The 72089-nt window shown below is 37.5% G+C and overlaps 2 protein-coding genes and 1 long non-coding RNA gene across 6 annotated transcripts; 2 read left to right on the forward strand and 1 right to left on the reverse strand.

The window, feature by feature from the left end:
• Positions 1 to 10457: 10457 nt before the first annotated feature.
• AST91 (sulfate transporter 91) lies at positions 10458 to 29297 on the forward strand. 4 transcript variants are annotated; one of them, XR_014343972.1, is made up of 16 exons: positions 10458 to 10948; positions 11071 to 11119; positions 11437 to 11644; positions 12164 to 12335; positions 13463 to 13528; positions 17530 to 17643; positions 17817 to 17933; positions 18510 to 18636; positions 19268 to 19554; positions 19678 to 19868; positions 20235 to 20326; positions 20783 to 20859; positions 20992 to 21147; positions 27256 to 27450; positions 27844 to 27977; positions 28739 to 29297. XR_014343972.1 is itself a non-coding variant. In XM_082894046.1 (16 exons), the coding sequence occupies exons 1-14, from the start codon at positions 10619 to 10621 to the stop codon at positions 27442 to 27444; spliced, it is 2175 nt and encodes a 724-aa protein (XP_082750172.1). In that variant the 5' UTR covers positions 10458 to 10618; the 3' UTR covers positions 27445 to 27450; positions 28221 to 28259; positions 28739 to 29297. The 4 variants fall into 4 exon arrangements, 3 of the variants coding, with proteins under 3 accessions (XP_082750172.1, XP_082750171.1, XP_082750173.1); XM_082894046.1 differs by lacking the exon at positions 27844 to 27977 and adding an exon at positions 28221 to 28259; XM_082894045.1 differs by lacking the exon at positions 27844 to 27977.
• Positions 29298 to 30473: 1176 nt separating this feature from the next.
• Positions 30474 to 34273, forward strand: LOC145801994 (uncharacterized). The gene is made up of 4 exons (XM_082894049.1): positions 30474 to 32280; positions 32872 to 32954; positions 33023 to 33217; positions 33304 to 34273. The coding sequence occupies exons 1-4, from the start codon at positions 32145 to 32147 to the stop codon at positions 33523 to 33525; spliced, it is 636 nt and encodes a 211-aa protein (XP_082750175.1). The 5' UTR covers positions 30474 to 32144; the 3' UTR covers positions 33526 to 34273.
• Positions 34274 to 41965: 7692 nt separating this feature from the next.
• LOC114299589 (uncharacterized) lies at positions 41966 to 43770 on the reverse strand. Its single transcript, XR_003642374.2, has 2 exons — positions 43592 to 43770; positions 41966 to 43063 (listed from the first exon to the last, which is right to left on the reverse strand). It is a non-coding gene; the product is annotated as an uncharacterized LOC114299589 (long non-coding RNA).
• Between the last annotated feature and the right edge of the window lie 28319 nt (positions 43771 to 72089).

The raw sequence follows: 72089 nt of genomic DNA on the forward strand, positions 1-72089 counted from the left end.
TTTCCACAAATTCATACCGCATAATAAACGGCATCGCCGAGCTAAACCGCCGGGCTGGCCTTAATCTTGGTTTAGCCGAGCTCTTCCACCAATATTCCATGGGATCAAATGAAGATGGTTGGGTTTACTATTTAAAAATAAGGCGCCGGCGTGAAAAGATAATAAAGAATACCCCAGACAAGGATATAAATGACGATGATTTCTTCTGGGTTTCTGGGAACTTCGAAGACCAAGAAGCCCAAATTTCAGGCGACCGAATAAACTGTAATAAAGGAGTCGCCGATATAATTACATCGGCTCAGTTTTCTGCTTTCTTTTACCTCGGTTTTCATATCTTCAACTGTACTAACTGTTGTCCTTTTTACTTCATGAAGATTTGAATTTTCTCAAGTCCCAGTACAGCTACCCCAACTTAAACGCACTTCGCGCCGCACTACGATATCCCAATAGAAGTTAGGCCGAGCTATTAAATTTTGAGCCGACGTATAGATACAGTAGCAGACGAAAGACCAGGGTGACTGACTTCCTATTGGAGCCTTCACCAGAACCAGATCTAACCTTACCCCAAGTCAATTTGATCCCCGTAACAACGGAGCAAGAGATGGCAAAAAAGAGAGCAGTAAGAGCCCTCCTTACCGAAACAAACCAGCCCGAGGTACCACCGACCAGCCAAACACAAGAGGCCATGGTAGCCCTGCCAACCCATCAGCCTTCAACATCTCGGGCAAGAAAGCGTGTCCAGACTTCCACCACCGAGCCACGCCTTGTCGACGAAGATGAAACCATCCTTCCCCAGTCCTCTCCACCGAGCCCACAACCAGAGCGTGCTTACCAAGCTCGCACTTCTAAATGGGCACCAAAGATCACTTTTCAGAACCGTGCTATCCGTGATACTGATTCAATGGTGGCTGACAAAGACCACATGCTCGCCTTCAACCTGGCTAAGAGCGTGTGTCTGCCCCCTGATATGGAACATCACAACCATTTGACCGAGCTAAAGGCTATCCGGTTGGCAACGAAGTCAATGGTGTTGGCAAGTTACCCTTTGCTTGTCTTTCTAATTTGTACAACTTTCTGCTCGGTTTCACTTAAAAGTTTCTTACCATCCTTTTGCAGGCCATGCAGAAAAACCACATCGATCACAAATGAGTGTTGGAACTGCGCAAAACAACAAGGCAGGCCATGGCAGAGGCCAATGCTAAAACCGCCGAGCTAGAAAAGTCAAAGAAGCAAATAGCTGAGCTACAAATCGAGATAGCACGTCTGACCGGTCTTGTCAGCTCGGCTGACGCAGATAAGAAAAAGGTTGCGGCTGTGGAAAAAGACAAATACCTGTGCGAGCAAGCCAAGCTTGAGGGGAAAAAGAATGCCGAGATAAGGGAGTTGGAGAAGAAGGTGGAAGACGTGGAAGACCGCGGTTATAAAGAAGGCGAAAACACGTACATCTTGCAGTGTGAAGCTGCTAAGGATCTATTTTTCAAGTGCAGGTGGAAAGCGGCGGTGGAACAGCACGGCCACGGTCCAGAGACTGAGGTTTTCCTGAACCCTCCATCGTACTTCATACCGAGCTGTATGGCGGAGTATGCAGCCGCAATTCAACAAAAATTTCTTCAAACTGAGGATGATGAAGAAGAAACTGAGCCTAACAATGCCCCGGTTGTCAATGATCCCGCTGTTCTGTCAGCTCGGGTGGAGCCACCGGTAGAAGACTTGATGACCGAGCTACCAGCTAAGACCGGGCTCCGAGTTGAACTGGATGCAGAGCTTGATGACCTCTTTGCTTAATCTTCTAATTTCTTCTTTTTGCTTTTGGAAAGAAATTGTAACCGGGCTGAGGCCCCACATTTTATACTTTATTTGAAATTTCAATGAAATCTTCTTTTGTTCCGGTTTACTTCCATGCTTGCCTTTACTTTCCAACTATAATCTGAATGAAGTATAACATTTTCCAGCCAAGATACCTATCTCGGTCTTAACCTTGAAATCTCTGGTCATACTTGCAAACCTCTTCAGCCTAGGTTTTTACCTCGGCTGAAGATCACAAAAAGTTATTCCAGCCAACCACTCTTCAGCCTTGATCCTTATCTTGGCTGAAGAGTACTAAGTGTTGGTTTTTCCAGCCAACCACTCTTCAGCCTAGATCCTTATCTCAGCTGAAGAGTACTAAGAGTTGGTTATTCCAGCCACCCACTCTTTAGCCTGGATCCTTATCTCGGCGGAAGAGTACTAAGTGTTGGTTTTTCCAGCCAACCAGTATTCAGTCTGGATCCTCATCTCGGCTGAAGAGTACTAAGTGTTGGTTTTTCCGGCCAACCTCTTTAGCCTAGATCCTTATCTTGGTTGAAGAGCAATAAATGTTGGTTCTTCCAGCCAACCTCTTCATCTCAGATCCTTATCTTAGTCGGAAGAGAGCTCGAGGTTGGTTATTCATGCCAACGTAGAGCGAAGTGTTTGGTTTTTCCAGCCAAATGTCTTGCAGCCTGGATCCTTATCCTCGGCTTAGGAGAGATGTTGGTTTTTCCAACTAACTTCTTCAGCCTAGATCCTTATCTTAGCTGAAGAGAGCTCAAGGTTGGTCATTCCGGCCAACGTAGAGCGAAGTGTTTGGTTTTTTCAACCAAACGTCCTGCAGCCTGGATCCTTATCCTCGGCTTAGGAGAGGTGTTGGTTTTTCTAGCCAACTTCTTCAGCCCAGATCCTTATCTTAGCTGAAGAGAGCTCAAGGTTGGTTATTCCGGCCAACGTAGGGCGAAGTGTTTGGTTTTTCCAGCCAAACGTCCTACAGCCTAGATCCTTATCCTGGGCCTAGGAGAGGTGTTGGTTTTTTCAGCCAACTTCTTCAGCCCAGATCCTTATCTTAGCTAAAGAGAGCTCAAGGTTGGTTATTCCGGCCAATGTAGAGTGAAGTGTTTAGTTTTTCCAGCCAAACATCCTGTAGCTTGGATCCTTATCCTGGGCTTAGGAGAGGTGTTGGTTTTTCCAGCCAACTTCTTCAGCCCAGATCCTTATCTTAGCTGAAGGGAGCACAAAGTTAGTTATTCCGGCCAACTCTGCTTATAATGCCCCTAACAACATTTACAGTAGAAAATAATTGCGCTGAAAAGAAACTACTTGTTTTATTGAAAAAAGAGAAAATTACATGTACTTAAAAGAAAAGCTAAAAATAGAATAGTTTGAGATTGACAGGGTTCCATGGCCTGGGAATGGCTTTTCTGTCTTCATCTTCAAAGTGGTATGCCCCTTTTCCTACTAATCCAACCATTTTGTAAGGTCCTTCCCAATTGGGCCCTAACTTGCCATCTCCGGGTACCTGGGTGTTTCCCATTACTTTGCGCAGTACCCAATCTCCAATCTTGAATTGCCTCGGATGTACGGTCTTGTTGTATTTTCTAGATAACTCTTGCTGGTATGAGGCGATGTGAACCAGTGCTCTTTCTCTTCTTTCTTCTGCAAGATCGAGCTCCAAGGCTATGGCTTCTCCATTTAACTCTGGGTCAAAATTTTCGCTTCTGATGGTGGGGAGACCAATTTCCAGTGGGATTACTGCTTCCATGTAGGCTAAGGAGAATGGCGTTTCTCTAGTTGATCGCCGAGGTGTGGTGCGGTAAGCCCATAGAACATGAGGAAGCTCCTCGGCCCACTTTCCTTTTTCTTTCTCTAATCTTTTCTTCAATCCATCCAAGACGACTTTGTTTGATGTTTCTTCTTGGCCGTTTGATTAGGGGTATGCTGGTGTAGAGTTGTAGAATTCTATCTTGTACTCCTCACAAAAACCTCAAAAGATTTTACCATCGAACTGAGTGCCGTTGTCAGATATTAGAGCCTTGGGTATGCCAAATCGAGTGATGATATTCTGCCAGACGAACTTCTTCACATCTTTCTCCTTTATTGATGCGACTGCTTCCGCCTTCACCCACTTTGTACAGTAGTCTGTTGCTGCAAGGAAGAACTTTCTATTGTCGGGTGCCATTGGAAGTGGCCCTACTATGTCTAAGCCCCACATTACGAAGGGCCATGGGCTAGTTAATGGTAGAAGCTCTCTGGCTGGTTGATGTATTTGGTGTGCGAACTTCTAACATTTCTCGCACTTCTTGACATACTTCTCTGAATCTGCTTGCATTTAAGGCCACCAATATCCCTGCGAAATCGCTCTGTAGGCTAATGACCTTCCCCCTTGGTGGCTCCCGCATACGCCTTCGTGTATCTCGAACAAGAATGCCTCAACCTTGCTGGGATTGACGCATTTCAAGTAAGATCTTGTGAAGGATTTTTTGTACAAGGCCATTGATGGGGAGAGCCAAAATCACTGCGACTTTGCTCTGATCTTGTTGGCTTCTTTCTTTTCTTCGGGTAAGGCGCCGTCTTTTAAGAACATTATAATGGGATCCATCCATGAAAGGCCTAATTCGGCGCAACATACCTCTTCTACTTCGAGTTCTTCAATGCTTGGTCTTGGTAGGTAGTCAATTAGCAACGGATGTGGGATGGTTGTATCTGCCATCGAAGCAAAGCCTGCTAGTTCGTCTACTCTGCTGTTTTTTTCTCTGCCAATCTGCTCTATTCGCACTACTTCGAACTTCATGATCTCTTTTCTGACTAACTCTTGATACTTAGCCATCCTTTCATCCTTTGCGTCGTAGTCACCTGAAATTTGGTTTACCACCAGCTCTGAGTCACTGTAAACCATTAGCTCGATGGCCTTCATGTAGAGTGCTAATTTTAGTCCTGCCTGAAACGCTTCATATTCCGCTTCATTGTTTGATGCTAGGAAACTAAGGTTGACTGCTTGTTCCACTACTAGGCCATCTGGTGAGATGAGGACTATGCCAAATCCTGCACCGTGCCTGTTAGATGCGCCATCCACAAAGAGCTTCCACATCTCTCCAACGAATAGCTTCCAACAAGTTCAGGGGTCAGATGATGTCTTTGGGTCGTAAGTGTTGCTGATGTTTTCTTCCAAGTCCATACCTGCTGTTTGCCCCTCACTATCTAATTGTGCCAAGTTTTTGTTTGTTGATGAGTCTTTGCCTGGTGTAGCATGGTTCACCTCTTCCAGCTCGTCATTACTCTGATCTGTTTTGGGCTGTGGCTGGGCATCCTAATTCAGGGGTTGCACACTTCCTGCGCATTTTCCATCCTCATTTCGGTTGCACCAGTCAAGTCAACTGAGCAGATGTGATGGCTTCCTGAGGTGAATTTTGCCACAAAGTCTGCCAATGCTTGGGCTTTTATTGCGGTTCTGGATTGAAACTTGATATCGTACTGTCGCAGTTCCACCGCCCACTTCAAGATTCGCCCAGAAAAGTTCGCCCTTTCAAACAAAGCTTTTAATGGGAAAGTTGTGCGGACGATTACGGTGTGGGCGTGAAAGTAATGCGACAACTTCCTTGATGCCATCATCAAAGCTAAGGCCAGTTGTTCCAATGGCAAGTACCTGGTTTCTGCGCCCAACATGGTCTTGCTGGCATAAAAGATAGGCAGGTGTTGGATTCCTTCCGCTCAAACCAACACTGCACTAACTGTGTGCTGTGAAACTGCCAGGTACAAAAAGAGCTCTTCTCCAGGTATTGGGGTTACTAGCAATGGTGGAGAAGACATGTATTCTTTCAAACTCTCTAGGGCGCGGTCACATTCTTCATTCCACTCAAACTTGGCCTTTAGTGCTTGGAAGAATGGTCGACATCTGTCTGACGACCGACTTATGAATCGGTTGAGTGCAGCTGCCATGCCAGTGAGATGCTGCACTTCTTTTACTGAGTTGGGCCTCTCTAGATCCTAAATTGCTTTGATCTGAGAGGGGTCTACTTCTATACCTCGGTTGGTCACCAGGAAGCCTAGGAATTTGCCAGATCCTACGCCGAACGCACACTTGGATGCATTAAGGCACAACTTGTTCTTCTTCAGGATCTGGAACATCTCATCTAGGTCCCTGAGATGGTCCTTCTCATCCTTGCTCTTGACCACCATGTCATCGATGTAAGCCTCTATTGTTTTGCCTAACAATGGTTCAAACATCTTGGTGACCATCCGTTGGAATGTTGCCCTTGCGTTCTTTAGGCCAAAGGGCATGACTTTGTAGCAATATAGTCCTTCCCTTTTTGGTGGCAGGTTGTGCACTTAGTACCTCCCTTAAGTGCTCAGCCTTCTTGATCATTCTCCTGAGCTCACATACTCGCTCAGGTTCGAATACCCCATATATTACGTTAATCACGCCATAAGGTGGGGTGTCGATCGGCATTCCGTTTGGGTTGTCGTGGTTTTGGGGGCTGGCTGTGTCCCTCATTCTATGTACTGGTCCAGGTGCCCAACTGCCACTAACTCCTCCAAGTGCTGTCTTAACGGCGTGCAGTTTTCAATGCAGTGTCCCTTTTCATCATGGAAGGTGCACCGGGACCTTTCGTCATAGTCCTCATGTGCTTCTCCCAACTTAGCTGGCCATCTGACGAAAGGTTCAGCACGTATCTCACTGAGAATCCGGTAGATCAGTTTTTTGAACACCGTTGTGATGGCAGTGCGGACTCTTAATCATCTTTTGTCTGAGTCCTCTCTGTTGGCCCGCCTGCCTCCCCCATTCCTGCTGGGGCATTCTACCGTATTGACTTTTGCCATAGCCTTTTTATCTGGTATCGCTGTTGTGTCAGATTTTGTTCTAGCACGGGTGCCATCCTCCTCCACCCGAATATGCTGGTGCACTCACTCCATCAAGGCCTCCATTGTGAGGGGTGGCGCCATAGTTATTGAATCCCTCAACTTGTTTCCGACTGGTAGCCCCCTTTTGTACTGCGCGATGGCAAGATTATTGGGGCAATCTCCTATCTGGTTGAAGGTCTCCCAGTAACGACTGTTGTAGGATCTCAGCGTCTTCTTGTCGCCCATGTTAATGGAGAGTAGCTGATCGATCTCCACTGGTGTTTTGGTGTTCGTTCTAAACCTAGTCACGAAAGCCTCGGCCAATTGCGCCTAGGAGGCGATGCTGCCTTCTGGTAGCCTTTCGAACCAGGTTAAGCTTAGGTCGCCAAGGCTGGATGGGAATAGAATGCACATCAAAGCCTCGTTCTGCCGGTATACTGCCATAACCTGGCGAAAGTGGCTTAGGTGCATGTAGGGATCTGTCTTCCCTTCGTAAGTCGTAAACTTAGGCTAAAGGAAGCCGGAAGGTAATGGTGCGTTCTCAATTGCCGGAACGAACGGCGAGCTATGTAACCTTGCTAATGCTTTGTCCGTTGGTTCGTAGGCAAGGTGCGGTATTGGCATACCTACCTCGACGCTTCCGTGCGTCCGAGGAGCCAACCGCTGAAGGGCTGAAACTCTACGCGGATCGCGTGCCTTGACATCCTCCTTCCACCGTGCCCTTTCTTCAAGCACAGTTCACAAATCAGACAATCTGGGCAACTCCGTCTACCTAGATGACGTCTAGTGCGTGCGCGAGGGCCGATATGTGCTTCCTTCAATATATGACCTCTCAGTTCTCATTCTCTCAGACCTGGAGTAACGAGTCCTGGACGTCTTTGTTTGAGTGTCGCCTGTTCTAAGGCTCCTACTCTCTGCTTGTGATGGCGTGGTATGTCTACCACGACCTTCCGAGTGGCGAGGGGGCCTACTGCCTTTGCGTCCCTCTTCTGTCGCCACCCCTTTTCATTTTATCTAGCGCTTCATCAACTCCATGTCCTCCGCCATCCTTCATCTAAACTCATCCTATTCCTTCACGTGATCCTTCAAAACCTGAGGGTCAATCCTCCGCCTCTGCCTTTCGGAGCTTTGAGAGTGACGGGGGCTGTTACCCCGCCTTCCCCTTGCATCCCTCCGGGGGTTCTGTCGCTGGGGCTCTAAATCCGCTATGGGAGGGATAGAAGGCAAACCTTCGCGCCTCCCTCCCTCCTCTGGGGTTTGTCCGTCGATAGCAGACTGCAGTAAGGCTTCATTGTGCGCCATTGATCTCAACTAGAGAGGAAAGCTTGATTAAGAGGTTTTGTTCTTTGTGAAATTCTCACAGACGGCGCTAATTATACGAGCACGAAATAATTCTTCTCGTATAATCATGTTGATCAAGCTTGTGCTCCTTCTTACGTCGTCACTTTGCCACCTGAAAATACAAACGTGAGCTAACCGGTGGCTGTGTGCCGGAAACCCCTCCGATGCCTAAGTCAGCACAATAGACAATAGACACAAAAGCTCTGTGAATTCAGGAATCAAAGTTGTGTTACCTCTCTATAGGTAATGTTGTGAGCCTTTATAAGTTCCGTGTGGCACAATCCTAGTAGGACTCTTATTCTTCCACGTAGAGTCCTCCTAGGGATCACACTCCTGAAAGATAATACTTATCCTTCAACACCCCCCTCACTGCTTAAACCAAGTGAGATGGTTATACCTCGGTCGTATGACAAAACGACCGAGCTAAAACAGCCATGCTACCGAGTTCTGACTAGCTCGGCTCTTTGTTTTACAACTTGTACCTCGGTTTCATTTCTTGAGACCGCGCTATCCACGGCGTGCTTGGACCGAGCTATTCAATAGCAAGGTTCTGAGTAAAAGCCCAAAATACCCCGGTCCTTAGTGGTATGACCGAACTAACTGCTACCACTTAAACCGTAGTGACCGAGCTAACTACAAAGCTCTTTCTGGACCGGAATAACTATAAAGCTCTTTTACTCAGCCATTTTTACTGTAGCTCACAGAACGGCCCATCACCTAGTTCGACTGAATTTACATATAAATTACCCTCTCAAACAACCTAACCAGTAAGAAGTAACGAAGAAAAGTCAAGCAGAGCACCTTGATTCAGAAAATATAGTCGGTAATCTCTTTCGGTGGTGCGTTGGTGATTGGTTTCTGTTCTCTACCAGATAGAGTCTACCCGCCTTAGTCTCTCTCTCTCTCACACACAAACAAAACAAAATAAAATAAAAATAAAAATAAAAATAAATATGTCTATCTCTCTATCTGTGAGTATCTGAACCACATTAAACACTATTATCTTACCACATCCACAACATTCTTAACCAGCTTAGAAAAGAGCACCATCCATGAATGAATGAATGAAGAAGGAAAGGAATATACCTCAAAATATTCCATCTCCAAACTCTGCAAAAAAAAAATAAATTATCATATCAAAAATTGCGAAGTCCATCAATCCATCCATGCATAGCACACTGGTTTATGTCCTCCCACAAGTAAATACTCAGCCTTGTCCCCTCTCTGTCATTTTTGCATCTTTGACACTGGTTATGAACCGTGGACGGGCAAGTGTCCTCCTTCCTTTCCTTTTTTTTTATTTTTTTATTTTAATATTTCACTTTTATCCTTAATTAGATTTTTTTTTTCTTTTTTTTTTATCCAAATTGCATTTTTCGAAGTTTCGAGTATGCACCTTAAATCTTTATGCTCTCTCTCTCTCTCCTTTTTTCTTTTCGACCAAATCTTTGCGATTTGTCATTTTAAATGTTTAATTTTATTAAAACAATCTTTTGTAAGTTTTATATTATTTCTTTTTCATGTCTCTCTTTTTTTTTTTTCTTTTTTTTTGTGTATTTGCATCTTTATGTGATTTCACTATCATATTTGATAAAGGCATCCTCATTTTCAATAATGATCATCAAATTAAGAATAAAAAATAAAAGAAATTCAACTAAAAAAATTTATAAAACAAATGGTTAACTCAAGTGTAACTTATCCTTTTGAAATCATGTTGACCTTTGGTCATTCAATCACTAAATAAAAATTGAATTTAGTTAGATTGTGATAAATCATGCTAAGATGTCAATTCAACATTGTCCCTAAATCAAAATCTTAACTCTGTCACTGTATAGAAACCATTTGATGACAAACGAAAAATAAATGTTAGTTTTATTGAATTTGAATTCTCTCAATTTTATTTATGTAATGATGATAATCTCAACTGGGCCGTGCTTCAGACCCCCAGTGGCGTGGCGTCGCCCCATTTGCTGAAAAAAAAAAAAAATAGTTTTTTTTTTGGCCCAATCACTTTCCTACACGCACGACCCCCAGTGACCCCCACTGGGGGTCTTAGGCATTTTTCCAATCTGATTTCACTCTACTTATTTGATCAATTTTATTGAGATTAAATTCATATTCTCTCAATCCTATTAATGTAATAAACACAATCTCAATCTTATTTCACTCTTTTTATTTGATAGATTTTATTAAAAAAAAAAATACAAGATATAAACTCAATATGTTTTTACAAATATGCTAGGAACCCAAATTAATTTATTCAAAAATTCTAAGTTAATAATTGTGTGATGGAGATTAATTTGTGTAATGTGAGATTTATATATAAAGTAAATTTGAGTCATAAAATAAAATTTCTAAATAATTTTTGGATTGATAATGATAAATTCATAGTATTACTCATGTTTTTAATAAGCTAAAAGAAAGTGGGCATACTCATCATCCTATTACTTGATAAGGTCCTATTCTATCTCTCTCTCAAGCTTTTTCTAGTTTACCAAGTGGACAAGTACTTTTATTTGTTTACTAGTGGTCTCACTATGATGGGTTGATGTGTGGGGGTTGATTTGATTCATATAAAAACACAACATATACCACACCAACCTAACACCAAAACCATAATATTTCACAACATAAGGATTCCCAAGAAATGGAACCAACAACAACAAATATGAGTAATACCAATAACATGCACTCTCAAACTCAAAGTCATGAGTGTGTTGAGATAGCCATGGAAGTGCACAAGGTTGTTCCACCTCCCCATAGGAGCACCTTGAAGAAGCTCAAGTCCAGGCTCAAGGAGACCTTCTTCCCCGACGATCCGCTCCGGCAATTCAAAGGGCAGCCATTGAAGCAGAAATTCATTCTTGGAGCTCAATACATCTTCCCTATACTTGAGTGGGGTCCCAATTACAGTTTCAAACTCCTTAAATCTGACATTGTTTCTGGCCTTACCATTGCTAGCTTAGCCATTCCCCAGGTCTCTCTATCTCTCTCTCTCTCTCTCTCTCTCTCTCTCTCTCTCTCTCTCTCTCTCTCATGGCATATGCATTTTCACGTGTACAATCACACTTTTTGTGATTTTTGTTGTTTCTGTTGCAGGGAATCAGCTATGCTAAGCTGGCTAATCTGCCTCCCATTGTTGGCCTATGTGAGGGTTTTCTTTATGTTCAATTATTGCTATGCATACATCTGTATATATATTATGACTTTAAGTATCTGTTGATATAGTGAATTTTAGTTTTTGTTGCAAGAAAATGCTCGCTTATTGGTTCATAATTGATTTACAACTAAATTCACAGCTGATACAACTAGTTTCCTTTGATTTCTCTAATTGTTGCATAGATAATAAATTTAAAATTTAAAATCCTATCGCTCGATTTTTTATACATATTACTAGATAGTCCTGTAATATCCATTCATCTTCTATTAAAAACTTTGATTTAAATTTTTTTTTTGTATGTGTAGATTCAAGCTTTGTTCCTCCTCTTGTGTATGCTGTTCTTGGAAGCTCTAGGGACCTTGCAGTGGGACCAGTTTCAATAGCATCTCTAGTACTGGGATCAATGCTTAGACAAGAGGTGTCACCAGCCAATGACACAGTCTTGTTTCTTCAACTGGCCTTCTCTTCAACCTTCTTTGCTGGTCTCTTCCAAGCTTCTTTAGGAATACTGAGGTTATAATCAATTACTCTCATTCTCTCTCTCTCTCTCTCTCTCTCTCTCTCTCTCTCTCTCTCTCTCTCTCTCTCTTATAATTTTGATTCATATGATTTTAAATATTGGTCGATATTTTTCAACTTTGGATACTGTTAGAAATTATCACAGAGAGGGCAGTGGGGCTCACAAACCCTCAAATTCAACAAAATTCTGATTAGTCTTACGTAATTTTAAGTATTTATAAGGAAATTAACTTTCAGACCCTCCATTATCTATATAACTGCATTTCGATCCTCTCAAACTTTGCAAAAACTTTTTCGTTAGAGTATACCATTTTGAGTATTAATAACGGAAATGCATTTTGACCCCTCACAACTCTAATAATTTTATCTTGACCCTCTGTGTACCCAATTTTTGCGTCCACGACTGTCGATATTGTTATTAAAATTCATCTTTTTTGATGTTTCATTTGAAGAAACAACCCTTTTGTTGAATATAATTTGATGTTATGTTATGTGGGTTGGGGGTGTTTGCAGACTTGGAATTATAATTGATTTTCTATCAAAGGCAACACTGATTGGGTTCATGGCTGGGGCAGCAATCATAGTATCTCTTCAACAGCTAAAAGCACTGCTTGGCATCACTCATTTCACCCCACAAATGGGTTTGGTCCCTGTCTTGTCTTCTGTCTTCCACCATACAAATGAGGTGAGTTACCAGTTCCAATACATAATAATGCATGCCAAGATTAGAAAATAAATAAATATATTGAGATTTTACAAGTTTAATATAATTATATTTAATGATCACTTTCTCTTTTCATCGATTATTAATTATACATATAAAAAAATACTATTACTATTTTTTAATATTAAAATGTATAATTTATCTCATTTGTTCTTGTATCTGCGCACCAACTCTACTAATTTTAATTGTTTTAGCCTTACTAAAATGGAGACTTGTATAATTATGTCAAACTTGTAGGGTTTATTGTATTTTTTTAAACCTCAATTAATTTTTATATTAAAGTTTTATTTGAGCATTAATTGATCACTGACTACACATTTTGCATTAAGGGGAAAGAGAGGGTAAAATTTATCAACCGCGCTACCGACCCCCAACTGGGGACACCCCAGTGACCCCTAGTGGCAGGTGGCACACTGTTAGTGGCAAAAAAAAATAAATAAATAAATAAATAAACTATTTTTTGACCAATCACTAATGACCCCAGCACCCCGGGGTCTAAGTCATTTTTCAAAATTTATAGTGCGAAAATCCAACCATCTCTTTTTATTAATTCTCTTCTCGAGGTAGAATTTTATAAAAGGAAAAAAAAAAAATAGAAGTCTCATGTCAATCTCTCTTTCATGGTAAATCAAAAATCAACAAAAATCAAATCCTAGTTTTAAGTTTGTTTCTTTTTCCAAGTCAACAAATTCAATTTAATTAGTGTTAAAATTTTTAATTTTGTTATCAGAACTAATAAGACCCTTAATAATAACGGATATATAAGTAAAGTAAAGTAATCTAGTGAATGTGTATATCATAATTGTTTCGTATATTGACTTTGTATCCGTAATCTTGTTAAATTTTAAAATATGCCCTCAACTTACGACATATGTAAAATTAAATATACATTTTTTTTTTTTGGTGAGTAGATAATACACTTTTTGTAATAATATGAGATTGCACTACAACAAAAAACACTTTTGACGATCAAAATTGCATTTTTCGTCGCTAAAAATAGTAAAATTGGCGACTAAAATAGAATTAGTCGCTAAAATTGATCACTTTTGCTGACTAAAAATTAATAGATAAAAATTAATTTTGTGCAGTGGTCGTGGCAAGCTATACTGATGGGAGTTTGTTTCCTTGTGTTGCTTCTTTTTACAAGACACATTGTGAGTTAATCCAACTTTAGTACTCTTTCTTTCTTTGCAACTACTACTGCATGTAGATTGTTCGGTTTTGGAGGTCCCGTTTGGAGGGTTGATTTTTTTGATTAAAATAGTAAAAAAAATTAAAATATTCAATTACATCACCGTTTATTTTATTTTTTTTACTACTAATTTTTATAAAAAAATTTTAAAATTAATTAAAATAATCACTTCTCAAACACTGGCTTAACCCTTTTGCTTCACTACCAAACAAATCTCTTAATTTGGTATTGATTGTAGACGGCTGTGATCACCTCTGTCTAATTTTTGCATACAAATGACGTAAAGTAGCAATGATTCATCAGCAAAGGATTGCTTGTTTTTAGAGAAAATAACTGTGCAGTGGGACAATAAAATAAAATAAAATAAAACACATAGAATTCTTAAAAAATATAATATTTTAATTATTAAAATATATAAAATATTATATTTTTTCATTGTTCTATAGTCTCTTTTTTGCTGTCCTCCCGGAGACAGTTATTTTCCCTTGTTTTTAAGTCGTCATCATCACCTAGTTTCAGATGCCTCCTAATTGCTAACCCCGCAAGCCCCGCCTGTATTTTTTTGTTTTTGTTTCTTTTTTTTAAAAATAACTCTTTTTTTTTTCTTTTTTGTTTTAGTTTGCGAAAATTACAAAAAAAAAAAAAAAAAACTTTAGGATTTGACACTTCTAACAAAATAAATTATGAATTTTAATTTTATCAATTTAAATTCTAATATTTTTATTTGTTTTCATTCTGTACCATTTTCTTATATTTGTAAAGTAAAATTGACAAAAAATTATTAAATTCAATGAAAATAAATATTTTAGACATTTTATGTATATGTAGATTGAATTTATTGACTAAAGTACTATTTTTCGCCGATTTTAATTAACAAAAATAGTCAAATAGTTTATGCTGAAAACAAATCAAAGATTAAAATTTAAATTGATAAAATTAAAAAATCATGATTTATTTTGTTCTAATGATCAAATCTGATTTTTTTTTTTTTTTTTTTTTGTAATTTAGGGTTTAGAGTTTAGTATGAAGAAAAAAAAGGGGAGGTCAAAACTCAAGCTAAAAACTCTTAATTAATATTGATTAAAAATAATAATAAAACAAAAAATACTTAAAATGCCAATTTTTAAGCCTATGCTGTTTTGTTTGGCTACAACTAAAAAAATCACACTTTTTAAATTTTTTTTTTCCAGTGATTTTTTTTTGAACTTTTCAAAGGATCTAAAAAGAAAAAAAAAATTTAAAAATCTAAAATTTTTTAGCTTTTTTACTCCTTTAAAGTCTACTACTTTAGCAGAATCAAAAGGTAATTTTTTATTCACAAAAATTTGTAAAAAAAATGTTTATTAAAGACGGAAAAAGACAAAAACAACAGTAGGCGTTTATTATTTTTATTTTTATTTTTTGCTAATTAGAAATGCGGGTCACTATAGATTTATTTAGGTCGGTCCAAGGACCATTCTCTTTTGACTGATAAAATTATTAAGGTTAAATTACAATGGCCACCCACAAGATTTAAAACATAAATTTCTCATAAATAATGTAACTAAATTAGCATCTCTTTTAATAATATGCAGATGTATAGATACTCAAAATACTTGAAATAAAGTCGCTCTTTGGCAAAAAAAAATTTAGTTGGCTTTTTGAAGTTTGAACTTTTTTAATTTGAGACTAAAAGTTTGTGTTAGCAAATTTTTTTTGACTTTTTTTATTTTTATGAGAGAAAAAATGAAATTATTATGATTTAGATGTAACATTTTATCTTATTAGCTTATTTAGTTTATTTTGTCTTTCATGTTTGTTTTAATTCGATCTGAGATAGCCAAATGAAGTCAAAATATAAGGTAAATTACATGAGTACTCTGCATTTTACCTCTTTTATCATTTTTGTTTCTTTAATTTTAATTAGCTTGACTTTAACTTTTAATTTTAGATTTTATGTCAATTTAATCCAATTAATAATACTGATCAAGATTTTTGAAAGAAACCAGTCACTGAGTTGAATACATTTATAATTTTGCTTATAAAAGCATATCACATATCGTTTATGTGTACATTTTTCATCAAAAAGTACTAACAATCGTAATCAATTGGACTAGGTTAAGATAAAATTATAAATTCATGGCCAATAATGAACTAATTGAAATTACAAGGATTACAATGACACAAGGGCAAAAATGTAGGGATTACCGTTATAATTTGTCCTAAAATATACTTGAGTATAAAAAATATGAAAGTATGATCATTTTTCATCTATACAAATAGCAAATGATGATGCAAATGAACAAAATAGGAAAAATTACAATTCAATGGTAATATCACAAAATATTTATAAATTTATGAGAAAGTTTATAATTTTTAATTATTAAAGTTTACCACTTATTTAAAATTCTTTTTAAAAACATTTATTGTATTGTAATATCTCCATAAAATATTAAGTAACTTAAAATTTAAGAAAATATAGTATAATTATGTTAAATTTGTCTGCTACTATAATTATCTTAAATTTAAAAGATCAAATAATTTTTTTTTAAATATTTTTACAAATCTCCACAAAGATTGGCGTAATTTATCTTAGTCTAAGAGTTCTCAAATCCAATCACAAATGATATTCCTATTGGTTAGTTCTACACCAAAACAGACTGACTACTTTTGATTAAAATAAGGGCAAATTACAAATAACCCTTGAAATTTGGTGAAAATACAGATTTTTTCTTGAGGTTTGAGAAATTACATCCTGTCCCCTGAGGTTTATATTTTCATAACAAATTGTCCCATGAGGTTTTTATTTTCATATAGATTCTCCCTTAATTTCTCCTAAATTGTTATGAAAATTTGACCCCTAGGGGGCAATTTGTAATTTCTCAAACCTCAGAGAAGAATCTGTATTTTTACCAAATCTCGAGAGGAGTGTTTATAATTTGCCCTTAAAATAATGACCTTAATCAAGACACCCAATAATTCCTCTTTTGAGGTACAATTGGTAAATATTAGGAGTTCAAATTTATGGAGTAACCAGAGGCCCGTTTGTTTTGGATGAAAGAGAGGGTATTGGGATTGCTAATACCAAGGTATTAGTAATAGCCTTGTTTGTTTTGGGAGAAGGCCTTGGGACTATTAGTCTCTTGGTATTACTAATACCCTTGGAGAGGGGATTGGTAAGGAGGAGGTAGAGATGGTATTAGAAAAATAGTGAGGGGATTAGAAATTTTTTTATTTTTTTATTTTTTTTATATGGGATATTTTTTTTAAAATATAATTTTTAATTTTTTATATTTTTTTATTTGTTTTATTATTTTATATAAAAATAATTTAACAATTCCTCACTATCAATCCCCTCACTACTAATCCCCTCACTATCAATCCCCTCACTAATAATCCCCTCACTATTAATCCCTTCCATTCTATCTCTCAAAACATACGGGGCCAGAGTCTTTTAAGTGCTACACCAACTTTACTAACAAATTTAAACACCTAGAATGTTGACAAAACAATAATAATAATAATAATAATTCCTCTCTTAAAATTCTAACATCAACTATTATATATTTAACTCTAAAATTATTGTTATTAGTTCTTGGAAATCATGATTATTTTTTTTGAATAGATGAGAAATTAAATATAACTATAAAAATAATTATATTAATTTAAACAATTATAGTTCAGAAACCCAACTATCATTACAAAAAACAACCCATAACAATAAGAAATAAACAACTCGAGCTGAACAACTACCACGATAAATAATTCATAGTCGGAAGAAATAAACAACACAATACAACCAAATAATGAGAAAAAAATAATCAATATTTGCATTTGATAAGAATTGACCTCCAATAAGAGTATACAGACTTGGGCAACATGAACCTTATTATGCAATTTTTTTTTTTTTTTTTTTTTTACCTGGCACTTTCAAAAATTATAAACCATCTTAAAAATATTATGGGAATGTGTGAATAAATGCAGGGCATAAAAAAACCAAAGCTATTCTGGGTGTCAGCTGGAGCACCACTTGTGTCTGTGATCCTCTCTACCTTGTTGGTTTTTGCATTCAAAGCTCAACATCATGGAATCAGTGTGGTAAGTCTCTATATCTATATCTATCTCTATCTCTTTCATTTTCATTTTCATTTTTATTTTTATTTTTTATTTTTTATTTCAAGATATCTATCTTCATTTTTGTTTGTCATTATAGGTGGTTGCCTATTTTCATATCTTAATTTTTATTTTATTTTATTTTTCTTTTGGGATAGATTGGAAAACTACAAGAAGGATTAAACCCTCCATCATGGAACATGTTGCATTTTCATGGAAGCCACCTTGGACTAGTAATGAAAACTGGACTTATTACTGGCATCCTTTCCCTCACTGTAAGTAAATTTCTATTCTCTTTATACTCTACTTTAGTGGCTAGGCATCCCTGTAGTTTATCTTTGGTATCAATTTGATTTTCATTGTTCTAATATTAATTTTATTCTTTAATTTTTGCATGATGTCAATTTAGTTCAATTGATAATATCCTTTTAAGAATCGGACTGAAATTGAAAGGCAAGATAGTCCATCACTCTCTTCAAAATGATTGAGGAATTCACGTCTAATTTAAATTGTCCATTCCCTTTTAAATGGACAATTTTGCAATTGATTTCTATTCAATTTCTTAACCAAAGTTATCAATGGGACCAAATCGACTCAAAAATATAAAAATTAGAGGGCAAAATAAATACAATTAGAATTGCAAAGACCAAATTGACACAATAAGCAAATTAGAGAGACCACAAGTATGGTGGCATTAGAACCCTTTAATTCCAATTAGGCCTAAATTACCTAAAAATTTTAAATGTTGATTTGTATAGCATATAAAATTTTCCAGTGTGCCTCTAAGTGTTTATCAAAGGAAAAACTGCCATTGTTGTTAAATTTTTTATTTTATTTAAAATTTTAAACAGGAAGGGATTGCCGTGGGAAGGACATTTGCTGCTTTAAAGAACTACCAAGTGGATGGAAACAAGGAGATGATTGCAATTGGGCTGATGAACATGGTTGGCTCTTCTACTTCCTGCTATGTCACTACAGGTTCATTTCCTTCTCTCTTTCAATCTCTTTCCAACTATTTCACAAAAAAAATGCCTTTCTGTCCCTTGATATGTTCGCTCCATGTAATTGTAACCTCTAACCAATGACTGCATCTTTGATGCACTGCTAGTTCTAGTACATCTGAGAAATCTTAATTGGTCAGTTGTAAATAGCCCTAGGCTATAGATGAAAAGATTATCCCAGACTTACACCGAGATATTGACAGACAGTGAATTCTCAAATATCGCTGAATAAAATGTTATACGATGAGATAAGATGCAATAGAAATAAAAACAGAGAAGGGGTTACTCTTAATAAGAATTCAAAATGATTAAAATCTCCCCAAGGAGGAGTCTGATGTCTAGTTGATCAGGAACCTAGTAAGCACATAATTCAGTCTACTCTATGACATTGCATAAAATTATGCATACAATATTCTCTTTTATTTTGTAAACATCATTTTCCCCTTAATAATATAATGAATATTAGAAACGTAATTTGGTGTCCTTGGACATAGGAATTTGAAGAATTCAACACTCAAAAGACAGGTACCCGATACCTATACCCAAGTCATAAGAGACTTGTATTGATTTCAAAAAATGTCTCTAATGAGTTGTTGAATTTTCATCAGGTGCATTTTCTAGGTCAGCAGTGAATCACAATGCCGGTGCAAAAACTGCAGTGTCTAACGTAGTAATGGCAGTGACGGTGATGGTTACTCTGCTCTTTCTCATGCCCTTGTTCCAGTATACCCCGAATGTTATACTGGGCGCGATCATAGTCACTGCAGTTGTCGGCCTCATTGACATCCCTGCCGCATATCATGTTTGGAAAATTGACAAATTCGATTTCCTCGTGTTGTTATGTGCTTTTTTGGGTGTTATTTTCATCTCTGTGCAGGGAGGTCTAGCCATTGCAGTAAGTTCTCAACTCTTCAATCCGGGAAAAAAAAAAAACACACACACACACTGATTTCAGAACTATGCTTGGCTTGGTTCACAATTAATTTTGTCTATGGTGATAAATGATGATGATGATTAGGTAAGCATATCAATTTTCAAGATCCTGATGCAAATAACAAGGCCTAAAACAGTGATGTTGGGGAACATACCCGGGACTGACATTTATCGCAATATTCGACAATACAAAGAGGCTGCCAGAATCCCAGGCTTCCTCATTTTAAGCATTGAAGCTTCAATCAACTTTGCCAACAGCAGCTACCTCAATGAAAGGTACAAACTAACTAGCTAGTATATATGGTTACTTTAAACATAGCTTCTTAACAACTTTTGTTTATTATTTTTATGTGGGTTACAATCCCGTTCTCAGTCTTAATACTGTGTATTTATAGTTGAAGTGCCATATCTCTTTCTCTCCCTATTGTATTGTAACTCTTTTCAAATCGTAATGAAACTGCAAAGACTCTGGATGTAGAATACCCTTATTGTGGGGGTGAACTACACAACTTAAATCTTTATACTCGTGTGCTTAATTTTGATTCTTGAACAATTACTGTTTGTGTTTCATGTTTTACTGATCCTATTTAAGTGTTTCAATTTCAATTCCTAACATTTTTTTTTCCTCGCTTGTTATCGAAGGATTTTGAGATGGATAGAAGATTATGAAGCAGGAGAAGAAGAACAGTCCAAAAAGCAGTCAGGCCTCAGATTTGTTATCCTTGACTTGTCAGGTTAGTTAATTAATTAAGCATGATTTTTAATTTTGGCATGAATCCCAAGTTCTTGTCCAAAGCAACAAAGGGAACCAAAGTCTATGATACCAATAGGTCCTATTTTTAGAACTTATTATCCATAAGTCCTATTAATAAATTTACAGTGATAAATTTATCAATAAGACCTATAAGTAAATAAATCTATTTAATAGAACTGATTGGTAAGTGCCTCAATATTTAATTTAAAAATTATTAATTAAGCTGAATTTTAGTGTTTTTGGTAATTTTTTAAAAAAAAAAATCATAAGCAATATTGAAGGATAAACTCTAGAGATACTTAAAACAAGTGCTAGAAAGTGCACTATACATGTCCAATCTCATCTCATGTCTCAGTCCCATGAAACAAAGGGCTCTCATAGAATGTCTTATCTTTACTTTACATAAGATATATATACATATATTTTTTTTTCCCAGCTGTGAGTGCCATGGATACAAGTGGAGTGTCATTGCTTAAAGATTTGAGGAAGGCAGTGGAAAACAAGGGTCTTGAGGCAAGTACACTATAGCTGCAATTTCATCTCTCTCTCTCTCTCTCTCTCTCTCGCTTTGCTGCTGTTCTGTAAACTCACCAGTAGCTTAATTTAATACTTCCAAACTGATTGTTCGTTGCCTCTGATGATCAGCTCGTGTTGGTGAATCCACTCGGTGAGGTTATGGAAAAATTGCAGCGTGGAGACGAAGCCCATGATGTTTTCGGCAGACCAGACTGCCTTTTCCTGACAGTTGGAGAGGCTGTGGCTTCGCTCCTTTCAACCGTCAAGGCCCAATCATCAAGTCATGTATGAAAACTTAGATTTTTGATTTTTGATGAAGGAAAAGGGTGTTTGAAATCAATGTTTGTTTCTCTTACTGATAATTGTTAATTTAGAAACATTTTCAGCATATATAAAGTTATAATATATAAGCATTATAATCCTGAATTCTCTTCTATATGCCACATTAATGTGGTTTTTAGTTTAGAATGTAGAACATTCTATGAGGCTTTCTTTGAACTGGACAAATATCACTTGTTTCATAGGAAGAGTTATCTTCGATTTTTCATAGGAAAATTATATTCGTTCCTTGATGAATTTCACTGTTTTTTCACCACCTATGCTATTCACATCTATCAGGCAATTAAAAATTTGGTACAAAGAAAGAAAAAAAAAAGATTGGTGTCATTTGTGAGATTTTATCATTTTCAAAATGGATCAATTGTAGAACTTTATAAATTTAAAGCACATAAGGTAATATTCAAATGATTATATAGACATAATTATATGAGCAAATTAGAATGAGAGAATGACTAAATTAAGAAAAGCACTGATCCTCTCTAACTTTAATGTATAATTACTAGCTAGTTCTAAAGATTGGACTTATTTACAAAGCAACTAGTAATTATACATTAAAGTTAGAGAGGATCGGACTTATTTTCAACTGTCGTGATGCATAAACAATCACCTTCCCATGCTGCATGAGCACACATCCTAAACCCCCCTGTCGTGAAGCATCACTATAAATCACAAAATCACCACCATTTGTAGGTAAGGTAAGGATTGGAGTTGATGTCAACCTCTGTTTAAACTCTTGGAAGCTATGTTCATAATCATCATTCCACTCAAACTTTACCCCTTTCCTGGTGAGTTGGTAAGTGGCAAAGCAATACTGGAGAATCCTTTCACAAACCGTTTGTAATATCCAGCAAGCCCTAGAAAGCTACGTACCTCTGTCACAGAAGTAGGTCGTGGCCAATCAACAATTGCTACCACCTTCGAGCTATCCACAGATACCCCGTCTTTACTCACCACATGACCCAAAAAGGATACACTACTCAACCAGAATTTACACTTCTTAAATTTTGCATACAGTCTCTTCTCCCTAAGAATTTGTAGTACTACCCTCAAATGCTACTCATGCTCCTCCTTACTCCTCGAATAAATTAGAATGTCATCAATAAACAGTACCACAAATGTATCCAGCTGAGGTTTAAATACTCTGTTCATCAAATCCATGAATGTGGCTGGTGCATTTGTGAGACCAAAAGGCATCAGCAAGAACTCATAATGTCCATAACGGATTCTAAAAGCTATCTTAGGAATATCCTTATTCCTTACCTTTAACTAGTGACAGCCTAACCTCAAGTCAATCTTAGAGAATACTTGAGCTCCCTACAATTGGTCAAATAGGTCATCCATGCGCGGCAAAGAATACCTATTCTTCACTATGACTTTGTTCAATTCTCTATAATCAATACACAATCTCATAGACTCATCCTTCTTCTTCATAAACAGCACAGGTGCTCCCCAAGGTGAAACACTAGGCCTAATAAAACCTTTGTCTAACAACTCCTGTAACTGAGTTTGTAACTCCCTCAACTCCAACGGTGCCATTCTATAGGGTGCTTTAGAAATAAGTACTGTGTCAGGGACCAAGTTAATGAAAAATTCTACCTCACGATCTAGAGGAAGTCCAGGTAGATCCTTTGGAAAAACATCAACACAATTACTCACTACAGGCAACTCCTTTAACTTCTATTCTGGCAGTTCGATACTCACCACACAAGTTAAGTAACCATGATAACCTTTTCTCAACATTCAGTTAGCCTAAAGAGAAGAAATAAAACAGATAGAAGACCCTTTCCTATTTTCCTAAAAGAAAAACTCAAGTTGTCTTGGCATAGCAAAAACTACCATTTTTCTAAAACAATCAACAGAGGCATGATGCTTCATCAACAAATCCATCCCAAAAATCACATCAAAATTCTTCATCTCTAAGGAGATCAAACCTACTAGAAAAATCCTACCATCTAAGTTTACCTAATAGGATCTACAAACATCTCCTAATACTACTATTTCTCCTAATGGAGTAGACACGGTAATACAAACATCCAAAGGCCAACAAGGAATAGACAGTCTATATAAATATCTAGGTGCCAACTCTTAACCTTCAAACTGAAATCAAGAAAGATTCAACATAAGTTTAAACAAAACTGACTCAACCACACACTACTAAGGACTCTAAGGACTCGGACCTCGTCTAAATGATGAAATGCAAGATATGTAACTCGATAAACCTACAGCTCTGATACCACAATTGTCACGCCCCAAATCCAAGTATGACCGGCCGTGGCCCACAGGAACTAAGCCCAAGATACACGTAAGCCTTAAACATGAACCCAAAAGTCACAAAGAATAAATGTGACGATAGCCCAAAAATAAATAAATCAAAACCCAAACCACTGACATGCCACAAGTATAAATGGAAAAACCAACCGTAATCAATACCATCCAAACTTATGGGATATAAACAACCTACATATCAAAATAATCCTAAATGAACCTCAATAAAAATAAAAAGAAATATGCACAAACTTGACATAACAGTCTAAAACAAAATAAATGAATGGTCTAGAGATCCATGCAATTGAGTCCCCGCTACGCCATGAGTTCACTCTAAGTACTTCTAACACCTGAAAATGATAAACAACTAAGTCAGCTGATAGCTCAGTGAGTAGCAACATGGATAGTAAATACAGTTTTGAAAACAAGATTCAATTCCAAAATAAGATATATATCACAGAAACTAGATTGGCATACAATTTGGTAAAGAGAATCTGTTTCAAAAAGAAGGTTTCACAATTCAACAGTTAAAATACTCATGTCTCTTAAGAACATGATAAATGACATTTTCCACTTAAAACATATTATAACATGAATACCAATAATTTTCTCGGTACCAAGAAGTAACAAGTAACATGCCACACAGTTCTCAAGGCTATAAGCCCCGTTGGATCCAATACCGAACTAAGAGTCATCCTCAACGTGGCAACCTGGGCCTTTTCTCTAAGACGATCCGATTGAAGGTCACCTAACTTAACCTAGGTCTTTTCCTTACAATCGTTGAGCACTAGAGTCATCATGGCCCAACCCGGATCTGTTCCCTAGTGGCCAGAGTCACCACACACAGTGGAATAATTTCCCTAGACTAAAATATACAGATGGTCCCAATAATCAATACACATCAGTTTCGCAAAACATGATAGTTCACCATTATAAACATGAGATCAAAACAAATAGTTTACAGTATGCCAAATTCACACATGTTTCAGAAATAATTTGTTTGTATTGATAATATAATAATTTATCAAAACAGTTTAGTCATAAAACAACAATTTAATTTTCCAATAGTTCAGGGTAGGAGACCATTTATAAAAATATGTAGCATGAAACTACGTCACTACTAATTTAAAAATACTAAAGAATAAGAACTAAATGACCCCAAACTAAAGCACACTAACATGGCTCAACCCAACTCACCGTTACTCTTAAATATTACCTAAGTTCATGTTCTTCAAGGTCTAAAATCACCCAAGACATGGGTTCCAATCGAAACTTAACTAAAAGTAACTTTAAGATAAAACAAAGTTTTAAACAAGTTTTCCCAATCTATTCGTTAACTTTGAAAATTACAAAGCCCACTCCACGCTGTTCGAAAAATTCCAAAACCCTCTAGATATCAACTAATATATCCTAAGTTTCGAACCCAATTGGTTTTACTTGATTTGCTTATCAAAATAATTATTTACAATTAATTACACCCAAACAGGTTGTTTTCTGCAGCACTTTAAAGAAATTAACAGTTCTCTTAGTATATACGAGCAATCAATGCAAGGCCAAACATGTACGAAACTAGACTTGTAACCGGTTCTAATGACACTAATTTGATAATTTTCGGATTTATACCCAAAGAGAACGACACTCCCCAACTTGCTGTTTTAATCCAATTTTCTAGACAGATTTGAACACATCAGTTTATATGGATTTTGACTCCCAAAAATTATGAAAAAATTCAGATATGCAATTCAATATGTAATTAATCTACTGTAAAAATTTCAGTTCAAAATTCATTCGTTTGATATGATTTCTTGATTTTTAAAGTTCGTGATTCTGTACAGAATTTTTAAACTAAGAATTACACCATTCTTTATACATGAATTTAACTCCTCAGATTTCTTAACAGTATATATATATATACACAAATTACATACACCTACAACCTCTCCATCAATGAATTAAATCATAAAATAGAATAAGGATAAAGAACAAATATAAAATAAAGAAGAAAGTTAGAACCCTATCACACACCTAAAAGTTCTTTGATTGAAACTTCTTCTTCTTTTTCCTTCTCTCGAACTCTCCCGTGGCTGCTGTGTTGTTGCCCTATGTGGTGAACAAATAATAGAGTAGGGTATATATATATATATATATAAGTTATATGCAACTCAAATGGTAAGAGTCTTATTTATTAACCTTATGGTCTAGAGTTCAAGTCACACCCTCCTCTTTCTCTCTCTCTATATATATTTTTTATAATAAATCTTGCCTCTAAATTAAAGACTTTCACTATAAATTTATTTTAGGTTTTAAAATTAATTAAAAGACCCTCCAAATATTTAATTTGCACTTTAGGATTCACTATCAAAATATTTGAGATTGTAATATTATTATTATTTAATTATTTACTTAATTTTTATATTCGGGTTCTCACATGTGAACCTAGTTCAAGGTGTAGGAATGTTTAACCATTTCTGACTACTAACACAGAAAAATGACTGTGTGTGGCTAAAAGGAACCGCTACTGATTTGGATCTTATCCTAACGAAGAGAACTTTTATCAAATTTGCTAGGTGCTAAAGATAGGCTAAACTAAAATTGAACTTTCATTGATTGAGAAATGAAGTACAATTGACTAATCTAATTAAGCTAAGAAGCCAAGTTATGTTACGGCTATGAAGCTATGATGGATAAAGCGATAAAGCTATAAAGCTAAGATAAGTAACTTATGAAGATAAGATAAATGTATTGAAAGACTTTTGGTCGAGTTGTTGGTCGAGGACCCATTGAATGTTGCACTTAGAGCCCTTTATATAGTGTTGGGAAATCTCCTATTTCTGCTCAACTTGATCCTAGTGACATGTGTCCTTGATGCTAAGCTTGATCCCCCAAGAGGAGGAACAGTTTTGATCCTCCATGGATAGTGTCTATCTTCATCATTTTGACTTGGTCCATTGAGCTCTAAAAGGCCGCCACGTGTCCCTCAAGATTTGAATTCAAATTTATTCTGCTTGATTTGGGGAAAAAGCTTATTTGGATTGATCCTCAAAGCCTTTTCATTTGCCATCTGTGCTTATCCGTACAAATCCTCAATCCCGATCTTGCATGATTTGGAGACTTCAGTTCATATATTGTAGCCTTATTGTTGATTTTGCCAAATCTTCTATAATAACCCAACCATGCATATCATGTTTGCATCTATTTAAATATAGGAAATTTTGCTTTTGATGTTAATATCCGTTGTGATTTGTATGTGTGTGTGAATATCTGTTAGATGCTATGTTTGAAATTAGAAATTGAATGTCTATATGACTTAGAAAACTTTAACTGACGGGTTTAATCTGCTTAATTGAATATTTAGAGCATTATGAGAGTTTAATTAAAAATTTGATTCAGATTGATATAAATTAAGAATAATTGATTAAGCTTAAATTGAGATTCGATTAAATAATTGGACTAAGTTTTAATCATAAATCAATAAGTCAATTAAGGGAAGATTAATTAATTAATGTCATAATTAATTAGGAGTTAAATTAGTAGATTAATTAAGCCTAATTAGCAATTAACCTAATCTGAGTTAATTAAGTAGATAATTAAGGCCTCGTTTAAGAACAGACTAATTTAGTAACTTTTTGACTATTTGGCTAAAATATGAGTTTAAAAAAACTAGTATGTTTGGGATGACTTTTTGACTTTTTACGAAAAGATGTGCAAAAAGTAGAGAGAAAAGAGAATCTTTAACTTTTTGGTATGAGTTGTTGGCTTTTTGGCTAATTTAACTTTTTGACTTTTTAGCTAAAAAAGAAGGTTCCCAAACGAGGCCTAAGCAGTAGATATTTATACGTTGAAGACAACTCTAGAATTAGCTACAACTCAAACATTTCTTGTGCTGGAGCAAAACTAAGGGAGATAGAAGGAGAGCTCAACATTTTGAAGGGAATCTTAGGGGAAGTGAAGAAATTGAAGAAGACTTCAAGAATTTAACATAAGGTATGTAAATTCAAACCAAAATCTTCTAGGTATTTCAACAGTTGCTTGAATTCAAGAAATAATTTGAGGATTAAACGTATAATTTTTTAGGAAATTGAGTTTTGTATGTGTAAATGAGCTAGGTTCAAGAACATGAGTTCTAATCCCTTAAATCTGTTAAGTTTGAGTTTAATTTTGAAAATTATATAAGAATTGAGTTCTAGGGTTTACATGCAACAAGTTTATGTGAAGAATTCATCCATGCAAGTGTGTATGTAAATGAGTTTGAAAATAAAGTTATGGAATTCTTGAATTCATGAAAATTGAGAGTTTGATTTTGTAAGTAAAGAAAGTTTTGATTCAATTAAGTTGAAATTGAACTTGGTTCATGTCTATTTATCATGTTTGATGAAGTCTTTGCACAAATCTTGGACACCAAATTGAGTTTTGGAAGCTTACACTTGCTTGAATTTCGGACGGCTCATTTTTGCCCAGATCCACACGTGCGGTGGTGAGCCCCGCATGTGCAGAATACCAGCCAAAATAAGGTATCAGCTACTACTTTAATTGCAAGTGCCGCTAGGGGCTTCTACATGCGGAAAACAAGGGAACGCAGTTTAATTTTCTGTTGAACTTTTCGACCTTTCGAACATGTTTTTTTGAACTCTTTTTGACCCTCTAGGAAGTTAAAAGACATTTAGAAACCCATATGAAATAATGTGAATAAGTAAAGAAAAGTTTAAGTAAATGAATGTTCTGTTTTATCGAATTCGTACGAATGTGATAGGTAGGTCATTTGCTCGACGGGACTTCGCAGGATCACACTCGCTGTGAGTAATAATTTTGTAAAGATATTTTCTAATTAATTATTTTGAAACGAATATGAAATGTTATGCTTTTCTGAAAATTATATTTTTCTTTGAATGAATGAGTTCTCTTTTCGATAAATTTTGTGTGATAACCTAAAATAAATGTTTCATGAATAATATGATAGACCTAAGGTCGTTCCATTTTGGCTATGATATGATTGGACCTAATGTCATTTTGAATAGCTGTTATGTATATTGGACCAGAGATCGTTCTGTATAATTGGACCAAAAGTTGTTCTAAATAATTGGATCCGTTTTGTATTGGACCTGAAGTCGTTCTGTAAAATTAGAATATGAATGATGTCATTGAATGATTTATTCTAAGAGCTATTTTGATTATGATACATTGTTTTTCTTTAAATTCAAACTCATTCATTAATCCATTTACATTATTATTACTCATTAGGCTTTGCTCACCCCCTTCCTCTATATGTATATAGGTGAACAACATGGAGTTTAACCGTAGAGTCAGCCCGAAGAGTAGCTTTTGTGAACCTGAAGTGTCATGCCTCTGAGACGGGGCTTTTGTCTTTTCTTGTTAAGCTTTTGTTATTTTGTAAAGTTGAATTTTTGGTTGTGTGAACTTAATGCATGAAGTTTAGCTAATGTATATAATCTATGTATGGGTTCAATGCTATGAATGAGAAATGTTTTATCTTGATCATTTATGCACCGCTCAATGGACTTTATTTATTGTCAATCTGCTTCCGCTTTAGGCCCCAATATATATTAAATATTTTGTGTTCCATTTGAAGCCGTAGGTAATCAAGTGATTACTGGTTGGTTATGATACAAATCCCTAGGGGTGGGTCAGGGTCATGACATCTTCAAATCCCATGTAATCTTTATCCCCAACAGCCATTTAGCAACAAACTAGGGGATAAGACACCATTTTAGGGGATAAGACTCAACAACCTCCTAATCTTTAGGAATGGTTGAGGCTCCATGCTCCTCAAATAATTACTCAATTAATTAATTAAATAATCATAAAAAAAAAAATCCTCTTTACACATCCGCCATTTCACTTAGCCTTGGTAGTGAGTCCCATAAAATCTTTCACTTCTTATCTTCCATTGTCACTTGGCATTAATAATTTAGGGAATTGCCACATAGAAATTTTTGCCAAAAATGGTACAAACAATGCCCCTCTTTGAGTATATTCTTGGTCCAGTTAAGGAATTAAAAGGATGCACTTGAATGCTAACCCCCCCTCCTTTTGCCTTAATTTGAGTCCCAATTATGACCTTCCTTGATGTGATGGACCGAAACCCCATGGAAAATCAAATCTTGACGAATGAAGTGAGAAGGATGAGTTGGCAACCAATCGACACGCCTGCCATCATTGCATCTGTGTCTCTTCCATCGCAAGAACTGACGACATCGGTCAAGTCATTACTAGAAAACAGGGCTTTTGAGTCGGCAGCGTGCCGTTGCAAATAGCGTATTTGCCGACGCAAAAACTTTTTGCGACGGCGTTTCGACGGCAACTCAAGGGACGAAAATGGTGGGGTCGCAAAAAATTTTTGAGTCGGCAATTTGCCGACGCAAAAATTTTTAATTTTTTGAGACGGTAGATTGCCGACTCAAAAAATGGTTAAATGTTTTAAAAAATTTAACTCATAATTTTCTCATTGAGGCTCCCAAGTTTCGAACACACACCATTTGGACAATTTGACCCGAGGCCACCGCACTAAATCCACTTCACCACCATACCTCTTTCAGATATTAAACGAGATATATATTATTTATAGTATATACACTCAATATTAATATAAAAGTATATGTATAAATAAATATATTTATTAAATATAATCAAGTAAATATATATATATATATATCTTGGTTATAATTTTTTTTTTTTTTGCTACGGCATCAGTTGCCGACACAAAAAGGTCTAATTTTTTGCGTCGGCACAAATTTGCCGACGCAAAAGGTCTATGCCGACTCAAAAGGTCTATCTTTTGCGTCGGTAAATTCAACCGACTCAAATAATGCTATCAAATATTAATTTTTTGTGTCGGCCAACGGTGCCGACACTTAAAGTTTGGTATTTGAGTCGGTAACTCTGTGCCGTCTCAAAAAGGCTACCTTTTGCGACGGTAAAATTTGCCGACTCAAAAAACCGACTCAAAAGGCCCTTTCTTTAGTAGTGAGTGCAGGACTGATGATGTCTCTGCAGAGGTGGAAGTGACTGTGACTCCTTAATGGAATGATTAGAAGAGCATCTTTAGGCTTAATTTCCCCAAATTTCAACCTTGCCACCCAAAACTTGGCACCAGTTTCTCTAAGAGGCCAATTCTTCAAGCACTAGGGTTATAAATTCCCCCAATCGTTTCTTCAATTATTACTTTGCACCAAAAGCTTTCTCTCCTCTTCTTCGTCATCTTACCCAAAGCTTCCCTTTCTTCATTTTCTTTGCTTCCATGGCTTTCAAAAAAAACTACTACCTCTAAGAAAGAACTGAAATCAATTGGGCCTGAGATTGACGCTCTTATCAAAGTCAAGAAACCCTCAATCTATTCTGAGTATCTGATCGATCTTTCCCATTTTGTTGGCTCATCTCTCAAGCACAAGCTACGACTTAGTCCTGCTTTTGGTGTTGGCTTTCCTACCTGTCGGAATCGGTATTACCCATGCCTTGAGAAGAAACTGCTATTTGAGCACTCTGTTCCTGCCAACTGGAGTCTATAAGTTGTCTTCACCCACCAAAGTTTGACATTCTCCCAAACTTGAGTATGTCGCTTGACTGGATCACATAATTGTTGCTAAAGGTCACGCTTGGAAAAAAAAAGTAGGAATCTATGATGCAATCATGCTGAGTCGATAATATTCGGCTTGACAAAGCCTTGTTCTTCTCTATTTCCCACTTTTGGTCCATCTCTACCAACTCCTTTCATCTAAGGACTGGTATTATGGCCCCTTGCAAGACATTGCCTTTTCAGCCGGTTTTCGCCCCACGGAGATGAAGTAAACACTGTCCTTGTCTGCAAAGAAATTGCTTATGTTTATTTTGACAAGAAACTGCTGACTGACTCCTCATTCTTTCTTGCTGTTCAGAAGACTCCAAACGTTTCTGAGTATGAACACATTTCATTTCTAATTTTTTGGTCGAACAAATGCTTGTTTTGTGTCCCTTCCTAGAAAATTACTAAGGACTTCACAGAATTGGCTAAGGCTCTCTCTCAGGGCAGAAAGCTTGCTCTTGGCCCACTGGTTCTGGCTTACCTTTACAGAGGCATGATGGAGTTAGTCTCTTCACGCTTGATCAACGGTTATGGACCCTTCTAGCTTATGCAACCCTAGCTCTGGGCTTATTTTCCAGAGTTTGCTCCATCCATTCCTGCCATTGTGCCGCAATCTGACTATTTTGGCCTCCGATTCCTAGAGGCCTACCCCAAAGCCCATGTGTTTGATGAATGCTTCACTTTTCTTGCAAAAAGCTGATATCTTGTGATGCCTCTGCTCTCCTACTTTTCACATGTGATTCTGCCCCTTCTTAGCTCAACATTCATCCATCTAAAGCCACTGGTCAGAAGAATGAACAATTTGAAGTCTAGGCTGGCTTCGTGATCTTAAGAGACCTTCCATTTGGCCTTAGCTTTACGCCAAATAACAGTAAATGTAGTGCAAAAATTTATAATGCCACACAATTCGCCCGTCAGTTTGGCATGTCTCAACTAATCCCTATTCCTTCACACTTGTCTCAAAATGACACATTTAAAGGCAGATTTGCCTTGAGACATTAAGGCACTTAACTCTGTTTTTCCTACTTTGAAGCAGAACTTCCATTTCAGGGCCTTTGATGAAGCCCCTGACGCCACCATCGATTTTGATGTTTGGTAGGGAATGTACATCATGAACAAAACTTCTATTGACCTGAAGGCATTTTTGATTCACATCTCTCCAGACCACATTGCAAGGATTGAGGATACCAAGAAGGCAATCACCCCAAGTCCTGCCCATTCTAGAGGACAGAAAAAATGTACTATTTCCTTTCTTGACTGTTTCAATTCAGTCCTTTGCTTTAAGGAATTCTTTAAGTGTAAATGAAACCCTTTGAAATTTGACAAAATGGAAAAACTTGAGGAAAAACTGACTGAAATTTCTAACAAACAAAAAAATAAGGCAAAACTCATGCCTTACAAACTTTCCTGAAACCTTACCGTAGAAACATTCCTCCTTTCCCTGATATATCCTCTGTCTTTGCTAACACTCTTCGTGAGGAAGGAATGGATGTTTTCCTTCTTGAGAATGAGAAAGTAACTGTTGCAAAGACCAACGTTCATATACCCAATGCTGGTTAGTTCCTTTTCTTTCTGACAACTTATCCATCATTTGACTTGATTCTGACAATTTCTATACTCTGGCCTTGTAGTTGTTATACTTACTTCCTCTAACATGTCGGTAGAAATTGGCAAACAAAGCTCACTAGCAACAACAACAACAAAAAAATAAATTAAAAAAAAAAAAAAAAAAAGAGTAGCCTACCCAGTACGTCCAGAATTTACCATCCATTTCTAGCAACTGAAGATCTCAATTTTTACTAACAAGTTGAAATTCTGTCTCCAAACAGGTGCTACTCCACCAGCCAAAAAAACCAGATCGAATTACAAGGCAAAAATTGTTGCCAATCCTTCCAGTTCTTTCTTCTCTCAGGTAAGAATTTTCTATCATTTCTGACTTTTTCCTTTGGTCTTCTACAGAGCCCTTTTTCTTTATTCCAGAAATCTCTTGGAATTATGGTGATGAAAACAACCAAGGCTCCAGCTAAAGAAACACTAACTCCAACCAAATCGAAGAGGTTCAAAATGGTACCACGCAAAAACCACACCCTTCTAGTGGATTCTTCTAGCTATACCACAGCTCCTCAGGCAGAAGATAATCCTCATGAGATAATCTTTCCACCTTCTGTAAATAAGGTAAAACTTCTCATTCCACAACCGACTTCCTTCTTTGGTTTCTTTTTGGCATCTTGCTTATTTCTGATCTTTCTACGTAAAAAAAGGCCCAAGAAATTGTAGCCACTCAAGGCGAAATTACTCAAGCCTTCAAAGCACCAGAACCTGCTCCAACCATCCCAAAGCCAGCTGTGGACTTGGATGCTTATTTTGAGGTTCTGTCTCAAAAAACTATTCCAATTGCTTCTGGAGCCTCCGGCAGTGGAACTACTTCCTCAAGCCGAGTCATGCCTTCATCAAATGAAGTTGAGAAGGCCAAGATGATCTGAAGTCTCTGCTAGCCTTGTCTTTCCCAGACGTTCTGGATCTAGGATGACTCCTAATTCTAACTTCTGCCCTGAAGGTTCTAGCCACCTCCGCACCCTTTGACTCCATCATTCAACCAGCTCTCTAAGAATTTTAGTTGCGAATTCTTGAACAAAGCCAGACTCGCCATTCCTTTATTTTCAAACAAGGAGAAATTGATAAGAAATTTCAACGGGTAGCCTATTTGAAAACGTCATAAAAGATTATGTGGAATCTTACAAGAAACTGAAGGAAGTTGCTGACGCTAAAGCCAATCAAATTGTCCATCTGAAGGACCAGATTGCCATTCTTCAAGTTCAGCTAGAAGACGCGGAGAAAGACGAAGGAATCCTGGCTACCTAGATGCAGGAACTATACACAGTTTCTTCACCAGTGAACACTAAATTCTTAGAACTAAATGCCCAACTTCCTGAACTTGCATAAACTCATGTCGCCACCCTGATTGAACTACAAGTTGTGGATGCTCCTTGGAACATTCCCAAGACTAAACTGACCAGTCTCTTGTAATTCCTTTTTATTGCACCCTGAAACTTTTACTTAGCTTAGGAATTTATAGCACTTTTTGTTTTGTTTGGTCTGTGAAGGCCATTTTTGCTTAGTCGGCCTGGTTCTAGACCAGGCCGTTTTGAACATTTCTGTACATGCTTAACTTTGTTCAGTTTGTTCAGGCTATTTTTTATCTGATGAATGCACAGAACTTTGCGTTGTTAACTCCATCATTTCCCACATTGTTGGGTAAAATTTCTTCAAGTACTTGCCATTTATTGAATGTTGTGTAATTCCCTGTCTAAGTCTTGAAACTGGTATGAACCTCCCTTGCAAAATCTGAAAACTTAGAATGGGCTCTCCCAGCTTGGAGACCATTTCCCAAACTCAGGATATTTCGCACCAAATGGCAGAACTGCCTTCCAGACTAAGTCATTTTCTGCAAAAACTCTTCTTTCTAACTCTTTGATTATAAGCTCTGGCTACTCTCTGTTTTTGCACTAAAATTTGATCTAGAACTGCTAATCTTACTTCATCAAGATCTTTAAGCTCCATGAACATAGGCTGATTGCACTCTATAGGAGTTAAACCATTCTGAAATGCAACTCTCAAGGATTTCACAGTAACCTCCATAGGTAGGACTGCATCATGCCCATAAGTAAGCATGAATGGTGTAATTCCTGTTGTTGTTCTCTTTGAAGTTCTGTAGGACCACAAGGCTTTTGACAGGACTTCATGCCAAATCCTGGGTTCGTCCTCAATCATTCTTTTAATGATGCCTTTCAAAACTTTGTTTGTTAATTCTACCTGGCCATTGCCTTGAACATAACATGGAGTAGAATGAGAGAGTTCTATACCATATTCTTTAGCAAAAGCCTGGACTTCTTCACCAAAGAAAATAGTTTCCCTATCGGCCACAATATGTTGAGGTAGGCTGAATCTGTGGATAATGTTTTCTTTGATGATTTTGATGATGTCACTTTGATTCACGGATTTCATAAGAATGGATTTAGCCCACTTTGTAAAGTAATCCGTAGCCACAACTATAAAGGAATGACCCTTAGAAGAAGGAGGAAAGATCTTGCTAATCATGTCAAAAGACTAACCTCTAAATGACCATGGTTTAACTATAGACTTCATAGAAGTTGCTAAAGCATGTTGAATAGGACCATGGGCTTGACAAGGTAAATATCCTTGGGCAAAGCTAATATAATATGAAAGAATAGTAGGCCAATAGTATCCATACATTCTTATTAGCTATCTCATCTTCCTTCATGCCTGGTGAGCCCCACAAATTCCTTCACGTGCCTCAGCCATTACTTTGATTACCTCCTCTTTAGAAAGGCACTACAGGAGAAGGTCATCTTCAGGACTCTTCTTGTAAAGTTCTCATTCAATCCAGACATAATGTGTTGCTCTCCTTCTAGTCTTTCTATCTGCAGGACGTTGTGGATGTTTCAGGAATTCGGATATGGGAAAGCGCCAATCTTCCTCAGAAATCTTTGTCATGTTTACGTCCAGGATAGGTTGCTCTCTTGATTGAAGGCAACAATCTTCTCTAGATGGTGATAGGTCTTTGATAGAAACCTTGATGAATCTTCACTTTCGTTGCAACTTGAGCCATTTCATTGGCTTCATAGTTAAATCTTCTAGGAATGTGTTTAAGTGAAGCATCATCAAAATCCTCAAGGCATTGTTTAGCTTCCATAAAGTAAGGAGCCAAATCTTCACTATGGAATTTGTAAATAACCCCTAAGTGATTAATGACAAGTTGTGAATCCCCAATTACTTCTACTGTTGAAACTCTCATTTCTCTCAATATTTCTAGGCCAATTACCATAACTTCGTATTTGGCCTGATTATTTAAGCATTCAAAGTCAAACTGAAAAGAGAATTGTATCTTCAAGCCTTTAGGAGAAATGATTATGATCTCACATCCAAAAACTAAATCAGTTTTAAAACTATCAAACAGCAAAGTCCAAGGTGTGAAATGAGAAAAATAGGAAACCAGGCCGAAACCAAATTCGTTGCAGATTTCTAAACAAGGATGGTTGGTGAGAAAATTTGCTAAGGCCTGACCATTTACAGTCTTTTGAGGAATGTACTAAAATGAAAATTCCATTAGGGCTAAGGCCCATTTACCAATTCAACCTCTCATTATGGGCCGAGAAAGTAAATACTTAATTAAATCAGTTTTGCACACTACGTAAACCAAAATAGGAAGCATGTAAGTGAAAGACATAATTTTTCCATAGGACTGTATTTACATTCAACCGGAGTCAGAAGCATGTTGAGATAATAAACTGCTTGTTCCTTTCCACTCTCACTATCCTGTGCTAACAAACTCCCAATGGACTTCTTTGAAGCAGAAATGTACAGCTTCATAACCTTATTCTTGACTGGAGGAGTTAGGAGAGGAGGTTGTGCTAAGTACCTTTTGATGACTTCAAAAGCATGCTGGTGATAAGGCTCCCATCTAAATTGTTCTTCATCTTTCAACTTTAGCAACTGAGAACACACATGAACCTTTCCTGCCAGATTGAAGATAAAACATCTAAGAAAATTGAGTTGTCCCAGAAGTTTTTGCAATTCCTAGTTGCAAGTAGGAGGCTTGGCTTCTTAGATCGTCCTTGTCTTGTTCTTGTCAACTTCAATCTGTCTCTGATGAACCAGAAATCCCTAGAAATTGCCTGTTGTTACACCAAAGGCGCACTTCAAAGGATTCATTTTCAGGTCGCATTCCTTCATTCTCTCAAAAGATTTCTTCAAATCAGCCAAGTGTTCTTTGTAGGAGTTAGACTTCACTACCACGTCATCAATGTATATTTCCATAAATCGGCCTATCATGTCATGAAATAAGGAATTCATGACACGCTGGTAAGTAGTCCCAACATTTTTAAGGCCAAAAGGCATTACAACCCATTCATATGTTCCCAATGCAGGAAGACAACGAAAAGCTGTTTTGAATGTGACCTCTTCTGCTATGAAAATCAGATTATATCTTGAGTGGCCATTCATAATAGACAAAACCTTGTGCTTAACAACACCATCAACTAATAAATCTGCTACAGGCATAGGGTACTTATCCTTAGGGGTGGCCAAGTTCAAGTTTCTAAAGTCTATGCCAAGGTTTTAAAAAGCGGCCGCAACCGTTACGTAACGCCGTTACGTAACGGTTGTGGTGGTTTCCGCCACCCGTTACGGCCGCTTTTGCAGTGTGATTGAGAATCACAGGTGTGTCGGCCGTAGCGTCCGTTATAGCGGTCGTAACGGTGCCGTAACGGCTGTAACGGCCTGTTACGCACCGTTACGTAACGGTTTCGAATTGCTTCTTTTGAAAAAACATGCAAAAAAAAAAATGAAAATGAGGGAAGAGAGATAGAGAGAGAAGAGGGAAGATAGAAGAGCAAGAGATAAAGAGAGAAGATGAACATGTTATTGATTTGTTGAAGCTATAAGACCTATGCTATTGTATTCAACTGCTATCACTCAACCATTTTGTTTGTGTGTGTCTATCTATATATTGTTTGAAAATAATAATAATAAGTGTGGTCATTATCTATTTGGCTTGATTAAAATATATATATATATATATATATATTTAAGCTTTTATTTATTCTCTTACTTTTGTCATTGTTTATCTTATATATAATAGTTAGTGATTGATTTTTTTGTATAATATAAAGTTATTAATTATTAAAATAAAATGTAAAAAACTTAGTTTATAGTGATTTAAAAATACGAAATATATTGGATCAAACTTAAAAATTTATAAAAATTGATCAATATTTATTTTAAAACCCAATAAATATGATCATGGAAAAAAAATGTGCGTATCGATAAGTTTTTTTCAAATTGTGCGAAAAATAAAAAAATTCACGGTTCCGGTTACCGCAGCCGTTACGCTACGGCCTTTACACCCCGCGACCGCGCCACCGCCACCGTTACGGCGACCGCAACCGCTTTTCAGAACCTTGGTCTATGCAAACTCTAATCTTTCCATTCTTTTTTACTATAGACACTATGTTTGACAACCATTCTGCATATCTAGTAGTTATGATAAACCCAACTTTAAGTAAAAGCTCCAACTCATCTTTAACTAGTAAAGTTACCTTATTAGACACCCTCCTGGTTCGTTGTTTGTATGGCAAGAATCTTTCCTTGATTGGCAGATGGCGCTCCACTAGTTCTCTAGACAATCCAGGCATCTTTGTATAATCCTGAGCAAAGCACTCCTTGAACTCACACAAAAAGTTGAATAAGTCTGGTCCTGTATGGTTTAGGAAACAATTGGCTAACATAGACTGGTCTAAACATTTTTGCCATACCCAAATTAATTTCTTCTAGAGGATTCTGGACTTCTGCCTCGAGGTCATCTAATTTGGCAGGAGCTGCTTCTAATTCCTCAAATTGAATAAAGTGTTTGTTAGGAATGTCTTTTTCAAAAAAGACTTCGCCTGGATTTGCCGAAGCTTCTTCTTCATCTAGACCCACTAACTTCTTTTCTGTCAGGTAAGCTGTCAACCTGGCCATCATGGCTTTAAGGGCCATGGCCTTTTCAACATCCAAGGGCCTTGGGTCCATTCTTAAATCTTTTTGCGAATCCCGCCATTGGCTCGTTGATTTTTGAAACTAAGGGGCCAACTATCTCTTTGTAGACACTTTTCAACTCTTCTGCTAAGGAATGGTCGGGTGAGTTCATGGTCTTTGGACGACCATATTTTTCATTTCCTAAAAACTTCATAGGGGTTCAATTTCTTCATTATAGAGCATTGCCTCTGTATGATTTGTAGAAGTTACAAACGATTTTTTGTCTACCCAAACTACTTCCACATCTTTATCATTCCAAAATATAAGGAACTGATGAAGAGAGGAAGGAACAACCATGCAAGCATGTATCCAATATTTACCCAATAGAACATTATAGGTTGCTTTAAAGTTAATGATAAAGAGAGGAGTAGTTAGGATTTTACCTGCCACAGCTAAATTCATGATCAAAATACCTTGAGAAATTATTGACCCTCTTGCAAAATCTATAATGTTGGCGTTGGAATATAGCAAATCATTCTCTATTTTGCCTAGTTTCTACATCATGGCTTTCGACATGAGATTGGCTGTGGAGCCATTGCCAAGAGCCTATTGACTGGAACACCATCTAGAAATCCTATGATGTACAAAGGACGAAGGTGATTGCTAGTTTTTGGACATGACTTCTCAAAAATGACACTTGCTGAGGCTGATACATTTCTATCTTCAGATTCATCCTTCAACGCAATGATGAAAGGACTAATTTTTGCAGGCTGGAAAGACTTATGTTGATAGGAATCCTATAGAATTTTTGCTATCTCTCCATGCTCTTCAACATCTCCATAATGTAAGATGGATGTCCTTCCTGAGCCGTAAAAGACTGAGGCAGGACAAACACCATATTGCACGAAAATTTCTGAGTCGAAGTACCTGGTTTGCTTCCAAGAATGACCATCTTCTGCTGTGCCTTGTCTCCATTACCTTTCTGGCTGGCTAGGATTTCCAACGCAGGAGGCGGCTTGAGAAAGACTGAGGCATATGTTGCTGATTACTTCTGAACAGGAATGGGATCATCCTAAATAGGACTGGGATCAACAACTCTTTCCCTAGGACGACACTTCTTCCTAACTTTCTTCCTTTCTGGAGACTGAGTCCTGAATTTTTGGTCAGGATAATCTTCTAAAACTTCATGTTGAACTTCTAAATCCTCCTGCTCTACCACACCTTTTCCCTTGGCCAATCTTGCAGCTTGTCTCTTCCGTTGTAAGCGACACTTTTGGGATCTCAACAAAGCTAATTGAGGATTAAGGAACTTGGGATGTCTAACCTTTGTCCATCTTCCTAGAGGAATGACAGGAGGTTTGACAATTCTAGCTTGGCCTTGGGCAGGGACTGCGATTTTCAAGTTCTGCATTCCCTTGTGCAAATCGCCCTTGGTAGGCCGAAGTTGTTGGAAATTAGAAACTCTCTACTTGGGTTCTTCTATCTTCCTAGCAGGCTAATGAGACTCTACCGCATACTTAATGACTACACTTGATAGTCGGCTCCTTTCTCTGAGGAACATGGCCACACTGAGTACATGTTGGGTTTGGGACTGGGAGGTGTTCTTGCTGTTCATTCTTGAGATTCTAAGACCAGGAAGCTCTTCTGAACACTCTCTTCCCTCATGGATAGGAATCATCATAGAAGTTTTTGTCAGACTCCCTTCTATTGTAAGAATGAGTTGGAAAGCTGTTGGAACGAGAAAAAGCTTCTAAGATAATCTTTAGCTTAAGAGTGGTTCGTGGCATTCCTGCCATGTTGACGGATACCATGTTTGTGCCAAACTCCATTGGAAAAGGATCACCATCTACTCCCATTGTAGGCTTTCCTCATCTTAAATTTTTTTTAATACAATGGCAGGAAATATTTATTTACTAAAATTTAGTAGATGATGGGATCCATATGCAAAATTGACAAAAGCTTGAGTAGAAAAGCAAGCAAAAGCACAAGCATGAGAAATATACATGTTTAACTGGGTTTCTCCCTAAGAATGTTTCTCCCCTTTACTTGGCTCCTACAAGTTTTAATTAAATTTTTTTAAAAACTTTGTGAAATATTATTCTATCTAAAAGCTAACTATATATCAACACAAAACAACATATTACAAAAGCTTGAAAGAAGCATAAAAGCATTACATGTATGTATGAATAATGTAGGTGTTATGATCACTATAAAAAATAAAAAAGCGACAAATATTTAACTGTTAGTCTAGGAACAATCCCATGCAAGTTTGAAAGTTGCAGAGAGCATAATAGGAAGGGGAAGAAGATGTTAGATCAAGAGTTTCATTATGATGTTATGATCTTCTCTCCTTTATGTTAAGAGGTGCATAACATGTGGTTATAAGATTCAAACCATCTGTTGAAAGTCCCTGACCAAGGGCACAAAGTTCAAGTCACTACCTCTCTCAAGCCCTATTAAGAATTAGATTAAAGCTGTAAAAAGAGCACCACCCATACACAAAAGCAAGACAAAAGAACAACTCAAGCCCTCCAAGAAGGCCAAAGGAAGCCTCAACAAGAACTCAACCCTTCAAAGAGGCCAAAAAGGACAATAAGTAAACAAAAACATTGATGAACTAATCCAGGACACTAACAAGAATTCATTGACAACCATCAACAAACCCCTCAAGTTAGTGAGAAACCAACAAAACAAAAACAGAATTAAAAGCAAACAACTACAACAGACCAAGGGGTAGAACACCTGACCAGCCACTATCAAGTTCAGTATCAAGTCCTTAATGTGTAGTATGCCTAATCTGTTGCATATTTGAGATTACCTCTTGCACTGAATACATGATGTAGAACTTCGTACTTCTTGATATAATAAAAATATATTTGACTCCTTAATTATCATAATTACCGAGCAAAAACAATAGACATTCCTATATCAAACACTCTTCATAGCTCACAATCATCATAGTTTCATACAATTTCATTTGATTATCGAACAATGTTCATAATACTTCAACTTTCTCCAATGATTTCCCTCAAATTGTTTACTTATAACCAACAATATTTTAATCAAAGCTTCTCATTTCTTGCAATATCAAAATTTCACAATTCTTCTTAACTCTACCTTTCAAATTCCTATACCAAACTCTTATTAAACCCTTACATTACATAGATATAATACAAATATATGCAAAATATGAATGCGTTCCTAAGGTTTTATTCTAAGAAATCCTAATGCTCAAATGGATGAGTGTGTGGGTAAAGTAACTCATGTTCTAACACCACTATGTCACGTCCTCAACCCGCCCCTAAAGGTTAGAGAGGTATCCAACCAATAATCTTGGATTACCGAAGGCCTATCTTGACAAAATACAAAACATTTAATAGAATAATGGGGCTACAAATGGATGGTTTTTTTTTTTCATTTTCACAACAACTAATCAGAAAAATAAACTTGTCCATTGAGCAGTGCGTAACTAACATGAAAGTATTACATATATTACTATTACATTACCCGCACAATTAAATAAAATACAACCATTCACAAGACACAATTGCATAGTGTAGACTTTTCAAAATTTGTCCCAAAAGAAAGTAAACAATAGACTCAACTCAAGCGACAATTCCCAATAGGCTTTTTCAGGGGTCTTCAAATGCAAACTCTAAGGTTGCTCTTCGTGTTGCTCACCTACACACACACACATATATATATATATGGGAAAGGAGTGAGCTAAAGCTCAATGAATAGTAATAAACTAAGGCGGTAAATGAATGAACATTGAAAACTTTAAAAACATTCTTTCAAAATAACATAATTTCTTGTACAAGACAAAGCATAACTTGACTTGCAAACAAAATACATAGTGATGAGCATTCAAGGAAAACAAGGTGCTTAACCAACCGGGTACCAGCTAAACGTAACAAGATGAGCTCAGCCATATCAAGGTGATTGGATATTCCCCCAATCGTGGGACAAGGTCCAAGGTGATTGGATATTTCCCCAATCATGGGACAAGGTACAAGAATGCCATCTAGGTACATAATACAAAAAGTATAGAATGTTCATTCATAATAAAACATAATAAACTTGTAAACATAACTAAGTTTGGTATTGAAAACATAATTTGTCAAATATAGCATTACTAAATTACTACTCACAGTGGGCTTGGTCCCGATAATGCTATGGTCTGACCTACATGATGCATATACACATAAACATCGGTAACAAATTACAATTAATTGAAACTACTTTTCGTTTCTAATTAATTTAATTAAATTCTTCCTTTGGTTTTCTAATCAAGTAATTTATGTTAATTCCTAACTTACTTAACTCTTAATTAGATTTAATTCATGCCTAAAGATACTTGGAAACAAATGAGAAAGAAAATATTATCAAAGTTAGTTTTCAAAACTTGGCTGATATAGGGTGTCCGCTCGAGCGGTCCTTTCACTGCTCGAGCTTTGAACTTGGTTCCTCAGAATTTCAGGCAGCCTGTAAAACAAAAATACTGGATTCCAATCATCTTCACTCGAGTGGTTTGCAACTTTCTCGTTTTGAAAATTATGAAAATTCAACTTCCAAAACTCAATTCCATGGCCAGGGTTCATGCAAAATTTCATCCAAAACTTGTAATTCCATTAATAAACATAAGAACATGACATATTCCCAATTCTTTTGCATCAAAATCTTATTAATTCCAAAATTAAACTTAAAATTTCATGAACTTGATATTTACCAAACCCTTCTTTCTTTTTCTTTTGATCATGAAATTAAAGTCTCAAAACTTGTAAAAATCACGAGGTATGCAAAGATTGAGTTCAAATTCATGAAGGATTAATTAAATAATAGAAATCAAACTCATATAATTAATTTCTAGGCCAATTTCTCTGTACCTAAATTAATTGAAGTTTCCTTATTCGTTTCCTAATTTCTTTATATTTTCATGGAATTGAACCCTATTACTTCTTAAATTCAGCTATTTCATAAATTTCTTGCAAGAATTGGGCTTAGATTTCTTACCTAGAACTTTATTGAGTTTCTTGAGTTCATCCTTAAATTTTCCAGCACAAAACTTGAATTCTTTTTCTCTCTTCTTTGTTCTTCTTCAGCACAATAAGCTCTCTCTCTCTCTACAAAATGTTTTGAGCCAAATGGATATTCATGAGCTCACCAGCACACATATACACAAACACACCCTCTCAAACTCTCCAGAACACATCCAACCCTTTGCATTTCTTATATTTAATTATTTAGGATTCGTTTATTCACTAATTATGTATTAGGTTAGTTAATCACAACTTAATCCTAATAATTACTACTTAACTTAATTCTTCCAATTAATCTCAAATTAAATCTTTAATTTAATTATTCCTAATTTTATTAATCTGAATCAAATTTTTAATTAAACTCCCATAAAATTTTACACATTAAACTGATTCAATTAAACTCGTCACTTATGGTTTGAATTTCTGATTCTAAATAAAAGCTTTACTTTTAAAGTTGAATTTATTAAGTTTCTCCATCTTTCATTTGGTTGACTCAAGCTAGATGAATGAACATACTAATTATCTTTTAGCTTAATTAATCACTTTTTAATCTTAATTAATTAATTATATACAATTCTCATGTTAATTAATCTAATGAATCTTATTGAGTCTTAATTTATTTTTATTTTAATTAAGTTCCCACAAGCTTTACACATTAGACCAAACTTATTAAACTCCTCATTGTGGTTTCTGAATCAGCTAATCATTCAATTCTTGATTCAAAACAAATCTCTTTTAATTTAATTCCTTTCATTAACTCATTAGCCTTGATTCAGTTTAATTAATTAAGTTTCATATTTAATTCTACATTACCTAATTAATCTCAATTAAATTAAATTAATCTCGTCTAATTTTCGTTAACCTGTTGATCTGATTGATTTTTCAATGAAATCTCTAAAATATTCTAAACATTAAATTAAGGTATTAAGCTCTTCAATTAAAGTTTCTAAGATGCCCAATTATTTCAATTTCAAGTTTGAAGTTGTCCTTTAGCTCAATTTTATTTGTTAAAATTTAATACGATTGCTTCCCTTAAAATTGATTCAATTGTTTAAGTCTCATAATTTTAATCACATATACCTTTCTTAAATTCTTTGCCATAATATTTATATTCGAACATTCCATCTTAATAGTTCATCTTTTCATTTCTAGAATATTATATAATTATTAAATTATAGTACATATATATTTATTTATGTCATGTAATACTGTATTTGGTGTGGTATATATTTATTTGACAACTTAGGAGGTGATTACTTTTTAACTTTTACTAATTGACAAGGGAGCTCATATAGTCAAAACTTATTATCTATATTCTTTTTAACCATTTAGTTAACTATTTTATATTATAACATAACTAATTTGGTTTAAAGCGTTTAAATTGGATTATAGTATGTTTTCCGTAAATGGTATTATTCGAGTTGTTATACAAATGGCTCGCGAACAATGAGGTTTTCCCCTTCTCCAAAGCTTAACCTACACAAAGTATAAACAAGACATTGGAAATATCTTAACCTACAAATTCTTAAATCAATTCAAGCGTTTTAGTTTAATTTAGCATTTTCTAAAGGATCTCTAATCCCAACTCAAGTCTTTTCTAAATGTTAATCAAGTGCAAAGCATGTACCAAGGACGTACTTTGAAAGGCCTTAAATATTCATGACTTACTGTTTCTTAATCTTTCTAGGCTCAAATTCAAGTGTTAATCATGTACTAAATGTGCATATTGAAAAGCCCTAGGTATCCTACAACAATTTCATATGTTTTGTATTGAAAATATCATGTTTAGACGTTGAAAGTTTTAAGGGAATAGAAAGGAATGAAAGAAAGCCAAGCTAGGAGAGCAATTAGCATGACATGGTTAGGAAGAAAATGAGCAACCTTCACTAATTTAAACATATCTTTTTGTATACTTAGATTTTGGGTGTGGTACCATCACCACTGGAAACTAAACTTTCAGAGCTTGAATTTAGACACAGGAATTGCTTAAAACCGAGTCCGGATGGAGAGATATGCTCATTTGAAATTGCAAGATAAAAGAAAGTGGGCTGAAATAGGGGTTGTCCTCACATGCGCTCACCTTGGTTGCACGTGCAGTGGTTTGGCCACTCGTGTGGTGGCCTAGGTCACACGAGTCGTGGCTCAAGTCAGGGAAGATTATGTTTTGTGCGCTCGTGCGGTCTGCGTGTAGATATCCCATTTTTTACCACTCTTAAGACTTGGGCACCTCAGGTTGGTCACCCGATGATGAAAAGTTATGCTGGACAAACATTTGATTTTCTCAGCAAGAAGCCTCGATTTTGAGTCTCAAAAGCCTAAAACCTTGCACCACTTTTGGACCAAAATAGAATTTTTTTAAGCCTGACCACCCAAAAGCTTGCAGGCCAAAAGGTGGCCGGCTAGCCAGAAATTGGTGGCCGGCCGTCCCCCACCTAGCCAGTCGGCCAAGTTTCCAGGTAGGAACAAATATTTGTTGCCAGTTGTCCCTCAATGTGCATGCATTGCCTAGCTGGCTCAATATAGATATTTCTAAGATATCAACCAGTTATTCTATATATAGATAGCCATACCTTATGTTTTTAGGTTAGAAAAAATTCCATGAGCTAAAATTCTTGAAAATTTCTCTCTCTCTACCTTGCAACCTATATACACCCTACCTATACTTCCTAAACCAATTTTTTAGGGCTCCTTGCTGAGGTTCTTGACCTTAAATTTCAGCACTTGAAGGTGAGAATTTGTTGGTTTGTGAATCAAAGTGTTACTCCTCTTCAAGAGGTATAACTTCTAACTTCTTTACACTACTTCTTCCCTATCTTTACTTACTGTTTTTACCCTTTTTTTTATGGGCTGAAACTTGTGGCTTAAAGCCATAAAGGTAGAGGGGTTAACCACCTTTCTTTGAACATTATCTTCCAAGCTTTTGCCCTTGTGTTTCCCATCTATTTTTTTAACTTTTTCCTACTTTTTTTAGAGTTTTCCAAAGGCTAAAAAATGGTTTTGAAGTTCAAAAAGTGGAGGGGTTAGCCACCCCTCCTTAGGCTTGCTTACTAGTTTCATTTCTCCATTATTGTAGTTCACTTTTTCTAGCTTTTCCATGATAATTCCAGCACTATTTTAGCTGTTTTTAGGACTGTTTTAGGGTATTTATTTCATTTATGCTTTATATAGTATCTTGTAGTGTTGTAATCCTCATAGGTTTGGTGGTTTGGGCCTTAGACACCAACCTATTTGAGTTGATAGCTTGTTTTTCATAGCTTTCATACATATGTTCACACTTTGCATAATCAACTCTGCAACCTCCCTCCTTTCTTGGTTATTCGTTATTTGAGAGTCGTTTCAAGTGAGTGTTATTCAAAGCTTGAGAAAGAAACCCTTCCATGCTTAATGGTTTAATCTCTTCGGAGGTTCATTATCAAGGCATTACACCTTTCTCATGCCAAGAACAACTCCTTGTTTGACACTTCTCTCCATTAGTGGACTTAATTCTCATTTTTTGGACTAAAATGACTAAAGAATGGAAAGGTAATTAAAAAAGGACTAAAAAAATGGACTAAAAGAGGTAACAAGGGAAATAAAAATAGTTTGGGTTCAATCGAACGTTAATTGAACCCATTGAGTCTTGAATCATTTCATACTCTTTGGTGATGATAATGGTGCAAGATTCAAGGTCTACCACTTCCCTTGATCAATTCCATGATAGGGAGGAGGGTTTGTTGGTCTTTCATTGTCATTTATTGAAACTTGTCCGTCGATGTATAGATCATCACGTAATGAGTTTGCGTTGATTGATGGTTTGTGAATTGAGACTACCTCTCATTTGATCTGTTTGATGATAAGGAAAGGCAGAGTGGACAAACATCTCCTGAGAATACTCTGTTTGTGCTCCGTTGCAGCAGGACAGAGCCCAAAAATAGTGGCCGGCTAGCCACCTAACCATCCGGCCGACCATTTTCCAAGAACGATCAGGCACCTCATTTTAGACCAGCAGTGCCATTTTCATAGCAGAACAGAGTAGAGGCTGGAGTGAAAACAGTTCAATTTTCTAACTGTAAAACAGAACAATTCTGGCAGCAAAATAGAGGGATTTTCGGGCGAAAATTCTTGTTCATGCATAAGCGATTCCACACTTCCCATAGCTCGTTAATTAAATAGTAGTATGTCGTGCTTAAATTAGTTAATTCCTTTGAACTTGTAATATTGTAATTAAGTAATTAAATTCATTCAATTTGTAATAATTAGTTAGAATAGCTAGTTAAATTTTCAATTTGTAATATTTAGTTATAATAGCTAGTTAAATTTTGGTTCTGTAATAATTAGTTAGAGTAGCTAGTTAAATGAGTTGGTTGAGTCGTGTTGTGTGGAATTGAATTGTGTTGATTTGGTTGAGTTATGTTGTGTGGAATTACGTTGTGTTGGGTTGAGTTAAGTTGTGTTGAGTTGTGTTGTAGCTGGTACCCGCGCGGGGAGTTGAAAAATGATTTTTTCGAAGCCCACAACCGTCCGTATCATAGCTGGTAAATGTGGGGGATGGCTTTAAAAATTGAAAAAAATGGTTTTTCGGTGCCCACAACCGTTCGTATAATAGCCGGTAAATGTCGGGGTGGTTTGAATTCAAGGTGCCCAATTGCCCTGTCTAGGCTTATTACTGGACGAATGTGGGAAAAATATTTTTAGGTGTCCACACAGTCCTGCCATATTGTAGCCGGCGAAAGTGGAAAAATATTTTTGGGTGTCCACACAGTCCTGTCGTATTGTAGCCGATAAAAGTGAAAAAACGGATGGTTTTCGAAAATGTTTTAGGTGCCCATGTCCTGTCATATAATAGCCGGCAAATGTGGGGGATGGTTTTAAAAAATTAAAAAAAAAAGTTGAAAATGGTTTTCAGAAAAAGATATGGTTTTTGAAAAAAATAATTTTTGGGAGTTCACTTCCCGCCGTATAATTGCCAGCAAAAGGTGGAATGTGCTATGAATTGGGTGCCCGCTATCCCGCCGTATCAAGCCGGCAAAAGGTGGAATGTGTTGTGAAGTGTGTTAAGGTCAGTAATGATATATGTGACTTATGATGAACTTGTGAAATTACCGTTTGATGTGTAAATTGGTATGGAATGGAAATGCATCCAGAAATTATTTGAAAAGAATGAATAATAAAATGGTAATTGGATAAGGGGTTAGTGATAAAAAAACTCACCGGGTTGTTTGTATCTATAAGGAAAGATTAAGAGTTTTGCTTTGTGATTAATTGAGAAATTGAATTAAAAAGTGTTTATTATCCTTGTGATGTGTTGAGTTATAACTGATAATGCAAATGTGAATGTGAATGTGATGTACTTGTTCTTGGATTTCTACGTTAAAGAGTTATAGCAATAAAGGATTAACAAGTGGGAATGGAGTGTATGAGGATTGTTTTGAGTGTTAAGGGAACATGAACGTGAGGTGTGGAGTTATAATAAATGTAACTAGTAAAAGGGGAGAATGGGGAAAAAAAATGAGGAATGTTAAGATGGAAATTTAATAAGGAACATTTTGGAATGGGTTAATAAATATAAAATGATATGGTTCCAAACATGTTTGTTTCCAAAAAGGATTTTTGGTTTTCTGATAAAAAGGATGGTTTTTGAGGGTTAAAGGTTTTCCTTAAATGTTCAAATAAATTTTGAGAAAAATGTACTTTACGTATAATATTTTGAAATTACAAAACATTACTTTACTATATGGTATCACCCTACATGCATGATTATTTCTATCTATAGGATGATTATTGCTTTAGAACTGTGAGATTCCTACTAAGCAATTGTGCTCACCCCTTGTTGTTTCATTTTTTTTTTTTACAAGAAGGGAATTCAAATTGATTGGTTGAAGGATTAGGAAGTTTATGTATATCTTGTATGTAATCTCTTTGTACCTTGATGATTGTAATCATTTAATTGTAACTTCGTAGTGGGAGCTTGGCATGTATTATTATTATTGTTGTACTCATCATAGAAGAGAACATGTACTATTATGTTCCTATTACTCAAGGGTAACAGATATATATATATATATATATATTTTAAAAAAAATGGACCTAAATTTTAGGCTCTTGGTAATGTTTTCGAGTAATTAAAATTTGGGGCGTGACAACTTGGTATCAGAGCTAATTGGGTTTGAAAACCTGGAGCTCGTGGGAAGTGGTTTTTACCACAATAAGTTGGCTTTGCTTGGTGAGGGTGTTTGCATGTAGAAGTAGAAGGTGTAGGATATTATGTGCTGCGTTGTGTGAACATGGGTTGAGCTTCCTGGATAGTACTTGTAGCCAGCTAACTCGCTTTGAAATCTCATTGGAAACCCGTCTGATCAACGTGGTTTCTAGTGGGAGTTCCTTGGAAGTTCCGGGACAAGTGGTTGTCCTTGTAGACTTGACTCAATTATGTGGTTTGTTGTTTAAAATTTATTTATGTGCTATGTGATTGTACATTAGGTTGCTTTATTGTTTTAGGCAGGAAGAGTAAGTGTCTTAGGGAAGGGTTAGAGTTTGGTCGATTGATGTTGATGTTGTTATTGAGATAATAAAAGCTGTAAGGGAGTATAGTTGAGATGAGGCGAAATCATCGGATGGTGTGAGGTTAGTGTGAGTTATGTAGAATATTGTGAAAGGTTGGAAAAGGAGTGTGAGAATTGTGTTTCATGATGATGAGGGTGAGAAAGGAGGTTTGTGGTATTTAAGTTTTGAGTGACATGATTAAGGCTTGTATAGAGTTCATTGATATAAAGGAAACTTGATAGTAAATGCTAGGAGTGGTTCTTGAGAAAGAATGTGGATTGTAATCTTAGTAATGGGTGTTGTATGGGTGATGAATGTTTAGTGTGATTTGGAATTGGTGTTGCCATATCGGCACAAGAGTGATAGGATTGTTGGGAATAGTACTATTGCAACGCATACTTAAGGAGTATGGTGAAATTCTAGAAGTATGGGGAATGGTGTGTGGAACTCCATCTCGAAGTATTTGATTTAGGACAACCTGTGGATGTTTGAGCGTCAAATTTAAGTTTTATTGAATGGTTAACCGAATTGGTTAATATGGAAATTTGGGTGACAAATAGTCACTTTGGAATGCTCAGGTATGAGTAGAGTAGCATGTTTGAGATGTGTCTTGGAAGGGTTTTGTGAGTGTGGAGCACCCCAAATGTAATGGCGAGGCTTGGATGAGGCTTGTTTCACGTGGATGGAAATTCCTCGGGTTGAGAGGGAGGAACATCACTAATTTCTTGGTCTAGTCCGCATGTGAATGAAAAATGGTAACGATGAGTATGAATTGTAAGATGTGAAAGAGTGTGTGCTGAATCCCAGATAGGGACAATTGGTGTTGGTTGGTAGGTCAATGTTTGAATTGTGAGAGTAGAAAATTGTTGAATTGGATTAAGTTGCATAAAGGAGATGAACCCTTGTAGCTACTTCCTTTGATGAGACATAAGGATTGATTTGGGTTAGTTTGTTCTGTTTTGGTTTGATTTACGACGAGTTTTAAATGAATGCTATTTGAAGTGAATTGACACTTATGTAATTTGGAAATTGCTAGGGTTCAGATAAATAGTGGTATGGTAGAATAGTAATTTAAATGGCATTAGCATACAAGGATTTTGTTTGTGTATGTTTGTGGTTGATGTGAATTTGTGAAATTACCTTAATGGAATTAAGGTGTTTGAATGTAAAACTTTGTGAGTGCACTGGTATTAATGGGTATTAATGATTATTTGTGCTGATGTTTGAAATGGGTGAGAACTCCCAAATTTTGGGGAGTCGTATATGTTTTATTACCCCTCGGATGTACCAGATTGTTTTGTTTGTTGTTATTATGAATGTGTATGGTAAAGGTACTGTGATGTCACCGAATGGGTGACGGAAATTATTGGGTGATGGTAGAAATTATCCGGGTAAATGTTGAGAATAATTTGGAAAATGAACATTTCGTTTCTTTGTGTTGTGACCTAGGATGGCACGGCCGACTAAATGCTAAGGATTTAATCAAAATTGTGTTAATGAATAGCTTGTTGATTAAGCGGAAACTAAATGTTGATTGATGGTAAATGATGTAAGATGGGACACCGTTTGAGAAAGAAAATTATATATTTATACATATACATGAACAATTTTTTATTGTCTTATCTTTGTATGACGGGTTGTATAAATAATTGGAAATGTTGCTAAGTTTGGAGTGAACTAAAATTGTTGTGATGGACCGTACATTGTAGTGTGCCATTGGCTTTTGCTAGTCTTAGCTGAGTTTTTGGTTTAATGGGGGTTTTCCATCTCTTCCAAATTGGGTATTGGTTGTCCGATGGTAGTGGTGCGCGTTGTTGTCGGTTGAAAAGTTGTTGATTTTCCTTGGGAGTACTAATAATTGACGTTGTTCCTTGTCACTTGGACTCTGATGAGTATGTTGGTCAAAAGAGTGATCATGACCTCTTCCTTATAATTCTTCTTGATTGGGTGTCCTCAGGGCTCCGCGATATTGAATTCGAATATGGGAATCTATCCCAAGTGTGGAACTAGTTGTAGGTTAGAGGTTGTGTTTCCTATTGGGTTCATACTACTTTTCGTTTGGCCTTCTTCTATTTCGGGGATGAAATTTCCTAAGGTGGGGAGTTTGTAACACCCGCATCCTTTAATCCTTTGGAGAGTGTATTTAATTCCCTTATTTTCTTTTGGGAGTCTTTGGAGTTGTTGAATATTGGTTTTGAAGGAGTACAATCCCATTTAAACTCGTTGGGTTTGTTCGTTCGCATTTGTTCTTGTCAAAAGTTCCTTATTTTGCCTTAGGGTTGACACTAGCCTTCCTAAGGGTCGACCCTTGCATGTTGTCATGTTTCTGGAAGTGTTGCTGGAAAATTGGGTAAACACCAGCCTTCCTAAGGGTCGACCCTTACCTGTTGGTGAAGTTTTTGGAGATGTTGCTGGAAAATAAGGTAGACACCAGTCTGGGAAGGGTCGACCCTCTTATGTTGCAGAATTTCTGTGTTAGTTGCTGGAAAATAGGGTTGACCCCCTCCTGTCTAAGGGTCGACCCCCTTGCTTGTACCAGATTGCCTTTTCTACAAAAAGGGTCGAGCCCCCTGCCCGAAGGGTCGACCCCTGTGTATTTTTTTTCAACTTTTTAGGCTAGTTTGGGCCCTACTTTTGAGGGGTTTTGGGCCTATTATTTTATTGACCTTAGGGCTACTTCTATACTATTATAAATAGGTTCCAAATATATTTCATTTCACTTTTTCTCCTCTTTCCTCTCTCTCAAACCGTGCTCTTCTCTCTCTCTAAAACTCAAACTTTTTCACTTAAATCTCTAGATCTACTCACATGGAGTTATCTTTTCACCATGGTCCTTTGAGAAAAAGTGTAGATCTCGTCGAGGGCTTCTTTTTGGTCCGATTAGTTCGTGGTTTCGTCGCTATTGATTTTTGGGTCGTCATCTCTTGGTTTCAAGAGGTAGGGGTTTCTAATTCTCTTTCAATACCCTTGTTTATGGATAGATTTGTGGTATTTTCTTTATATAAATACAAAAGTTTATATTTTTATGCATATTGTAATGAATCATGAGATTGGGGGTTAGGGTTTGAAGAGAGTTGGGTTTATTTGTTGGGTTATAATCTTTGGTCATGAGTTTGGGTGTAGAAGAAATGGAAGGGTTGGAGTAAAATGTGTTTTTGTGAAAAGCTTTAATTTCTTTTTTTAAAAAAAAAAAAAACCCTAGTTTGGCTCATGAAAATGGTTAATGGTTTCGTTTCGATTAATAGTAGAATCATGAAATTGAGGTGTTAAATTACACATGTAGAAATTTAATTGAAATTTTAAAGAATTTGAGAAATTTATGTAAAAGTTGCGATTGAACTCATAATGTTGAGATTTTAAATTATGTTATAATGTGAACCAAACTTGGGGGAAAAAATTACTAATGGTATGGATGATATGAGCTATGTGTCGAAATGGTTGTGCTGAATTTTGTTGTGTGTTATGTGAATTGTATTGGGCTATGTTGTGTTGAGTTGGTTGAGTCATGTTGTGTGGAATTGAGTTGAGTTGGCTGAGTCGTGTTGTATGGAATTGAGTTGTGTTGATTTGGTTGAGTTGTGTTGGGTTGTGTTATGGATGGTACCCGCGCGGGGAGTTGAAAAATGATTTTTTCGGTGCGCACAACCGCCCGTATCATAGCCGGTAAATGTAGGGGATGGTTTTAAAAATTGAAAAAAATGATTTTTCGGTGCCCACAGCCATCCGTATAATAGCCAGTAAATGTCGAGGTGGTTTGAATTCAAGGTGCCCAATTTCCTTGTCTAGGCTTATCACTGGACGAATGTGGGAAAAATGTTTTTGGGTGTCCACACAGTCCTGCCGAATTATAGTTGGCGAAAGTGGAAAAATGTTTTTGGGTGTCCACACAGTCCTGCCGTATTGTAGCCGGCAAAAGTGAAAAAACGAATGGTTTTCAAAAATGTTTTGGGTGCCCATGTCCTGCCGTATAATAGCCGGCAAATGTGGGGGATGGTTTTAAAAAAAAAAATTGAAAATCGTTTTCGGAAAAAGATATGGTTTTTGAAAAAAATGATTTTTGGGAGTTTACTTCCTGCCATATAATAGCCGGCAAAGAGTGGAATGTGCTATGAATTGGTGCCCGCTATCCCGCCGTATCAAGCCGGCAAAAGGTGGAATGTGTTGTGAAGTGTGTTGAGGTCAGTAATGATATATGTGACTTGTGTTGAACTTGTGAAATTACCATTTGATGTGTAAATTGGTATGGAATGGAAATGCATATAGAAATTATTTGAAAAGAATGGATAATGAAATGGTAATTGGATAAGGGGTTAGTGATAAAGAACTCACCAAGTTGTTTATATCTATAAGGAAAGATTAAGAGTTTTGCTTTGTGATTAATTGAGAAATTGAATTAAAAATAGTTTATTATCCTTGTGATGTGTTGAGTTATAATTGATAATGCAAATGTGAATGTGATGTAATTGTTCTTGGATTTCTACGTTAAAGAGTTATAGCAATAAAGGATTGACAAGTGGGAATGGAGTGTATGAGGGTTGTTTTGAGTGTTAAGGGAACATGAACGTGAGGTGTGGAGTTATAATAAATGTAACTAGTAACAGGGGAGAATGGGAAAAAAAAATGAGAAATGTTAAGATAGAAATTTAATAAGAAACATTTTGGAATGGGTTAATAAATATAAAGTGATGTGGTTCCTTAAACATATTTGGTTCCAAAAAGGATTTTTCGTTTTCTAATAAAAATGATGGTTTTTTATGGTTAAAGGTTTTCCTTAAATGTTCAAATAAATTTTGAGAAAAATGTACTTTACGTATAATATTTTGAATTTACAAAACATTACTTTACTATTTGGTATCACTCTGCATGCATGATTATTTCTATCTATAGGATGGTTATTGCTTTAGAACTGTGAGATTCCTACTGAGCAATTCTGCTTACCCCTTGTCGTTTCATTTTTTTTTTCAGGAAGGGAATTCGAATTGATTGGTTGAAGGATTAGGAAGTTCATGTATATCTTGTATGTAATCTCTTTGTACCTTGATGATTGTCATTATTTAATTGTAACTCCGTAGCGGGAGCTTGGCATGTATTATTATTATTGTTGTACTCATCATGAGAGAGAACATGTACTATTATGTTTCTATTACTCAAGGGTAATAGATTTTTTTTTTTTATAAAAAAATGGACCTAAATTTCAAGCTCTTGGTAATGTTTTCGAATAATTAAAATTTGGGGCGTGACAACAAGTGTCCGAACTGTAGGGCTATCGTATCCGAGGAGACCGTGACAACCCTCACCACTGATTAGTGCAAATCTATGATTAAGCATGTTAACTGACTGATTGACTGAAATTCTGAACTGATTGATTGAGTGCATTAGTTTAAATGCATGTCTATCTGTTGACTGCTAAATTATATGTTCATGTATTATGTTTAAACCGCAAATTGAAGGCCTTATCGGCGGCCGAGTCTGAAATTGATTAGTGTTTTGTGCTAGTTAGAATTTATGTGATTTTATGGTATATTTAATTAAAATGTGATTTGATATGATTAAATTAGGTTATTTATTGATAAATTACAAAAGTTGGACTTATCTACAAGTTTGCCATCTAGTGGAATAATCTAGGCTAACCCCTCTTCACTTCATACACTTTTAAGTCAACTTTTCTTCAGCCATTTTGAGAGCAATAAACCGAATAGAGAGAGAGAGATAGGAGATAGTTTGATTTCATCAAGAATTTGGCTTGGAGACTTAGAAGATTGAAGAGTAGATTGCATTTTGAGCTTCCATTCTTGAATTCAAGGCATGAGGTAGGAGAATCACCTTCTTGATTGTTAAATTCAGTCATGTATTGCATGGTTCATGGAAGTTTAGTGAGTTGAGTCTTTAATTGGCTTAAATTGTTGAATTGAAGCTTGTATCATGCATGCATGTTCATATTGTTGAGTTTTGAAGTTGTTTCATGAGAATTTCTTCATGCATGTTCATATTTTTGGTCTTGATCCATGAACTCACCATGTTTTGAAGTTAAACATTGCATTTGATCTTGTTTTGTAGCATTGGTGTTCCTAGGAACCCATGCATGTGTTGAATTTGCATTGTTCTTCATGTTCATGAAAACTTATTTGAATTTGTGTTCAATTGAACTACCTTTGGGTTTTGATTTCTCAAATTGATCTTTGAAACATGTCATATTATGAGTTTACAAATGTTTTCCAGAAAATTAGCCCAAAATGATCGATTTTGATGCTTTAAAGTTGAGTTTTGAGCTTGAGGTTCAAATCTGGAAATTCTAGATTTTGGACTCACGCTCGAGCGGGGAACTCCACGCTCGAGCGTACAACCTATGTTCATGTAGTCCGCTCGAGCGGAGAAAGTGACGCTCGAGCTGGAAATGCGTGTATCCAGTACTTTGCATGTGTTTACAGTCCGCTCGAGCAGGGGAATGCACGCTCGAGCGAGGACTTGTGTCTCACGCTCGAGTGGGGGTCGAGTGCCCATCGAGCGTGAATTTCGTACATCCAGTACTTTTACAGTCTGCTCGAGCGGGTAATCCACGCTCGAGCAGAGCCCTTTTGTCTGCTTGTCTGCTCAAGCGGAGAAAGACACGCTCGAGCGGGACTCCTGTTTCAGCAAAATTTTGAAAAATGTTTAAAAGTGCATCTTTGCATCCTCATTCCATCCTAGGCATTCTTAGGCCTAGTTTGAGGCATCTTAATGAGGATATCGATGTAGAACCACACTGAGGCAAATTAGGGATTAAGTTATTATTTCCCAACTGTGTAGCTTAGTGTGTGTTCATTCTATAACTGTAGGGTTGGCATCCGAGGACGCTCTAGCTGCTTATAGCTCAGTGCTCTGTGAGTAACAATGTTGTAAAGATATGTTCAATTGAGATTATTTCCTGAACAAATGACTGTACTGCTTTATGAAATGACACTGTTTACTAAATGAATGTTTGTCCTATTTGTGAACTGTATTCGTGGCATCCATAGCAATTTACTATTACTGAACTGTTACTGCTACTGTTACAGAGATCTCTGTCGGTTCCCATGTTTGGAACCACTACTGTTTACTGATATGATGGCCATCAACTGACTGCTCAGTCTGTTAAGACTTATTGTACCGTTTTGCTATTGGATGTACCACATATGACTATTATAGTTTCTGAATGACTGTTACGGCATGAATTATGAGCCACAAACTGAATGACTGATATACTGATAAATGACTATTTTCAATACTGAAAGGACATTCATTCTTAACCTCTTTACGCATATGTTATTCACTGGGCTTTAGCTTCCTGTTTTTATATATATGTAGGTGTTCAGGCACCGGACCGGAGTTAGGAGCGCCGGATTAGCCCTTGTTTTGTCAAGCCAACCTTTGTGCCTCACTTCGAGGTTCCAGATCTGTTCAAGCTAAGGCTGCTTTTGGGGTGTCTCAAATTCACCCTATCTGTCTCTATTATGTATAGACTGGATGATATTTGTACTGTACTGTTATGGTAGGGATTTGGTCCCTAAACTAAATGCCTGTAAATGATGTATGTATATATTGTTTTGTTCTGAATGTGAATATGTTTTAAAAAGTCTTTTTGCATATAGACTGTCACAGTTCATTGGATATCTTTTAATTACTGTTTTGGCTTCCGCTAGCCCCTGTACTCTGTATTACTATTTTACTGTTAAGCTTAACAGGCCTTTGGTAATCTCGGATTACTGGCTGGTTACAGTGCTAAACCCATAGGGGCGGGTTTGGGTCGTGACAGAGTGGTATAAGAGCGATATTAAACCACGAGTTATACCGCACACACATGTCCAAATGAGCTATAGGATGTCCTAGAAAAGTAATTAGGACATTACATGAGCATGAAAGTGTGTGTGGCCATGACATGAATATACGTGTTAATGTGTTTAAGTATGCAATTGCCTATGTTTATTATTGTCATAATTGCCTATAGTGAAATGGATAACGCAAGAACTGTCGATGAAACTGAATCATCTGATGCCAGAATGGCAAGGCTAGAAAGAACAGTTGAAATGTTGACGGGGGCCTTGAGGCTACAACAACAGAACCAACAGCCCCCACCTCCTCCAGTACAGCCGGAACAGAATGTGAATGATGACATTATTGCTCTAACACAGAAGTTCAGTAAGATGAAACCGCCATCATTTCAGGGAGGCCTTGAACCATTGAAGGCCGAAGCGTGGGTTCTAGAAACTGAAAAATTATTTGAAGTGTTTCCGTGTTCTGAAGCACACAAAGTGCTACTGGCTACCTTCACCTTACAAGAAGAGGCTAGAAGGTGGTGCATGCTAGTCCACGACACCAATACTGTTATGACTTGGGCTCAGTGTCACGACCCCATTCCGTCCCTAGTAGAATGATGTTGTGATGGCCAGTAATCCGAGATCACCGAAGGCCAACTTGCAAGGGTTCACACACAATCAGAGTATACATATGGGGCTTACAAGTGCGAAAGAAATAAATTTAAAACTAAGTAGTCCATAAGAGCTGTGCATAAGTCAAATGGAATGGCATGCATCATTACATAGCTTTACAATCTTGAATACAAACAAAAGGAAGTACAAAAATACATCTTGACCAAAAGGCTTCTCAGCCATCAAATACAAAATACAATGAAATACAACTAAGAAGTATAATCTTCAAGATGCTGCAAAAGTGAAAAATCCAAAACAAGTGGCAAGTACATCTAGGCGTCACCGCCGTCCTGCTTGTTACCTACATATATATAGAGAGGGGTGAGCTTAGATACTCAGTGAATGGTATAAATTATAAAGGGGTTTACATGAATGATTTTTCGAAATCTTTATCAAATCAAGGCACGTCACATCTTGTACAAAATCAAAGAGCAAATCAAGTTTATTTAACAAATCTTTCAAGTCTCAACAATCAAAGTCCTTTGAGGCTTTCAAGTTCCAAGGGATGACATTAACAAAGGTTGTGCTACAAATGCTTATAGTCCCCTAGCACGTACGGACTTTCAAAGATTGTGCTACAAATGCTTATAGTCCCCTAGCACGTACGGACTTTCAAAGATTGTGCTACAAATGCTTATAGTTCCCTAGCATGTACGGACTTTCAAAGATTGTGCTACAAATGCTTATAGTCCCCTAGCACGTACGAACTTTTAAAGATTGTGCTACAAATGCTTATAGTTCCTTAGCACGTACGGACTTTCAAAGATTGTGCTACAAATGCTTATAGTCCCCTAGCACGTACGGACTTTCAAAGATTGTCAAAGCCAAAGCCAAAACTTGATACACAAAATAAGGATAGTCATTCATGCTTAACAAATACTTTTCCAAAACAAGCGAGGCAAAACTTTATCAAAACTTAAGAACATAACTTTATTAAAAATACCACTCACATAGTTCTTCAAACGTCGGGGTCAAGGCAAGTCCAAGTCCTACAAACACATGGCAAAGTCTATTGAATGTACATCTCAAAACAAGTCTTGCATGCATGCAAATGACCTCGGCATTCTTCAAAAACTAAGTCAAATCAAAACAAAACACAGTTTCTTATCTCGGGAAAACATGCTGGGCACTACCAGGTCTAGGCCGAGGTCCCACACCTCCTTGCCGAGGTGTGGCCTCGATGGCCACACTCAAGGAAATGAAGTTGGGAAAATCTGGGTTTCCCTCTCTTAAAGAACATGACGAACATGAAGAACATGAACATGAGGAAGATGAATGCAAGGATCATAATTTGCTATTACAAAATCTGAGATTTCATGCTATGAATTAAAAAACATGGACCTGGGTACCCATATTCAAGGATCTTGTGAGAACAAACACAAAAACATGAATCTTAATGCAAACTTTCAGATCAAACAAGACTTTTTCTTCAAGAACACATGAACAATACTTTCTCTTTCTAAAACTAACTTTAAATCAATGCATGACGTGCAGAACAGGTTCGATCGTGCAATGCAGCTAGATAAACATAAAGAACAACAAGAGTAAATCAAGAATCTAACCTCAATATACGAATCTAACGGTTTGATCTCTAGGAATCAAGCTCGAAAGCCCACTCTCTCACTCTAAAACTTCTTCTTCTTCCTAGAGCTTCTCTCTCTCTACAAGGCAAAGATATAATACAAAATGTATATTTTTTGGGTCTGTCGGCTAACTTAACCCTCTACAGGGGTACGTGGCAACGGCTGGTTGGTTCTACTAAAAAAGGTAACTGAGTGAAAAGACAAGATTATGACAAAGTGTACTCAACAAGCTAGGCGGCAAGAGCACTCCGACAAGTAATGACATCGGCTAACAACAAGACTTCGGCAAGCAAGGGGCAAGGACATCGGCTAGAAAGGACAACACTTGACCTAGCTGTGTCATACCTTGGCCTAGATGTGCCACACCTCGGTCTAGGTCGTACCTATCCAGGAGTAAGGTCACTTGGGTTCAAGGGTGACATCTCGGCCTAGATAATACACATCTCGGCCTCGGCGATGAACACCTCGGCCTAGATAGTGACATCTCGGCCAACATGTCAGAGCGAAGGTGGAGTCAACCAAAGTAAATTCCAAGATGGTCTTAGGTGCAAGAGGTTCAAAACTGACCTAAGCTCAGGGTGACCTCGGCTAAACCCGCACCGAGTAAGGTACAAAGCATGCTGTAACACTTAAGCGAACAAGGACAAGACTTGAAATGCAAGCTTAACAAGACAGAATCATATGAATGCATATGAGTATGGTTAGGACAGTGTGAGGGTTATTACACTCAGTTTAAGGGAGCCTTCTTTGAGAAATACTTTCCACAGTGTGTCAGGGACCGAAAGGTGACTAAATTTGAACAACTGAAACAAGGCACCATGTCGGTAGCAGAGTATGAGTCAAAGTTTACTGAACTTGCCTGATATGCACCACACATGGTAGACACTGACTACAAGAAGGCCAAGAAGTTTGAAGGCGGCCTTAATGTGGAAATACTTGACAAAATTAATGTTTTGAAACTGCTTAAGTATGTGGATGTTCTTGACCGACCAATAATGGCCGAGTCGAACATCGAGGCACTGAAACAGACTGAAACACTGGGAATCGAGTGGCATAGTAAGAGACGGGGTTTTAAATTTAAGAAAGGCCGGAACAATTCATCGAACAAAAAGCAAAATACAGGTTCAACAACTAGTTCCAGTCAAGGAAACCGTTCTATACCGCCCTGCTCCAAATGTGGTAAGAATCATAAGGGGGTTTGTTATAAAATCTCAGGTGCTTGTTACAGGTGTGGCAAGGTGGGCCACATGGTCAAGGATTGCCCTTCTACTCCTCAGGGCAATAGTAAAGCTGCACCAAGCGCAGCAGCATCAATTACTCCACCGAAACCCAACCCCAAAGCAACTGGAAAAGAGCCTATGAGGCAAGGCCGAGTGTTTGCACTTGTATTGGGAGATGTACATAATACTGAAACTGCTGTGTCAGGTATACTCTCAATTTGTGCTCAAAATGCATATGTTTTGATTGATTCGGGGTCTACACATTCATATGTATTGCATGCTTTTTCGCAAAAATTGAATAGACCATTGGAACCCATGAACTATCTGTTAGCTGTTGTAGACATCCCATTTTTGACCGTCCTCAAGACTTGGACGTCACCGTTTGAACACTCGGTGATCATCCATGATTGTGTTCGTTTGGAGTTCCCGGAGGTCTCGGCTCGCGCGCCTTGCCTCAGGATCCCCGAACTCGACTGTTTAGTGTCTGGTTTTGCACCAAACACTTTTGTTTTGCCTTAGAGGGGCAGGGAATGCCTTGTGAGACATCCCCATACACCACCGGCAGTGGCTGGAGGCCACCGGCTGGTCTTTTTCTTCCATCGGCAATTTTGTTTGCCGGTCGGCACACTTTATTGCCGGTCGGCATAATATGTTGCCGGTCGGCACTGTTTTTTGCCGCAATAGCTTTTTTGGGCAGCCGACCACTGTTCCTCCACTTTTTGGAGATATTTTGTGCCAGCTGTGATAGCTGGCACCAACTCCTTTCCCCTCCATACACGTGTATGGAGGGATTTCCCTCTAGCCAAGCTTGTTGAATAAGCTTTGCAAGAGGGATCCTTATAAGAGGGAGGCTTTCCTCTTGGTTCTAGGTTAGACTCTTAGAAGCAAAAACTAGCCCTTAACAATATAGATACACTCTATCTCTATATCTCCCTCTTCCCCCTCCTTTGTGTGTGTTTCTTGGCCCAAAAGGTGTGTTTTACCTTACGTTTGCACCATTACACACACTATCACACCTTAGTCCGAGATTGAGGGACTTGGGGGAGTTGTTTCTTGAGTTTTGGACTGGTTTTGATCCAAAGAAGGAGGCTAGACCACTTGCTCTTCAAGGGTTCTTCAAGGGTGAGCGTTTTCCTCTTTATTCCCCAAACTTGCATCGGTTTTCTACCTATTTTGTTTGCTGTTTTAGCTCTTGTGTATAACATAAAAAAGGTTCATATTTTCCTGCTCTAACACTTTCATTGAGGTCTCTTTGTGGTTAGATTGCAAACTCACCCTCATAGGCCTTGTTTGGCCTATTTTGGTGCCCTTTTGATAAGGTTTTGTTCACTTCAGCATTTTGATCTTTTGATCACCAAAAATCAGTGTATTTTAGTGTCAAAAAGTTGGTTTGAAGTCTTGCATAGGGGAGGGACACCCCTCTCCCTTTATGGTTTTGTTTACTTGCTTTTTGGGCTCAAAAGGATAGCATGCGTGCTTGTTGTTTCTTGGCTTCATTTCAGTACTTTTTTAGGCATCTTAGGTCTTACATAATCTCTGTTTTTGGTCGGATTTGGGCCCTCTTGCATGCTTGTGATATTTGCTTTGTATTGCTCCATTTTGCTTAAAAGTACACCCCATGATTAGGCCATGATTTTTGTGTGCGTTGGCTTGGTTCCATGGAGCATTTATCATTGTTTTTCCATGTTTAAAATCTGTTGGTTATCAACTTGGTCATGTTTAGCATGTTTGTTAGAGTTGCTTTGTATTTTGGCTTGGAAGCCTTGAGCATTTTGACCTCTAGCATGCATGGTTGTGTTTACCCTCTTGATTTGGCATCATCTAGGGTCATATTTTAGTCCAAGAATCATGCTTGTATGTGTGCATGCATGGCCTCTTTCATGCCTTGAAGATGTGTCCCCTTATGCCTAAGAATGAGCCTTAGTGTGTTTGCTTCATGGGGGATATCTTAGCTGCCATACTAGGAGCTTTTGGGGTCCTATTTTGCATGCATAGATCCTGTTTTTACTTGTCTTGATCATGCCATGAGTGGTCAAGTCATTGAAGGTAAGTCGCCCCCTTTTGTGTCTTAACTTTGGGACCGTGAATTTGCTTGTTAACATGAGTTGATTACCTATCATTTTAAGCACTTTTGGTCACTGTTTTGAGGAGGGCAAGGGTCTGTCCATTTGCCATTTTTTTAAGCCCTCTTGCATGCTTGCTCCATGTTTGTTGCATAGTTGTTCCATTAAACTTTGTGTAGCACATCGATCCCATAGTCAATTTGGTCCATGTTTGCACCATTTTGGTACCTTGCATGCTTAGCATTGTACATTTGTCATGTTGATAGCATAATGTTTGTTGTGCTTTACATCTTGGTGGTATGACACATTTGAGGCTTATGAGCATTGCATGCATTGCATTTACTTGGTTTGGGGTGTCAAACCAAGTACGGGAGTCAAGGACCATTCATACTTCAAGTGATGTAATGTGCCTTGATCCCCGGTCATCGGGACCTTTGACTCTAACTTGATAAGGCCTCGGTTTTTCATGTTGATTGTTGCATGCATTTTCATATTAAATGGCAAATTCGATCCTTTGACTCACCATGTACCATTGATGATTCGAGGATCGAAAGTCATGCTTCTTTGAGTCCAAAGCATGATAAGAAGTAAGACCATGCTTACATGTGCCCAAAAACTCCATACTATGCACTGCCTATCCTCTGTTTGCTGTCAGATTGTCTGTTGCAGGAAGTTTCTGCCGACCGGCAGAATTTGGTGCCGACCGGCACTATCTGGAGTGCCGATGAACCTGATAAAGTGCCGACGGGAAGTTTGGAGTGCCGGTGGCGATTCTGTCTGGCCGGTGGTGCTCTGCAGGATGCAGAGAGCTTGTTCCAGCATTTTGGAAATTTTTCAGAAAGACAAGGCAGTACAAACAGAAGCGATAAGAGCATAGTACGGGTTTTCCGGGCAGGACGGATTCGAGCATGCATCATCTGCGCGCCCCGAGGCAGAGGCTGTGGCCACCCTCTTTATTCTTTTGCTTCCTCTTTTTTTGTTTTTTAATTAATTAGGAAATTTTGTAATAATTTTATTTATTCATTATTTTGGGACTGTAATATTAATTCGAGCCCTCTGAGTGAGGGTAAACATGTAATAAGTGTGGGTGAGTGTGTGTATGTCTTCCAATCCCCATTTCTTTCTTCCCTTTTATTTACCAGCTTATGATGGTAGATTAGGGCATTTTGAAATTAGCATACCTTATGATATGCATGCGTGCATTCATGCATCTGTTAACATGCACCGGGCTCGGTACATCATGCTAACCGCATTCGTATTTTCAAAATTCCAAAATTGAATACATGAATTAGTTGGTTGCATATCGTATGCCATATCCAGGTTAACCGAGCCTAACTAGGATTGCACCTTGCATGTGTTGCATTAGGCAAAATAACATGAACTAGGACATGCATGTTTGCTAACTAGTTTACTGTTTTGGCGCGGAGTACAATGTAAGTCTTTTTGCTTTAGCATCCAGCATGCGTGTGAATGTTGCCATAATAGTATGCCTGCCATGCAGCTAAGTGCTTACATGAGATAAACTGCTTGAATGCCTGTGGGTGAAGGTCGAATTGCCTAAATTGGAATAATGCATTAAAACTGTGAGTTTTAAGCCCACTAGATAGTGGCAAAATCATCTTTTCTAAAAAGCCCACTTGAGGGTGGCAAAATCTGCATTTTAGCCTACTTGCGAGTAGCAAACCATTTTCAAAACAAATATGAAATGTTTTGTTCCAATTTGGGCGATTTGGTCTATACTTGTTTGCTGTGCGCATAACATAGTAATTCTAGGCTAATAACCGGAATAAGAACACATAACGTTTTCAAAATTGGATATCACGGTTAGTAGAGGCCGGTCTTCGGACCGGGCGAAAGGGGGTGCTCATAGCTGACCTTCCCCGATCGTACCCAAGCTCCCGAGCCGAGACAACTCCAGTGATGACGGACATGTGGCCTTCGGCACCGAGTCAGGGTTTCCTAAATTCTCCCATTTTAAAATATTTAGGTGGCGACTCTGTATCTGGCAAAGCAGTCCATGTTTGGCACTACTTTTTCAAAAATCTGTTTCTCAAAACGATTTGCCAGATTTGGACTCTTTGTTTCAGATTAAGAACCGTGACACAAATCGAGTCTGAACTGTAGCATGAGGCCCACGGGCGCTGTTACAGCTGTATCTTCACCTGTTGGGGGATCCATGACTTGTGCATATAAGTACCCTTCATGTGAAATTATTGTTGGAGATGTTCATTTATATATTAATTTACTACCTTTGAATATTGATCACTTTGATGTGATATTTGGAATGGACTGGTTAACAAAATATCATGCTACCATAGACTGTGTAACAAAACAAGTTGTTTTCTGTCCACCCGAACTGCTTGAATTTGTGTTTAACGGAGTTGGAGTAGTACCTCCCCCAAATCTGATTTCATCCATGAAAGCTTTCAAACTAATTAGGAAGGGATGTAAAGGGTATCTATGTTCTGTATTGACTGTACCTACTGATGATAAAACTAATGTGAACAGTATTCCTATAGTCAAAGAATTCCCAGATGTTTTCCCAGATGATCTGCCAGGGGATTTGATTGATAGGGAGATTGAGTTCACCATTGATGTGATTTCGGGTACATAGTCTGTATCTAAAGCTCCGTACAGAATGGCACCTACCGAATTGAAAGAGTTGAAAGTTCAGCTGCAGGAACTGTTAGATAAGAAGTTCATCAGGCCTAGTACTTCACCGTGGGGCATGCCAGTCTTATTTGTGAAAAAGAAAGACGGCTCACTGAGACTCTGCATTGACTACCATGAACTGAACAAGGTAACAGTGAAAAATAAATATCCATTGCCTCGCATTGATGATTTATTTGACCAGTTACAGGGTGCCCAAGTGTTCTCCAAAATTGATCTTAGATCTGGATTCCATCAGTTGAAAGTCAAGACAGAGGACATCGAAAAGACTGCCTTTCGAACGAGGTATGGACATTACAAATTTCTTATTATGCCTTTCAGAGTTACCAATGCACCTGCTGCTGTAGACACCTCATTTTTGACCGTTCTCAAGACTTGGACGTCACCGTTTGAACACTCGGTGATCATCCTTATTTGTGTTTGTCTTGAGTTCCCGGAGGTCTCGGCTACGCGCCTTGCCTTAGGATCTCTCGACTCAACTGTTTTGTGTTTGGTTTTGCACCAAACACTTGTGTTTTTGATTTGGAGGGCAGGGAATGGCTTGTTGGCCATCCCCACACTCCACTGACCATGAATTGAGGCCACCGGCTGTGTTTTGTTTCCATCGGCCAAATGTTTGGCCGACCGGCACTCTAGATGGTCGACCGGCTGGCCGACCACTGTTCATCTGCTTTTGCAGATATTTTTATGCCAGCTGTGCTAGTTGGCATACACTTTGCTCCCCTCCATACACGTGTATGGAGGGATCTCCCTCTTGACTAGCTTGTTTGGAAAGCTTTACAATAGGGATTGTCTATAAGAGTGAGCCTCTTCTCCCTTCATTAGGGTTACAAAATTTTTCAGAGCTTTAAGTTTTAGGGTTAGGGTTTGTTCATACTCTATGTCTATATCTCTCCCTCTCTTGAGTGTTTTGTGTGTGTTTAGTCTTAGTTTTGCACACAAACACCTACCATTACACCATACCTTAGTTGCTGAGGCATAAGGGGCTTGTTCTTGGAGGTTTTGGACTGGTTTGAACCTAAGGAAGTTGCTGGTCTTCCATTTTTTAAGAGGGTCTACAAGGGTAACAATCTTACCCCTTTTTCTCCATTTTTGCATAGCTTTTTCACCTATCTTGCAACTGTTTTTAGACTTTGTGTATAACATATAAAAGCCTTTTTTTTTGCCTGCTCTAAATAGTTGTTTAAGAGTGTTTTGAGCTTCGGGGTTGTTTGACCCCTCTTAGGGCTTGTTTGGCCCCATTTTGTGCCATTTTAGTTGAGCTCCGGGACCACCTTGTTTGGGCCTCCTCACCACTGAAATCTTGAGGGATTTCAGTGGTGAGGATAGTGCCTTGAGGTCCTACGAAGGAGAGGGCCACCCCCTTTCCTTGTTGTCCTTGAAAAGGGCCATTTTAGCCTCTTGAGTGAGCATCTTATTTAGGTTCATGTTGGCCATATCTTAGCTGCTATTTAGTGTTATTTTGCCATGCTATAGCACTGTTTTATGTTGGTTTAGGCACACCATGCTTGTTTAGCATACATGTCTTGTAATGCCATCATTTGCCTTAACATGTACTTAGCATGTAGATTACCAAGCTTTGTGAAGCTTTTAGGCTTGTTTTGCCATGCTTAATGTCAGATGTAGGTTGTCTTAGCCATGCTTGCCATGCTTTGTTTAGCCTTTTTGCATTCTTGGCTTGTAAGCCTCAAGTGTATGAACCATGAGCATGCATTACTTGCATTATTCCAGTGGTTTGGAACCATTTAACATGTTATTTCAGTCCTCATGACATGCTTGCATTTGATGCCCCTTAATATGTTAAAAGGTTGTTGTCTTATGCCCCTTATTTAGGCCCTTGTGCATGCTTGCATGTTTAAGCCATTTAGATGCCATCTGGATGTGTTATTGGCTTTGTCTTAATATGCTAAAACTCTGATTTTGGTTGCTTAATTCATGCCATGTTCGATTTTGCTAAGTGTAGTTCAATACACCTTTGGCTTGCCTTGAATTTTGGCTTTGCTTGCATGCCTTGTTTGTCTTGTCTAGTTGGTTTGACACCTTTCATGACTTGATTTTCAGAGCTTATAATGCATGCCATTTGTCCATGTTTTCATCCTCTTAAGTGTGCTTGAGAGTTGCTCTTCAATGCCTAAGTGTTGGTCCTTGTGTGCATGCATGCTTGCATGTTATTTAGTCCTCATTCTCTTAGCAATTGGCCATTGTTTTGGGCTTAGTATAGAGCTGCCCAAATTAGTTTAAGTCCATTATTTGCATGTTGTTGCATACTTGTGTGTTGTTACATGTTTAGGTTGTTTAACATGTTTGCTCCATGTGTTGCTACATGCTTGAACATTCACATTGCATCTTGCACACTTGTTGGTTTGCATTACCTCATGCCTTGCATGCTTGCTTGCATAGGTTGTATGCCTAGTATGCATTGTGCATTGCATGCCCATGTTGCATACTTAGTTAACATGCCTAGGTTGCATTGCATTGGCATGCATGCTTTGCCTCTTGAATTAAGTATGATAGAGGTTGAGCCTCACTTGTTTGTTTGATGTGCATCTCATTTGAAATCAAAGTGCATACTTGGTTTCTTGGGCCATCAGGCATTGAAATGCGCGGTTGGTGGTCCGAGAATCGAGAACCATGTCCCTTTAAGTCACAAACACGATGAGGGATATGTTGGTGCACACATTTGCTTGAAATGCATTGTCATGCCTTGTTTTGCCCTCTGTTGCTGTCAAAATAGGTTTTGTAGGAAGTTTTGGCCGGTTGGCTACATACAGTGCCAACCGACCAACAATTTGTGGCCGATATCTCAACAAATGGTCGATGACCATCCGGACATGGTCGGTGGGGTTTCCACTTGGTCGGCGGTGATCCACAGTGTCCATGGAGCATACCTTGGGAGTTGTGCAATTTTCAGAGGAGCAGAGCAGGGGAAACAGAGGCAAACTTGTGCATGGTGGTGGGTTTCCGAGCAGAACCGAGCGCGCATACATTGGGCCCTCTTCCCGAGGCTGCTTTTACTACTTAATTAGCTTAGTTAATTTGCTTAACTAGTTAATTGTCTGTAATATTTAATTAGCTTGATAGTTAGTTAAATTGTATTATTCTTTCAGTCCCTCCGAGCGAGGACAAATTTGTAATAAGTGTGGGTGCGTATGTGCATGTCTTCCAACCCCCATTTCTTTCTCCCTTTTACTTACTTGCTTTGATGGTTAGTACTAGGGCATATTTAATTTAGCATCCTTATGCTATGCATGCGTGCATCATTCATCAGTATTGCATGCACCGGGCTCGGCGCATCATACTAACTGCATAGTATTTCAAATCAAACTTGAATACATGTTATCTGTCGCATCTCACATGCCATTCATAGATTAGCTGAGCCTATTCTAGTGACATTTTGTATGAGATACATTAGCCACCTTAACATGAATTAGGATCATGCATATGATTACTAACTAGTTCACTGTTTTGGCACGGAGTACGATGGAAGTATTTATGCTTTAGCATCTCGCATGAGTGTGAATGTTAACATGATAGCATGCTTACCATTTGGCTATATGCTTATGTGATATAACTGCATGAATGCTTGTGGGTGAAGGTTGGATTGTTTGAATTGGGATAATTCATCGAAATCCGTATTTTAGTCTACTCGCGAGTAGCAAAATTCAAACCATTTTCCAAACAAACGGAAATGCGATGCTTCGTTCCGACTTAGGCAATTTAGTCTATACTTGTTTTGTTGTACGCATCACATAGTAATTCTAGGCTAATAACCGGTATAAGAATGCATAATGTTTTCAAAACAAGATATCATGGTTAGTAGAGGCCGATCTTCGGATCGGGCGAGAGGGGGTGCTCATAGCTGACCTTCCCCAATCGTACCCAAGTTCCCGAGCCGAGGCAACTCTGGTGATGACGGACACGTGGCCTTAGGCAAACGAGTCAGGGTTTCCTAAATTTCCCCGAAATAAAATATTTATGTGGCGACTCTGTATCTGGCAAAGCAGTCCATGTTTGGCACTTCTTTCTAAAAATCTATTTTTTAAAACGAATTACCGGATTTGGACTCTTTGGTTCAGATTAAGAGCCGTGACGATTTGACAGTCCGAACTGTAGCGAGCCCAAAACGAACATAACGGGACTCATCCTCCCGGGGCGTTCGGGGATGTCTACAGCTGCATTTATGGACCTTATGAACAAAATTTGCAAACCATATCTTGATGAATTTATAGTTGTTTTCATAGATGACATTTTGATTTATTCCAAAAGCACGGAAGAACATGAACGTCATTTGAACATTGCCCTACAGACCCTAAGAGAATAGAAACTTTATGCAAAACTAACTAAATGTGAATTTTGGCTAGACAGTGTGATGTTTTTGGGACATGTGATCAGTAAGGATGGTATTACAGTTGACCCACAGAAAATTGAAGCAGTAGTGAACTGGCCTAGACTGACAAATGTTACCGAAGTCCAAAGTTTTCTAGGCTTAGCCGGGTATTACAGAAGGTTTGTCAAAGATTTCTCTAAAATTGCCCTACCACTGACACAGCTGACTCAGAATGGGGTATCATTTGACTAGACCGACCAGAGGGAATCATCTTTTCAAGAGTTGAAAACTCGACTAGTGACTACATCGATTCTCACCTTACCTTCAGGTACGGATGGTTATACTGTATGTAGTGATGCTTCTTATAAGGGTTTGAGATGTGTTTTAATGCAGAATGGTAAAGTTATTGCATATGCTTCCCGACAACTGAGACCGTATGAAAAGAACTATCCGACCCATGATTTAGAACTTGCTACATTAGTGTTTGCACTGAAAATTTGGCGTCACTACCTTTATGGGGCAACATGTGAGGTGTATACAGACCACAAGAGTCTGAAATACTTCTTCACACAGAAAGAACTGAACATGAGGCAGTGGAGATGGTTAGAACTGATAAAAGATTATGACCAGCAAATTTTGTACCATCTAGGAAAAGCTAACACCGTTGTTGATGCACTGAGTCAGAAATCGATTGGAAATTTAGCCTGTTTACTCACCGGGCAGAAAGAATTGCTATGTGACCTTGAAAGACTTGAAATTGAGATTGTTTTGCGTGAACAAGGTGGAACAATAGCCGCTATTTCTGCTCAACCGACACTGATTGAAGAGATTAAAGAGAAACAGCAACTGGATGACTTCTTAAGGAAGATCATCGAAGAACGGGAATCTAAACCGAGGCCGGATTTCAAATTTGAGAATAATGTGTTGAAATTTCAAGGAAGATTGTGTGTACCGAGTGATTCTGAATTGAAAAGAAGAATTCTGCAAGAGGGCCACAATTTGAAATTGTCTATCCATCCAGGAAATACGAAAATGTACCAAGACTTGAAACTGAATTTCTGGTGGCCAGGAATGAAGAAAGAGATTGTTGATTTTTTGTCGAAATGTCTTCATTGCTAACAAGTTAAAGCCGAACATCAACGGCCCACAGGTTTATTGCAACCTTTACCGATACCGGAGTGGAAATAGGAACATATCACTATGGATTTCATTGTTGGTTTACCTCGCTCCAGTAAAGGCATGGATTCGATTTGGGTTATTGTTGATAGACTGACTAAATCTGCTCATTTCTTACCTGTCAAAATAATTTATAATGCGGACAAATTGGCTGTAATCTATATTGATGAGATTGTTAGATTGTATGGAGTGCCTGTGTCCATTGTTTCTGATAGGGACTCGAAGTTTACATCGAGATTTTGGCAAAGTTTGCAGACAGCATTGGGTACTGAACTGAGACTGAGTAATGCATACCATCCTCAGACAGATGGCTAGTCAGAAAGAACCATCCAGACTCTGGAGGATTTACTGAGAATGTGTGTTCTTGATTTCCAAGGAAATTGGGAAAGCCATTTACCGTTGGCTGAATTCGCCTACAACAACAATTTTCATTCAAGCATTGATATGGCGCCTTTCGAGGCTTTGTA

The sequence above is a fragment of the Camellia sinensis genome, chromosome 11 (assembly GCF_055761805.1).
Source record: "Camellia sinensis isolate YWXY chromosome 11, ASM5576180v1, whole genome shotgun sequence".
In the NCBI taxonomy this organism is placed as follows: domain Eukaryota; kingdom Viridiplantae; phylum Streptophyta; class Magnoliopsida; order Ericales; family Theaceae; genus Camellia; species Camellia sinensis.

What these genes read in the sequence shown, in the direction of transcription:
- AST91 (XM_082894046.1), top strand. Translation starts at nt 10,619, where the DNA reads ATGGAACCAACAACAACAAATATGAGTAATACCAATAACATGCACTCT. An exon ending in TCTTCCACCATACAAATGAG is followed by an intron (nt 12,336 to 13,462) that starts GTGAGTTACCAG and finishes AATTTTGTGCAG; the next exon opens with TGGTCGTGGCAAGCTATACT. An exon ending in TTCCTGCTATGTCACTACAG is followed by an intron (nt 18,637 to 19,267) that starts GTTCATTTCCTT and finishes AATTTTCATCAG; the next exon opens with GTGCATTTTCTAGGTCAGCA.
- LOC145801994 (XM_082894049.1), top strand. Translation starts at nt 32,145, where the DNA reads ATGTACATCATGAACAAAACTTCTATTGACCTGAAGGCATTTTTGATT. An exon ending in TTCTAGAGGACAGAAAAAAT is followed by an intron (nt 32,281 to 32,871) that starts GTACTATTTCCT and finishes GTCTCCAAACAG; the next exon opens with GTGCTACTCCACCAGCCAAA. An exon ending in TTCCACCTTCTGTAAATAAG is followed by an intron (nt 33,218 to 33,303) that starts GTAAAACTTCTC and finishes ACGTAAAAAAAG; the next exon opens with GCCCAAGAAATTGTAGCCAC.